Raw genomic sequence first — 72089 nt, forward strand, 5'->3', positions numbered from 1 at the left:
ACAAAAAGTAGCATGGCAGCAGTTCATATATATTCAAAGTAGCATTTCCAGTACAACAAACTTTTTTTTTTCAACAGTTTGTGTGCAGTGGGATACAGCCCTGCTTTGCAGTTTTTGTGTTACTTTGTTTCATATGCATGGTCGAACAACAAGTGCTATTCTACAATGTCTGTCCCTCACAAATAATGTTAGGAAGTCTGATTAATTTAGTTGGTTAAATCTTATCAGGTTTTAAATCACTAAGCATTGGATACTTGTAAACGGTTACTTTTTAAATGGTTATGGAATAAAAACAACAACAACTGGGCATCATACACTAAATGACTGAGGATTGCTCTCTACCAGACTTTGGTTAAAATTCCTTAATGGGCATTCAAAACAACACCCATTTTACCTGGTCAAAAACAGCTGTTTATAGCGACCTGTTTCAGTGCTAGTCTCTTTAATTGATAATGAGCTCTGCCCTCACTTTCATTTTTTTAATTAATTTTTTTGCTTGAGCTTCATCCTCACTGCAGCTGCAGACACACTGGAAGCATTTGTACAGTGTCACAGCAGTGGCTCCAAAGCTACATATTTCTTTACAAAGACAACTATACATTTGTTTTTAGAAGTTGGTCAGTTATAAACTTGTTTTTAGAAGCTGGTCAGTTTTCATGTCTTTTTGCTCACGTGACGCTCCTGCTTGACACTCATGCACTGCTCCTGATGTGAATGCCCTCATTTGTTAACATGCATGGTGAAAAAAAATACATGCTGCTGTGCTCACGCGCTGCTCATGTGTACAACTGGCTAAGGACAGAAATATGCCAATATGGGACACTCCGTTAGCAGTTGGGGGCGGGGCCTGACCAGTATGGCGCTAAGTTCAAGAATAAAATTACAAAAATGTTTCAAATATGACTGAATTCTCTCTCTCTCTAAGTCTCTTTCTCTCTCTCTCTCTCTCTCTCTCTCTCTCTCTCTCTGTCTTTATATATATATATATATATATATATATATATATATATATATATATATACCATACAACTATAAACTTCTGATAAAATTACTGATACTTTTTTCAATAGATGGTCAGTGAAAGGAGATGCTTAATCCTCTGAAAATGTATGAGCGGTTTCATTTATTTTTCTTTTAAAGTTACGCTGACCCTCACAATTGAGTGATGTTTTCATGCTAGATTAATTTTATGTTGGTTTATCTAATACTTCCTACAAATGTAGCAGTCTTGTACGTGTGTGTTTGTGTGTGTAGATAGATAGATAGATAGATAGATAGATAGATAGATAGATAGATAGATAGATAGATAGATTTCCCTTGCAGTCATTTTGAGCGGCTCAAAGCGTGGTATGCGGTATTATCACCATATATATATTTGATATAACAAGGTCATAGTTGGAAACCAATGAAACTGAAACCAAATAGTGTTGAAGTTAAGTAAACAGAAGAGAATGACAAAATAACAATCAATATTGAACATAAACCTGACAATAATATTGTTATATTGATAGACTTTATAACAATTCATTGTGATCCTTGAATCTGACTGGACAAGATATTTCTATTGATATTTCCACCTGTGTGGATTATAGTCAGACAGACTGTCAGTGCAGTCAGATTGTTGTGCCACAAGGAGGTGGAAAGGGATTGTCTTTGACTAAGTCTGTAAACTGTTCATTAAACATGTTAAAAATCGTTGATTCATTCAAAGAGAGACATAATGAAAAACGCTGTTGAAATAGTTTTAGAGGTGCCATAGAATGCATTGATACAATATAATATCAAAATACCCCACAGATAATTTTAATAGCTTGATGAAATTTTAGGGTATAAGCCAAAACGCACTTGAAATTTTAAGGTATACTTTTAGGGTATAAGCCAAAACACACTGTTTTTTTTTTGTGTTTGTCCGCTTTAAGTGAAAATGAGCTGCTGCTCCAGCCTCACTTTTCAGAAGGGTGCGGAGCTTCATGATTTATGGTTTAACTGGTTTAACTGACCTCACATTGCTTCCAAAGGCAATTTTTAACTACCGCATTCTTATTTGTGATCACTGTGGTAGCAAGCGAGGCATCATTAGTAAAAACAGGCAGAGACAGTGGTAGCTTTAGCAACATTAGCCTTACAGAGAGCCAAAAAGATATTTAGGGAAATCAAAATATGAGGCGTGAGGCTTACTTTGTCAGGAGTCTGGACGTTGGACGCACGAAGCGTTGGTATCAATCCCTCTTTCAGAGGCAATCTTTGCACAACTCCAGCATTGAACTGACCCTCATTTGTGAGGCAGTCTGGTGTAAAATGTTAGCACAAATGTATAGGATATTTTCTTTTCTTTTTCTTTTCTTTTCTGGGACATATCCTTCAAAAATGAAAGTTAACCACCATGTCCTCAGCGGTTTATTGAGACTCCTATATTCATTGGTTCATCCCAACACACACTTTTTTAATGGCTTCTTGGTGCTGACATTGTATCTTTAGCAGCTACAGCAAGAAAACAGTAATAGCGGATTGCTGTTTCTAACTCAGGGCTGTGTATAAGCTAATAGGGCAAAAAGCATCACAAATTGGGGGGCTTTCCCCAAGTATGAGGTCATAGCGAGAAACCTGTAACTGCTTGTGTGGAGATACTGTTTATATGGATTATAAAACAATGAGTGGGTGGATTTTTACCATTATAGGCTTTTTGTTTTCACACACGGAGGCCATACAACTGTGTTCAAATATCTTAGAAAAGAGATTTTGGCATTCTTTGGCACCTTCAACTTTGAGCGCCACGTTAGAAGGCTTAGCTGACCAATGCATCAATGCTATGACAGAGATTTGGCTTTCCTTGGACATGACAATCTATTTTCACAAATATATATATGACTCGCAAGTAATCGCACATGCTCAGTTGATCTCTTTTTCATTCGCTAGTCTGTTACGTGCAAATCTACCTCTGTACAAATAATCATGGTACACATTGTTACCATTACTAATTTATTTAATATTCAGTACACATGCACAAAGTCTAAAATGAGAAGGGCACAGCCCTATGAAAAAAGAAATACAAAAATCACGGTTGCTGCAGTAGTTGCATTCCTCTGCGGTTTGCTCGTCAATAGCGCGGTATAGCGGTTATCACAACAGCCTGAATTCCTCGTCCCTGGGAATTGTGGGAGAGATATTACAGGGATGCAGTAATCACTGAACACTCTGCAAATTAAATGTTGGAATGACTTACTGATGAGCAGCTCTTGTGGCTTCACTCAACTTTCACTTCTGTACTTGTTTTATCCATGCGAGGTGATAAAGAAGCAGAAGGGAAGAGGAAAATAGGACAGGGAGAGGTAAAGAAGGAGATTGGAGATTGCAACTCTGTGCTTAGGTGTGTGACTGACAGGTAAGCCTCAGACACATTCAAGCTGCATTTCAAAAGTGAGGCATTATTCCAAAACCAGAAGGTACAGCAGACCTTCCTGTGCCCTTGGGTACATAGAATTTTCAAAAAAAAAAAAAGAAAAAAAGAGAAGGAGGAAGAGAATGAAAATCCACAACTTTCCACAGTGTTGGGTATTGATTCAAGGCTTTATGAAAACGGAGGTTTGAATGATGTGAAAATAACAATTTTGGCAAGGTCCTCAATATTCTGTTTGCTGTGTAAGGTCATAAATCAAACATCAGTAGCTTGTGATGAAGAATTCCATCATATTCTATTTGCTGGTTGTCAAAAGCAGATCCTGCTTTCTGAGTTTTTCTCTGCCATGGGCCCATAGAGCAGACTTTACCATAAAGCACTGTATTTGGAAAGATAAACCTATAAAATACAAATATACTTGTATAATATAAACACATTAGATTTGTCAGTATATTATCATGATTAATGAGGTGTTATGCCAAAATGTTTTTATTGTGATGACACAAGAAATGTAATATACAGTGGACTCCAAAAGTCTGAGAACACTTTTGTAGTTTATTTTCTATTAAATGATTTGCATCACAATCAATTAAAGGGATACCCCACCCCAAAATGAAAATTTTTCCCCCCTATCGTTCGAAACCAGTTAAAGCTTTGTTCATCTTCGGAACAGAATTTAAGATGTTTTGGATGAAAACTGGGAGGCTTGTGACTGTCCCATTGACTGCCAAGTAAATTACACTGTCATTGTCCAGAAAAGTAAAGACTCAGGGCCCTATTTTAAAGATCTAAACGCAAAGTGTAAAGCGCATGGCGCAGGTGCACTTAGGGCATGTCCAAATCCACTTTTGCTATTTTAACGATGGAAAAATGGTCAGTGAAATTTCTGAAAATGGGTTGTCCCTATTCTCTTAATAAGTAATGGCCGTAATGTTCAATAAATCAACCGATTTATTGAAACCGATCTGCTCGTGCGTGAAGTTAAAGTGCGCAAGCAGATCATCTACGGGACAAGCAGGAATCCAGCAAAGCTTCCCGAGGTGAAGAAGGCGTGGTATTAAAGTAGAATTTCATTCATCATTATAAGCAGTAATAGGCTGAATTTCAAATAGGTAGCCTAATTCTAATACAATGATTATCCATCATAACATTTGTATATTTATGTAGCCTACACAATAATATTATTTTACACTGTAATCCTTTTGTTTTTAATATTTGGCATGTTTGTGTGATGTGCATCCCTGTGTGTAATAAGCAAAGTCAACGTGCACTGTGGACCCCCCAGAGGCGCATTTTTTTTTACCAACGTGCTATAAATAACAAAAAAATATTGCACCATTGCCTTTAGACTTTGGACCAGGTTTGAGTTGGTCTATGGCGCAGTCTATTTTCAGCTCCTTAAAATAGCAATGCGCCAGCAATGCGCCTGAACACACCTCTTTTTTAGACCAACATGCCCATGGGCACACAAATGGGCGCCAATGCATTTGCTAATTAAACGACGTGGCGCTGGACGGGGAAATGCGAATGCGCCAGACTGAAACTAACAAACACACTTGCGCTGTGCCTTGCATTGCATTGCGCCAGGTGTATGATAGGGCCCATAGTCAGAATAGTCAATCTGCCATCAGTGGTTCAACCATAATGTTATGAAGCATAGAGAATACTTTTTGAATGCAAAGCAAACAAAAATAACAACTTTATTCAATTATTAGTCTCCTCTGTGTCTCTCTGCATCACTGTAACGCTCATTTGGAGAATATCCTCTGAACGCAAGTAGCGTATGCTCTTCTGTGTCAGCCACGCTGCACGGATGCGCTTTTAATGTTCAAATCAAAGCATAAATACACATAGAAAACTTATTCTTGTGCCATGGCTACACAAAAGAGTGTACACTGCTTGCGTTCAGCAGTTATTTTACAAAATGTGTTGGTATTTCTAACTGACTTGATCCTAATGATCTTAGTGGTCTGTTAAGTTTATATTCAGTGATCATACCTGCAATGTATTGAGGTCCTAGGCTGTTGAGTGATTTATAAACGAGTAATAATTTTTTCAAAATCAATCCTAAATGTTACTGGAAGCTAGTGTAAGGACCCGAGGACTGGTGTGATATGCTATATGATATTCTTTTCTGTTTTAGTCAGAATCCTGGCAGCTGTGTAATGTGTGAGCAGCAACTGTCTTATGGTCTTTTGAGGTTGGCCGGTAAGGAGTCCATTACAATAGTCCACCCTTCTGGTGATAAAAGTATGAACAAGTTTCTACAAGTCTTGACTGGTAACAAAAAATCTTGAAATGTGTTTTTTTTTTTTTTTTTAGTTATTGCTTTGACTGACTGCTGAAACCAAGATTCTTGACTGGATTTTTTTGTTGTTTGACCCGTAGTGTCAAGGTATGCATTCACATTGAGAACTTCATCTTTGTTTCCAAATGCAATGACTTCTGTTTTCTCTTTGTTAAACTGAAGACAGCTTTGGCACATGCAGCTGTTAATTTCATCAGTGTATTGTCAGAGGGAGTCAATGGGGTTGTAGTCATTAGGCGAAAGGGCTAAGTAAATCTGGGTGTCATCTGCATAGCTGTGACAGGCAATTTTGTTTCTTCTAATTATATGACTCAGTGGGAGCATATACAGGTTGAACAAGACTGGCACAAGAATTGAGCCTTGAGAGATTCCGCAAAGTCAACTTAGACTTGTCACCTATACTCATATAATAAACCCTCCCTCCTAAGTATGACTTAAACCATTTGATTACCATCAGAAAGCCCGACCCAGTTTTCCAATCTCTCTAGAAGTAAGATGTGATGCGACAGTGTCAAACGCAACACTGAGATTGAGTAGTACCAGTACTGATATTTTGCCGGAATCATTATTTAAGCGGAGGTCATTTATTATCTTTATGAGTGCTGTCTCTGTGCTATGATGTGATCGGAAACCAGATTGAATTGAAGAAGCTGTTCAGATGATTGAAAACAACCTTTTCAGTGATCTTGCCTATAAAAAGAAGATTTGATTCCAGTCTATAGTTGCTGAATATGGTGTTATCGGGATTTTTCAGGAGGGGCTTAACATCTTTCGGGGAGTTTGAAAAAAAAAAAAAAAACAGAAAAAAGGCATTACCACTTATTAGAGAGTTCTAAACAGTTAAACACACCTTTGAAAAAAAGATTTGGAAAGTGTGTCAAGGCTGCAGGTTGACGTTACAAGGTGTAATCAGTTACTTTAAAATCAGACATAATAACTGCTTTCTGAAATTGTGGCCGGATCTGTCTGACCTCTGCACAATTTGAGGATGCAAGGACAAACAAGCTCTGGCATCTCTTTAAAGAAGTAACATGCTAAATGATATTTCATATAATATGAATAGACATGTTTCTGGTTCAAGCCTTATTTTTAGAATGATGGGAGTATGGACCAAATAAAGTTGGAAAAGATTAGCATAGAGGGCCTTATAGACTCATTCATCCTTGTGAATTGCCAGTATTTGATTGCACAACACTACAAAGATAATAATCTTCTGATTATTAAATATTTATTTGTTTGTTTACTCATTTGAAAGCTATTTTTGGGGGGCGGGGTGATCAGTTAAAACTTTTTAAGATTCAAGATATGATTTCAGGACATAAAAGGACCAGAGCAAGCTTAGGATGGTTGGCACATTTCCACAGCCTGAACCTTTTTTATGCCTACTGCAGATCTCTGCTAGAGGGAAGGGACGGGACGGGACAGGACGAGACGCTGTGCTTCCTTTTTATACCCCTGTGCTTAGAGACTGGACAGACTACCCTTATTCCAAATCCTCAGAGCAAAGTCCAAACTCTTTCCCACATGCACAGATTTCATGGAACAGCAGAACATTTGTTATGGTCACTCTAAATTGGTACAAACATAAGCCAAAAGAAACTGGACCTGCGTAGTTTGAATAATACACAGAGAGATTAAAACCTGATTAAAATCAGGCCTCTTTGAATTGTGTGAAACTAATGGGAAAATGTTTTTGGATAAAAACTCAGTGTTTGCTGAAAGACATTATTCATTGGCATACACATAATGGCTTCATTTCGTCTGAGTTACTTCGACTTCATTATTGAAATGACTCGCAAGAAAAAGGCAAAGTACTTTTGCATTCAAAATTGACTACTTAAAAACTCAATGTATGTTCTGAGCACTCTTAAAAAATAAATGAATAAATGTTGGTAAAAATAAATAATCAATGAGCTTTGGTCAAGCTCTTGAACTTTATTATAACTTGATTATTTTTTGACAGTATAATTAACAGGATGTCACGCTGTCTAGTCTCTGTTTCCCTGGGTGTCCACTAGTGGGCTCACTTCCCCTTAGGCACTTCACCATAGGCACTAGAATTCCACTAGTCTTGTCCGTTCATCACAGTAATTGCACTCCTGCTAATTGCACCAGGTGCACTCACTTAATTGTCATTAGTCTCCCTATATTTACCAGTCTTTTCATGTTGTCTGTATGGAGTCCTTACCTTTCGTGTTCTCAGTCTTCTCGTCCTCCGAGATTCCTCGTCTTCCCGTTCCCTTTCCTGTTCCTTCCTTTGTTTGTTTGTTTTGGACTGCTTTTTGGTTTTGACCTTGGCTTGTGTTTACGACGATTTGGAATACCCCTCAATAAATACCTGCATTGGGATCTCTCTCTCTCCCTGTGTTTCACTGGTCGCGATCGTCACAGAAGGACTCCATCCTTGAGATCCAGCGGTATGTCTTTTCATGTTTTCTCCCCAGCCACCGAGCGGGATAGGAATGGTTTTGAGGGAACCCGCCTGGTGGTTTTCCGTGGGACCAGGGGAGGTCACAAAGGAGTTAGTGGTAGATAGGAGGTTCGGCATCGCTCTCCACCATGGCCTCCCTTCGACCCTGGGCTCGTGTGGAACGGATCAGAGCTGCCGTCTCACCATGGCGGACGGAGAGGAGAGAGGAAGCGTACGTCTGCCGATCCAACGCTACTGCACGAGATGGCCGCCAGCCCAGCGCCGTTGCACAAGATGGCCGCCAGCCCAGCGCTGCTGCACAGAATGGCCGTCGGCTCAGCGCCGCTGCCCAGGATGGCCGCCAGCCCAGCCCCACTGCCCATGATGGCCGCAAGTCCAGCGCCATGGCACAAGATGGCCGCCAGCCCAGCGCCATGGCACAAGATGGCCGCCAGCCCAGCACCTCAGCACAAGGTGGTCACCAGCCTAGCGCCACGATGCAAGATGGCCGCCAGTCCAGCGCCACAGCACAAGATGGCCCCCAACTCAGCGTCACGAGGCAAGATGGACGCCAGTCCAGCGCCGCAGCACAAAGTGGTCGCCAGCCCCGCGTCACGATGCAAGACGGCCGCCAGTCCAGCGCCACCGCCCAAGATGGCCGCTGAGTAGGGGTGTAACGGTACGCAAAAATCACGGTTCGGTACATACCTCAGTTTTAAAGTCACGGTTCAGTTCATTTTCAGTACAGTAAGGGAAAGAAATGCAAACATTAAACTACAGGTTGTTTATTACTATAAACTTTTTTTAACAATTTGTTTACAATTTGTATATTTTTTTAAATACTTTGTAATAATATATATACAGGTCATTCTAAAAAAAATTAGCATATTGTGATAAAGTTCATTATTTTCCATAATGTAATGATAAAAATTAAACTTTCATATATTTTAGATTCATTGCACACCAACTGAAATATTTCAGGTCTTTTATTGTTTTAATACTGATGATTTTGGCATACAGCTCATGAAAACCCAAAATTCCTATCTCAAAAAATTAGCATATCATGAAAAGGTTCTCTAAACGAGCTATTAACCTAATCATCTGAATCAACTAATTAAGTCTAAACACCTGCAAAAGATTCCTGAGGCTTTTAAAAACTCCCAGCCTGGTTCATTACTCAAAACCGCAATCATGGGTAAGACTGCCGACCTGACTGCTGTCCAGAAGGCCATCATTGACACCCTCAAGGGAGAGGGTAAGACACAGAAATAAATTTTTGAATGAATAGGCTGTTCCCAGAGTGCTGTATCAAGGCACCTCAGTGGGAAGTCTGTGGGAAGGAAAAAGTGTGGCAAAAAACGTTGCACAACGAGAAGAGGTGACCGGACCCTGAGGAAGATTGTGGAGAAGGACCGATTCCAGACCTTGGGGGACCTGCGGAAGCAGTGGACTGAGTCTGGAGTAGAAACATCCAGAGCCACCGTGAACAGGCGTGTGCAGAAAATGGGCTACAAAGAAGCAGCACTGGACTGTTGCTCGGTGGTCCAAAGTACTTTTTTCGGATGAAAGCAAATTTTGCATGCCATTCGGAAATCAAGGTGCCACAATCTGGAGGAAGACTGGGGAGAAGGAAATTCCAAAATGCCTGAAGTCCAGTGTCAAGTACCCACAGTCAGTGATGGTCTGGGGTGCCATGTCAGCTGCTGGTGTTGGTCCACTGTGTTTTATCAAGGGCAGGGTCAATGCAGCTAGTTATCAGGAGATTTTGGAGCACTTCATGCTTCCATCTGCTCAAAAGCTTTATGGAGATGAAGATTTTGTTTTTCAGCACGACCTGGCACCTGCTCACAGTGTCAAAACCACTGGTAAATGGTTTACTGACCATGGTATTACTGTGCTCAATTGGCCTGCCAACTCTCCTGACCTGAACCCTATAGAGAATCTGTGGGATATTGTGAAGAGAAAGTTGAGAGACGCAAGACCCAACACTCTGGATGAGCTTAAGGCCGCTATCGAAGCATCCTGGGCCTCCATAACACCTGAGCAGTGCCACAGGCTGATTGCCTCCATGCCATGCCGCATTGAAGCAGTCATTTCTGCAAAAGGATTCCCGACCAACTATTGAGTGCATAACTGAACATAATTATTTGAAGATTGACTTTTTTTGTATTAAAAACACTTTTCTTTTATTGGTCGGATAAAATATGCTAATTTTTTGAGGTTTTCATGAGCTGTATGCCAAAATCATCAGTATTAAAACAATAAAAGACCTGAAATATTTCAGTTGGTGTGCAATGAATCTAAAATATATGAAAGTTTAATTTTTATCATTACATTATGGAAAATAATAAACTTTATCACAATATGCTAATTTTTTGAGAAGGACCTGTATATAAAATAAAAAAAGAATAAGAAATAAAATACTGCTGCAAAGTTCTCAACTAAATAAAATACTCTCAGTCTCAAACCAATATCATATAATAAAATATAATGAAAAATCTAAATAAATAACTATGATTACCATGCAGCATTACCAATCCCAGCTTGTAGGCCTGCTCATATTTAAAAAATATATATAACTTTTCCAAAGTGTAAAGTGCAGCATGAACAGTTTCAGTTTTGAGACCTGCTCAGATTTCGTTATTGCATTGGCCCGATCGGAATTAAGAGCAAAGGTCTGTTTAAATGCCGACGGGAGCTGCGTTTGAATTACAATCGTTTTTTTCCTAGTTGTAGTGATGTTCACACTCGTGTGATGCCTTTTGAAAACCTTAAGCCGGTGACACACTGGCATATTGCACCTGTCAAACATAGTCTATTTTGCCGTCAATACTGTTGACGGTGTCCTTTATCAGTAGGCTTTATATTTATGCTCAACATGCTCAACAATATAGATATTGTTGTAGTGAAGACAAGATCCTGTGCTGTCGGCGCCTCGGCGGTCTCCCTCTATGTCACCTACAGTAGCAGCAGTGCGCCAGCGCTGCGTCAGGCATGATTCTGGTGTGAAAAGACACAGAAAACGCGAAGCAGGTGTCGTGCAACTGAAAAACAGCAGAAACACCATGCTCATGTCACGCAGCCAGTGTGTCACCGGCCTTAGAATCAGCTACAGGGCGGAATTTGCGCTGAACGCGAAGACTTCCGTCACTTAATATGTTCATTTGGAAACACGAAAATGTATATGTTCCGCAAACAAAATATTGCATTCGGTCATTCGGTACACACGTGCACCGTACCGAAAGCCCTGTACCGAAACGGTCCGGTACGAATACATGTACCGTTACACCCCTACCACTGAGACATTCTTGGATTATTTTTCCTTGCTGAACAAGATCCTAGAGATTCCCAGGAGTGTTCACGTCATGTCTGCTGATCCAGAGACTGTTCACGTTACGTCTGCTGAGCCAGCGCCACAGTACAAGAGTCATGGCACAAGATGGCTGCTTGTCCAGCGCTTCTGCACAGAATGACTGCCACAGCTGACCTTCCAGAGTTGAGTCAGATTCCCGTGGACCCTCCAGAGTCGAGTCAGGTTCCCGAGGACCCTCCAGAGTCGAGTCAGTTTCCGGTTGTTCCTCCAGAGTCGAGTCAGGTTCCAGTTGACCCTCCAGAGTCGAGTCAGTTTCCAGTTGACCCTCCAGAGTCGAGTCAGGTTCCAGTTGACCCTCCAGAGTCGAGTCAGATTTCAGTTGACCCTCCAGAGTCAAGTCAGGTTCCCGTTGACCTTTCCAGAGTTGAGTCAGGTTCCCGTTGACTTTCCAGAGTTGAGTCAGGTTCCGATTGACCCTCCAGAGTCGAGTCAGGTGTTCGTGGACCCTCCAGAGTCGAATCAGATGCTTGTGGACCCTCCAGAGTCAGGGTTAGTCACCGTTGACCTTCCAGAGTCAGGGTTAGTCACTATCGACCTTCCAGAGTCAGGGCTAGTCACCATTGACCTTCCAGAGTCAGGGCTAGTCACCGTTGACCTTCCAGAGTCAGGGCTAGTCACCATTGACCCTCCAGAGTCAGGGCTAGTCACCGTTGACCTTCCAGAGTCAGGGCTAGTCACCGTGGACCTTCCAGAGTCAGGACTAGTTACCGTTAACCTTCCAGAGTCAGGGCTAGTTACCGTTGACCCTCCAGAGTCAGGGCTAGTCACCGTTGGCCTTCCAGAGTCAAGTCAAGTCACTGGTGATCTTCAAGGACAGAGTCATGTCACTGGTTATCTTCAAGGACAGAGTCAAGTCACTGGTGATCTTCAAGGACAGAGTCAAGTCACCGAGGTTCTTCATGGGAGAATTCAAGTCACCAGTGATCTTCATGAACAAATGCAAGTCACCAATGATCTTCATGAACAAAAACAAGTCACCAATAATCTTCATGAGCAGAGTCAAGTCAGCATTGATCATCTGGAATCCAGTATAAACACCATGGGATTACCAGAGTCTCATCACTTCTCTGTGGAACTACCAGAGCCTCCTCATGTCTCTGCTGAACTACCAGAGCCTCTCCACGTCTCTGATGAACTACCAGAGCCGTTCCACGTCGCTGCTGAACTACTAGAGTCTCTCCTCGGCTGATCTACCAGAGTCTCTCCTCGTCTTCCCGGAACTTCAAGAGTCTCGTCATGTCTCAGTCAAACTCTCTGAGCACCCGACTGATCCTGTTGTGGCCACGGAGGCTACCCTTAACGTGTTCATGTTCTCTGTTTCAGACTTGCCCAACCAGACTTTTTCTCCTGTTTATTCAGCCGCACGGATGTGGCGGTCTTCTGCTCCGCCCTGGGGGGCTTCCGTACCGACCACACGGTTGTGGTGGTCTTCTTTGCCACCCTGGGGGGCTTCCGTACCGACCACACGGTTGTGGTGGTCTTCTGTTCCACCCTGGGGGGCTTCCGTCCCGACCACACTGTTGTGGTGGTATTCTGCTCCACCCTGGGGGGCTTCTGCCTCGACCACAAGGATGTGGTGGTCTTCTGCTCCGCCCTGGTGGGCGTCACTTTATGTCCTCCTGGACTTGTGTTTTTGTGATTGTTTTGTTTTTGTTCTTCTGTCTGTTTCCACCTATGGACCTGGCCCTCCGTCCCTCCCCCTGATCCTCCACCAGTTCACCTCCCTCCTGGACTCCTTGTTTTGTGTTGCACTTCTCTTGTCTCTGTTTTCCCCATTTTACCTGGTCCTCTTGTCTCTGTTTCCCCATTTTAACCTGGTCGTCTTCTCTCTGTTTTCCCCATTTTACCTGGCCCTCCATCCCTCCCCCTGGTCCTCCGCCGCTCCACCTCCCTCCTGGTCTCTTTGTCTCTTTGGTCTTCCCTTGGGTTCGGGTGGAGCATCTGGCAGCTGCTCCGTGGAGGAGGGGGTAATGTCACGCTGTCTAGTCTCTGTTTCCCTGGGTGTCCACTAGTGGGCTCACTTCCCCTTAGGCACTTCACCATAGGCACTAGAATTCCACTAGTCTTGTCCGTTCATCACAGTAATTGCACTCCTGCTAATTGCACCAGGTGCACTCACTTAATTGTCATTAGCCTCCCTATATTTACCAGTCTTTTCATGTTGTCTGTATGAAGTCCTTAACTTTCGTGTTCTCAGTCTTCTCGTCCTCCGAGATTCTTCAGTGTCTTCTCGTCCTCCGAGATTCTTCAGTGTCTTCTCATCCTCCGAGATTCCTCGTCTTCCCGTTCCCTTTCCTGTTCCTTCCTTTGTTTGTTTGTTTTGGACTGCTTTTTGGTTTTGACCTTGGCTTGTGTTTACGACGATTTGGATTACCCCTCAATAAATACCTGCATTTGGATCTCTCTCTCTCCCTGTGTTTCACTGGTCGCGATCGTCACACAGGATTTCTTACAAGATGGAAATAAAACTGAGAGTGTCATCTTCAAGGCTGTGTGATGTCACACAGGGACTTCTGGGAATGTGCCTTTACTTTATTATGATTTGATATGTCTTTTGTATAATTATGATGTTTCATAGTTTTTTTTTTTTTTTTTTGCAGGAAAAAACAATAAATTTGATATTTTAGAGTAAAATTGCATGTGCAATGTTAAACTATTTTAAAAGTTTCACCATATATGGTAAGGTAACATAGTATTATCAATGTTTTAACAGATCTTAATCAAGGTTTGCTTGACAGGTTTTGCTGTAGTATTTTCACGGTAATTTTCTGTAATATTGTTTCTTTCAGTATGGTTTGATAGTTTTACATGTTAGAATTTAGTGCAATTCTCAAGACATGACAAACCAACTTCCAGGTAAACAGAACAAATTAATGTAATTTTCATTTTTCAAAATTGAGTTTTATCTAATATAGAGAAATGCAGATGTACTGCATAACAAATGGATTTGGAAATCCAGCCTGATCTCACGGCAATTCATAAATTTTTAAGAGGTGGCTAATTTGTATGAATTTGTATGACCTCATTCGTACAAATTCATTCGATTTGTGATAAATCATACGTATTTTACGAGTTGCACAATTTGTATAAATTTGTACGAATGACCTACACCTAACCCCACCCCTAAACCTACCTGTCACTGGGGTCTAGACAAATCATACAAAATCGTACCAGTGAGGTTGTATGAATTGGTCATCAGTAAAGCATTGAATTTGAATACAATCGAATCTCAATGTCAGCATAAATAAATCTTTTGCTTGTGTACTATCAAGCACTATTGTTTGAGATTGATGTTTCCCCATAGCCCCATTTGGTGCAGTGATGCATAACTGTGTCTCTATTGCAGTAGTGATGTCTCTATTCATAACCAGATTGAAGCTTTCTGTGTCCTGGGAATACTTGCAAATCAATTAACAACAATAACTTATTTTACCCTTCCTTCTTGAATCTTCACATGCACGAATAGGAAAAACATAATTAAAGAGAAACCAACCACAGAGTCAATTTCCATAAGTAATATGGGTTTAAGATGACGATTACAATTCATTTCTCCTTCACTTCAGTAGCGCCACAGATTTCCCCCAGGCCTTCCTGCATCGCTCTGTGTTAAGATTCACTAATGTGCTCACAGACACCTGCACCTGTGAAAATTACAGATAGAAAGAGACATGCATGTTCTACTAGCTTATTCACAAATGTTGTCTGCAATGACAGTGCATCAATCTGATATCATAAGTAGAGAGAGAAATAAATATGCTTAAGATCTACTTCTAGAATGTTTCAAGTGTAAATATTTGTTCACTGATGGGGATCCAGAAACCAATTTCAACTTGCTTGTTTTCAACACTAGCTTTTATGTAGCGAATGTGGGAGGTTGTGTTTCTCTGGGGAAAACTTCGAGACTTAATTGTGAACGCCTGGTGCTCTTGGTGGTTTCGATCACGCTTAGTCTGTCAAACTCAAAGTAGTGCTCATTTACCATTAAACAAATACATCACGTTTTATCATGACTCATGTAAATCCAAATGTGGTTCATTCAATGTGACATGTTAACACTGCTGCAGATTTAGCAAAGTGCAAAAGTGCCAATATAGTTTTTTTTTCCTTGTCCTTTGTAGGAATGTGTTAGTTTAAGACTCTACGAGCACAGTGTGCATCTCCAGTGAATATAGTACCACTGAATCAATAACAAATTATAGTTCTGCCAAGCCCCTAGATATTCTGTTAGGTGAGAGCAATATTAAAACGGCTTGAGGTCTTCTTTAGGTTCATGGTCGAAATGAACAGCAAAACCCTTCAGAATGAGAAACAAGATAACTAACGCCACTTGAAAATGCATTTTAGAGTTCCCATAAATCCATTCATCCAAACCACGTTGGGGGGCTTATGTGAACAGAAAATAAAAATTTGTGCATTTTCTGGTGTGAAACCAAAGTCTGTCCTGTCACACCACCTGCCATTTTATAGGTGCATAAATATGAGATTTCAACTTAAAAAGCATTTACGTCCTCACAGAACTCGTAAATGCAGGTTTTTTTTTGTGCCACCTGACCAATGCAACGTTATGGGAAAACATAAAAAATTTCAGCAGGTTACCCGGTAAAATGTAGTTGTTTTGTAATATTTATGTTTAGTAATTCCTATTATTGACCGTTATTAAACTCTTAATAATGCAAGAATAATCTGGTAATAAACAATTAAGTTTATTAATAAGGCATTCACATTAATTGTATTATTTTGTATATGAACTACTCAGATTACACAGATATATACATATTTTTCCCATTAATAGAGTTGCCATAGAAACAACACTAAAAATCAGAGGTTGTCATCCATAAATTATGGTAATCATGACATGGCATGGTAATTACTACATTAATTTGATTGAACAGTCCTTTTGTTAAAAAAGTGGTTTTGTGGTTTTACTTCATTCCCTACCAAAAATGAATTTTAAAAAATGTAAAAAAATTAAAACAAGAAAGATTTACTCAAGCCATTGTATGTACAATAGATTTTGCTAATAATAAAAAAAGGGCACAAATTTTGATTTACACAATGAACTAGCTATAATTTGACAACCTATGTTTCTTCCATTTAATAATCCTTGCCTGGAGGTAATGGGATTATGAATACATACACAGGCTTAATTTGCATGAGTTTCTGAAGCCATTTTGCTCCACTAACTCCTGCCCATTGCTGCTCGTGATATGCTTGGATGACTCCTTCCGTTCCAAGGTTAATGTAGAGACAGTGTTTGGAACAGTGAATAAGGCTGATAATGCACTGGAAAACATCCAGGGGCCAGAGTCAAGTGTCATGCCCGATCTGCATTAAGAACCTCATCAGCACTATGGGGCAGTTCTTTAATATGCATTTACGCCTTGCTGACAGCACTTATGGCGTTTAAAGTGCAACATGCAGAACAGCTTTGTTTTCTACATTTACAGCTGAACTGACAAGGAAAACTCTGGGGAAAAGAGCATGTTTGAGTGACAGCATCATGTAGAACACCATCCATTAATGCCTGCCTCTCAAATATGCATCTACCTCGAGCTGTTAAGATGTTTTTTTTTTTTTTTTTGTGTGTGTGTGTGTGTTTTCCATGTCCTTGTTGCTGGTCACATGATGGCATTTTTTGCAATGTGATCCATTTAAGCAGCAACATGAGGGCAAAAGACACTTTTGTGACTTCTCTCTCCCGTCATTGGTGAGGTGGGGGTTAGCGTTATGGATGCTGAACATGACGAATATTTCAATATCCCCGAAGAATGGAGTAACTAAGGTAAAACACAGAAATGCTCTTAGCGGGAGTGTGCAAACTTGGCATTTTCATGCTCAAAGAGGTTCCGTAAGTCAAAGCTCACCTTCAGGATGTCATTTAAAAGTCTAATGATCATTTAAGTTTAGCATCCTAGAGCTGAATCTTACCTTATGACTGTAATATCAACTTTTACACGAGTGTTGCTATTGCTAACTTAAAGTAAATCTATAAAAAAAAATGCATTTGGTAGTTGAAATTTTGAAATACTAAAGGGTCAATTTTGTACAGGTGGGTCAAAATGACTATTTTATCTGAGATTCAGAGCCAAATTGCAGGAGGATAAACATGACCTCAGAAAAATGGCAGCATCATTTTTATTTTTACACAGAGATTGGTAGGTCTAGTAGTGAAATCTGTTGACTTTAGCAATCTTTGATGCATTTTATGCCAGTGGACATCATGTAAAAAATGGGGATTCAAAATTGCGGTTAATTGCCTGTTTTAGTGCTTTTACAATAATGCCGATTATCACAATGAATTGCCTGTTTTTTATGGGCTTCATTATATAATTGTGATTAATTTAAGGCTTCAGTAAATAATTATGATGCTGTCTTTTAATATTTTTTGAGTTATAAATTTGCAGTGTAAAATATTCTTAGAATATACTTAGAATATTCCAAATTCTAAGAATCGCCCAATACCAATATCACACCAGTGCTTTTTTTTTTTCTTTTTTTTTTCTTTGTCGACACCAATAAAAAATATTAATACTGCATTTGAATAAAAATATATAAACTATGCAGGGCTCACAAAATTGCTAGCCCGATGTTCCGGGGCTATTGTGTTTTCCAGTCAGATCTCCCGCATGGGTCCTTAAAAACTAGTATCAAACTTAAGGCCATATACAGTTTTAAATACGTTAAATGTCTTAATTATAATTTCAAGAGGTCTTACAGTTTGGGATGGAAAGACAAGAGTGGTGATATGGCTAAAATAAACTTCAAAAGGCAATAATGTCATTGAATAAATATGAGTGCTGCAAGTTTCATGTTAAAACGGATGTCTTTATTTGAATATATTTGAATCAAACCGACTATTCTCAGAAACATGTTGTAGCAGAAATGCCTCGAACCAGACAAATTAAAGAGTCGATCAGGGCTGTGTTTGAAACACGAGCCGAATTCCTCAGGAAGTCATAAAACATTCTGTGCCACAAGTCCCAAGCAAGATGAGCAACCAACTTGTTCACACAACAGCTTTCAACATTAACACCACAAGAACAATTATTTACAATTTCAATTCGAAGGAGAGAAATTTGGTGTCAAATTTGTTGTTCGTAATGGAAATGCAACACTGGACATCACATCTAAACCCATGAGAGTTAAACACTTCCATTGACTTCCCCCCACCTAACAGAACCCGACTGAAATTCCTAAGGGGAAGGGGGCTTTGAACCTCTGGTCTCCACAGACATGTGACAAAAGACAAACTGTCTTTTCTACATGTATATGGACCAAAATGAACTCCAAAATGACTTCTGAATGAAAATCAGTCCATCGCTTAACTCCATATTCATTTATATGTAACCCACACATTTGACTATCATGTTATAATCACTTATTGTGTATGTCTTTTAATAACTATATAACTAGTATCTGTGTAATCGAATCTGCTTGCTTTAAATAGTCCTGACAATCAAATATTTGTCAAATGTATCATATTCATGTTATAGGAATCATGTCCAAAATTATACCCTGCAAGAGCGGGAAAATTCGGACCACATGCTTGGTAAGATAAACATATGATTTATGATACCCCCGAGCCAAGACAATATCTGATTGGTCAAGACAACATTTGAGGTGTGGCCAACAGGCCAGTTTAAATACTCAGGACACCATAAAATCTTGCTTTTAGTCTCTAGCTATGCTTCTGCTATTAGTCATGTCGGCTTTTAGTTCTAGCCTTGCTTTTGCTACTAGTCATGCCTGCTTTTAGCTTTGCTTCTTAGCTTTAGCTTTTAGCCATGCTGTTTGTCATCACTGTTCTTTGAGCGCGGTTCCAGCGTGTTTAAGCCTGCACGCCTGCTGCTACTTAGCCACGATGAGAAGAAACACCACATAGTCTTGTCAAACTTGATTTCTTTTCTTTTCCGTTTGAGAGTTTCGTGTTCTGAGTTAAGTTTTGTAACGTCGAGTCTCCGACGCCTGACCTCGGGTGCTCAATCAACTTCAACCAGCCACACAACTCCATCTTCAGCCAACGTCCAACCACGGGCTTCCTAAGACATCATTTCAACGACTACTGAACTTCCAGCCAATCAGCGACAACTTTACACAGGCAATGTACCTTCAGACATTTGTGCTGGTGTATCTAATATAATTTTAACCTCATTGAGGAACTCAATGCGAGGGTTAATTAAGTGATTGATGGCTGTTTATGTCTATGCAATTTAACGTATTGCTGTAAACTTGGGATTCCACATTTCCATTCCATTAAACTCATCTTTCTCTAACTTTCGATCTTCCTGCAACTTGTGTGAATGTATGAGTGCGTGAATGTAATAGTTTATATGTCTTTGATTTATCTAATAAAGCCTTATTCGTATTGAAAAGAGAAGTATCTTGTGTTTTGTGCTTACAAGTTAATGTCTTAAACTGCCGATCTTGTTACTATGCTAATTGATACTGTTCCCACTATAGATTGGATATTAATATCCAGCGCAGATTTGATGTTAAACGGCTCGTTCAGTGAATCGCAGGGCGTCTCAGTGATCAGCCGTGAAACAGTGATTCTGTTCAAATTCCCTTTAAAATCTTAAATGATTCCCTTTGAGCTAAATTGACCTTTTTCCCTTACAATGTTGTTGGCATTTTTATTACATTTTACCTATAATTCCTGATAAATCAGCCTTTATGAGCGCAGAGCTGCTATGTGTGCTGCCGTTACTGGTGAAACCACAATATTTTAGCACTCCTAAAGCGACACTTCGTGGCAAAGAATACATTTGCATTCCGACAAGCCTTTCTTTCTTTCTGTTTATGGTCAGATCAATGCAAAATATCAACTCATGATTTGACGAAACACATAAAGTTGTAAATTAGAAAGAAGTTAAAGTGCCTTCTAAAAATCTAAACAATTAAGACAATAATATTTAAACGTTTTAAATTGACATCATAATTTATATGCTTGATTTATCCCTTTTCTTAAAAATGATCTAAAGGCTGAAATGCTGTTGTATAAGATTTTTGTTTTTGTGAAAACCTGTATTTGAACTGTACATCGTGTAATTTTATGGCTCAATTCTGTATGTTACCATAGAAATTGTCCAACACCACTCATACAGTGTTCATTTTACTTGTGCAGCTCTTAAAATGGGTAATAAATTGCCTTATATTTATTTTGAAAAATTCTTCAGATACCCTGTAAATTAGTGAAATAAAATTCCTTCCTTTATATTTGTTGATGTTTGTGTATTAAAAATATTTTTGATTGACATATGAATTCCTATCTGATTTTCATTACCATATACCTTAAAATGGTCCAATTTGCATATATTTGATAACATATTTGTTTTTACCCGAGATCCTAACGTTAACGTTAACAGTCAACTTAACGTACATGTTCTAACATATTTGCAAATAAAAAAACACGCCTAATCTGCTTAAGTGTAAAAAAAAAAATGTAACGTTAGTCTTTTAATAAGCCTACATAACGTTACTCAAACGGTATGGGCCGTAAGGTTTAAAATGATCAAGAAAAAGTTAGCAGGGAAGGCCGAAAATATCTAACGTTAGTTCATTCGCTAAAAAGTGCAGTTGGCAGCTACGGTAAATCAAGATCGATTATATAATACAAAATAGCTTATATGTTAAAGTCTACATCAATTATACACTAAGAAAATATCTTACCTTTTATAATCTCCTCAACCGTTCTTCATTAATCTTCCCACCGCTGAATCACCGTCGTCACGCCCTGGTCGAAATCCCGCCCTGGCGCCTTCAGGTTTTTTTTTATTTATTTTTTTTATGCGCATGCGCAACATTCGCATTCGCGCTTTACTGCAACGAATTAGGCATGGTTTATGTAATTTGATCAGGTTGGTCTCGGATCCATTACGTTCATGTTGAGAAGGCGTAATTCAGAATAATAAGATTTCCGAATGCAGCCCTGCTCTTATCTTCATAATATAAATTGAATTTCCATTATGCCCCTGGCAGAAAAACACATTAATTACTCATTTTAGTTGACTTCCACAGTCTCTCTGCAGATGTATTTTACACATACAAATATAAACTTTAGCTCTCAAATTACTATTTGAATAGTGATTACAGTACTGTGTGGCTACTCTGTTGTCAGGGTTCTGTCACTCCAGTCTAGTGTTATTCATGGTTTTGTGACAGAGCCCTGATACTCTCCTCATGTCATTGTTTTCATGTGAGTGCGCAGCTTAGTTTTTACTGGCTGCGTGCCGTCTCGTGTTAACACGCGGTTTATGAGCTTGCTCATTAGCTGCGTGTTTGTGTCTATTTAAGCACATGGCTAGTGATTGGTTTGCTGGCCATGTGCTTGTGTTTTTTTGTTTTGTGTGAGCACATGGCTTTTGTCTTAGTTCCTATGTGCCATGTGCTCTCGTCAATTGTCTTGACCCCACCCATCTTGTTACCTGATTATTGATGTAATTTTCCCCCCATGTGTTCCCTCGTTATCCTCCTCATTAGCTCCCCATTTATTGTCCTTGTGTTTGCAGTCTGGTTGCTAGTTCGTCGTCAAACATTTGTCTGTGTACATCGTGTCTTGCCTTGCCTTGCCAGTCAAGTTTAGTCTGTTTTCCCCTACGGGGTAGTTTTTGTTTGTTTATTTTATTATTACTACTATTAAAGAGCCCTTCTCTCTGCATCATTGAGTCCTCGCCTCATCCCTCTACCCAAACCCTGACAGTACGAACTAGCCAGTATGAGGACTCAGCGGAAGAAGGGTTTGCACCGTCCACCAGCCTCCACTCTCTCCAGCCCCCACTACCAGCGCATGCTCCAATTTAAGACCTTGCTCTCGCTCCATCAACAAGGGACTGGTGTGAGGGATTTTGCCCTGGAGTTCAGTGGTACTGCAGAGGGATTGGAGTTTAATGATGCGGCCCTCAAGGACCTCTTCAATTACGCCCTTGATGAGCCTCTCAGCTGGTGGGGAATGAGGGGGCTGGACCACCTGTCGTTTGGGGAGTTCGTGGCACTGTGGTGCCCGTCAAAGCTGCAGTTCCCCCCATGGTGGATGAAGGAGCTGCAGTACCCCCAGAGGTGACATGTGACATTGCAGAACCCCTAGAGGTGGCCGGAGAGACCGCAGCACCTCACTCTCGTAGGCGGAAGAGGAGAAAGAAGAGGAATGGCTCTGCCCCGCCAATGCCAGAGGTGCCGGATGAGGCTGCAGCGCCCCCAGTAGTGGCCGACGACATTGCACTGCCCCAGTCTCGGAGACGGAGGAGGAGGAGGAGAAAGGCTTCCTCCATCCCTCATGGCCCGGTGGCCATTCAGGAGCCCACTGCTGGCCTGGAGGCCAATCCAGTCATGCCCAAGCCCCTCGCCCTGCCGGCGCCGCCCAAGCTCCCTGCCCTGATGCCGGCTCTGCCCTTGATGAGTGCCTTGCCGGGTTTGCCCTTCCTATCTGCCGGGGTTCCTGTTAGGCTGGATCCTCGCTGGTTAGTCCCTCTGGCTCCGCCCTGGTGGTCTGCTGGGGTTCCTGTTAGGCAGGAGCCTCACTGGTCTGTCCCTCCGGCACCGCCCTGGTGGTCCATCGGGGTTCCTGTTAGGCCAGATCCTCACTGGCTCATCCCTCCGGCTCCACCCTGGCCCACTGCTGGGACTCCTGGACTGCCTGAGCCTCCTTGGCTCAACCATCCCACCCCTCCCTGGTCCATTTAACAGCTGGTTGGGTTTTCCTGCTTGATGACTGGGCTCCCTTCCCTCCCTCCCTCCCCTATTTTGTCTGTTTTTTGATTTCCATGTCTTGTGTTCTGTTTTGTACCGTGCTTGTGTTGCCATGCCTGTGCTGTCATGTTCCTGTTTTGTTTTTGGGTGTTCCTCGTTAGGGACGCCAGGTGGCGTCCCTTTTGAGGGGGGCTAGTGTCCGGGTTCTGTCACTCCAGTCTAGTGTTATTCATGGTTTTGTGACAGAGCCCTGATACTCTCCTCATGTCATTGTTTTCATGTGAGTGCGCGGCTTAGTTTTTACTGGCTGCGTGCCGTCTCGTGTGAACACGCGGTTTATGAGCTTGCTCATTAGCTGCGTGTTTGTGTCTATTTAAGCACATGGCTAGTGATTGGTTTGCTGGCCATGTGCTTGTGTTTTTTTTGTTTTGTGTGAGCACATGGCTTTTGTCTTAGTTCCTATGTGCCATGTGCTCTCGTCAATTGTCTTGACCCCACCCATCTTGTTACCTGATTATTGATGTAATTTTCCCCACATGTGTTCCCTCGTTATCCTCCTCATTAGCTCCCTATTTATTGTCCTTGTGTTTGCAGTCTGGTTGCTAGTTCGTCGTCAAACATTTGTCTGTGTACATCGTGTCTTGCCTTGCCTTGCCAGTCAAGTTTAGTCTGTTTTCCCCTACGGGGTAGTTTTTGTTTGTTTATTTTATTATTACTATTAAAGAGCCCTTCTCTCTGCATCATTGAGTCCTCGCCTCATCCCTCTACCCAAACCCTGACACTCTGTAGCTGTGTAATTGAGAGTGAAGGTGAATCATAATTCAATTCAGTTCAAGTTTAATCATATAGCACTTTTACGATACAAATTGTTGCAAAACAACTTTACAGAAAATTACGTTTCTACAAAATTTAGTAGTAGCTTATCAATGTTGACTGTCAGTTTATGTACATATGGCAGAAATGTACGGAAAAATCAATAATGTAGGGTACAGTACTGCAGATAGATCAGGGGCCATTGTAAAGGTTCAACCAGACACAGCGTCCCCAAGGCTTCCTCCAGGTGTTATAAGCCCAGAGGGCAGCCTGCAACCAGATGTGTCCTTAGCAAATGACTTTAGCTGGCACCAAACATCTCATTTCTTGCAACTCCAAGCAATAAATAGATCGGTGAGATAAGGATTGTGACAGTCAAAAATGAGCCATACTGTCACTGTTCATTCACCTACACATTTTAACATAAAGGTTTTTTATTGCCATACTGTATATGTTTCTATGGTGTTTGGGGTGGAACGGTACACAGATGTCATTGTTCCATACGATTTCAGTACAACAGAAAATAAATAAATAATATATGCTCGGTTTCTTTTCATTTATTTTGAATTGAAAGTAATACATACCAAGATGTGAAAATACAAAATATTATTACATTGTTGTTAATGTATGTGTCTATATATATATATATATATATATATATATATATATACAGTACAGACCAAAAGTTTGGACACACCTTCTCATTCAAAGAGTTTTCTTTATTTTCATGACTATGAAAATTGTAGATTAACACTGAAAGCATCAAAACTATGAATAACCACATGTGGAATTATATATGGAATTATATACATAACAAAAAAGTGTGAAACAACTGAAAATATGTCATATTCTAGGTTCTTCAAAGTAGCCACCTTTTGCTTTGATAACTGCTTTGCACACTCTTGGCATTCTCTTGATGAGCTTCAAGAGGTAGTCACCTGAAGTGGTCTTCCAACAGTCTTGAAGGAGTTCCCCCGAGAAATGCTTAGCACTTGTTGGCCCTTTTGCCTTCCGTCTGCGGTCCAGCTCACCCCTAAACCATCTGGATTGGGTCAGGTCCTGTGACTGTGGAGGCCAGGTCATCTGGCGCAGCACCCCATCACTCTCCTTCTTGGTCAAATAGCCCTTAATGCCTTCAGTGTGACTCTACAATTTTCATAGTCATGAATATAAAGAAAACTCTTTGAATGAGACGGTGTGTCCAAACCTTTGGTCTGTACTGTATATATATACTGTATATAAGATCTGCAGTAGGCATATACATGCAACAAATAAATTCCTGAAATATATTTGATTTAGTTAACAGATAAACAAGGGGGAAAAACTGTGCCACACATAATGTAGCCTATAGCACTGAATTTCAGTTAATTTTTGTGACAGGCTTAATTTCACAGAAAGGAATCTCAAACGGCAAAAATCAACATCCTATTTGTTTTCTTTATTTTAAAAAAGCACAATGTTTTGTTTCATTGTTAGTGGACATAAATAGATAGGTAAAAAATTATTGCCTGAATGCACTGTAAGTCGCTTTGGATAAAAGTGTCTGCTAAATGCATAAATTTAATTTAATTTAATTTTTAAATTTAATTTTTAATTTAGTTTTAAATTTAAATAAAAGCAGACCTTTAATACAATGATGCATTATTAATAAGACAATATGTGTTTAAAGTTGATTCTGCTGGTATAAGGAAACCATTTAATTGATTGGGTGGGTGCACAACCACACACACAAACATAATTTCCAGAATTGCTAACTTGACAGCGCAGTAGGTTCTTTATCAAAATAAAATACAGTGAACCAAACATCAGTGCGCCTGCCTCTGTGTCACCGTTGGAATGCAATTAAAACACAAAGCCTATAATTTACAAAATAAATAGTAGTTTAGCATTCAGATACATTACATCACAAATATGAAAATATTATGGAATATCTGCATTTCTGCTGAATGAGAGAGGTAGGATACATGAGCACAAAGCTCCATTTCGCAAAGAGTTGAGTGCACAAGCCTTTAAAGTAAACTCCTTTGTCTGTCTGTGAGAGACGCATTCTTTCTGCTGAATTTGTCTGTCATCCTCCATTAAGCAATCAAACTGTGTGTTGCATTCGGTTACTTCAGTCAAAACGATGAAACTCTCTTCAACTGAGGTTTAAAACTGTTAAAAGAAAAGGCTCAATAAACTAAAACTCACAGATTTAATAGACTATTTATCAATATCTCCTCCCTTTTTGCTAACTAAGGGCTGCGTAGCCTGCGAACTGTGACTCTGTGTTGTTTCAAGTGCATTATTCTGCACATGGGATGTGCATAAGCACATTGTGCCACTCTGTATTGGATGCCTTTTAGTATTATAATACTTTTCTGCGCAATGAAAGATTATTAATAGTATTTCTTGCTCTGTCCTAACCAAATCCCTTGATCTGGAGGGCTGTAGTGACAGATCTATTTCTGTTCTTACACACTGAGCCAGACCAAAGCTCCATGATGTAGAAACAGCTGCTTTCCAAATGGTTCAGCTAGAGTGGATTAAAATAAAAATAAGAAAAGCTTTATTTATTTATATTATTTATAAAAAAAAAAAGAGAGAGAGAGAGAGAGAGAGAGAGAGAGAGAGATATTTGGATTACACACCCCAGGACTGTAAAAAGGTCAGGAGAAAAGAAAAAAAAAGACAGGAGAAGAAACGATCAAGGATGTCCTGTCAAGTAAACCTGCTGGACCATTTTTCTTTCTTTCTTTCTTTCTTTCTTTCTTTCTTTCTTTCTTTCTTTCTTTCTTTCTTTGCTGTGGAGTCAAGAAATCTGTAAATATAATTAAAAGATGAATATGGGATAAAACTACAGAATGTCACATTTTATTATTGGGTAAATCAACATAAAGATGTTTTACCAGTTAAGAAGATCAGCTCTTTTAGAGTTTCATCTCCCTATCTGATGTGAGCATTAGTATTGGAACAGTTGCCTCACAGGTCTTTCTAAGTGCTCAGCTGTGTCCTGTTGCATTAATTCTTCAGATATTAAAGGCAGGGAATGTGTTTTATCAGTTATATCCATTACTTCTGCATTCTAAGCCTTGCATTCGACGATGACACACACAAACCAGGAAGCCGACTCCGAAAGAAAAGCAAGCAATTTGGATGCTAAAAGAAAAGAGGAAGTCAATTAGAACTGTAGGAAAAACAAAGGCCATGGAGAAATCAAGAGTTTGGAAACTACAGGCGACATCAGCAACCAACGACGACCTGATCGGCTGAGAAAAACAACAGTAGTTGAAAAACAAACAAATCATAAAAGCTGTGAAAATGAACCCTAAAATACATGTCAGTAAAATCATCAACAACCTCCAGAAAGCTACAGTCCGCAGGAGAATTTGACACAGAAGCTACACACCAAGATGCAAACCTCTGATCAGCACCAACAATAGAAAGGCAAGGTTATTCACAATTGTGAGTCTGTAGAGTTTTGGAGTTGAGGACCGATGAGACAAAGATTAATCTTTATCTAAGTGATTGGAAAGCAAATGTGTGGAGAAAAAAGGGAACTGCAAATGATCCTAAGCATACAACCTCATCTGTAAAGCTTGGTTGAGGTGGTGTCATGGCATGGGCATGCATTTGGTGTCAAGTCTTAGATTGCCAAAATCAATCTTCAGATTTTAATCCATTTGAACATTTATTTCACCAGATGAAGAGGAGACTAAAGACAGCAACTCCCCAAAACAAGCAACAGTTGGAACTGTCTGCATTAATGGCTTGGGAAAAGTTATTCAAAGCATAAGACCAAGAGTCTGGTGATGTCTATGGGTTGCAAACTCACTGCTCTGCAACGAAATGTTAGCTTTTAATCTTTTACATCTGCTTTAAATTCAACTGTTCCAATACTTATGCTCACATCAAATAGTGGGGTGAACTCTAAAAGTGCTGTCCTTTTCATTTGAGAAAAAAAAAAAACTATATGTGTCGAAAGACGTAATAATAAAATGTGACATTCTGTAGTTTTGACTAGTTATGATCTTTTCATCATATTTGCAAATGTCTCCACAGCAGAGAAAGCAATTTTGTCTTTACAGTTCCAATACTTATGCAGGGCACTGTATATATAGTTATGTATATATGGTTATATGATGAACTCTTCATATACACACTAGGGCTGTCTAAATTGCTAAAAAATGACGTTCCCTCTATATTCCCTCTAAAAAATACACGAATATTCGAACTATTCGAACATCTGGTTGCGCATGTTGTCAATGACGCGCATTACGTCAATAACAGGCAAAAATAATACAAAAGAGACATAACTACTTGTATAGATAGTCTATTTAAGTTTAAACATATATGACAACGTATTACCTACACAAAAACAAGGAAATCAACTAATGGCCAAGACTGCAGACCTCAGGCTCTCTCACCCTCACGTTCTCTGCGCATAATGGTTTAAATGAACAAACAATTTTTTGTGCAAGCAATTTAAGTTTTACAGCATATAGAACTGACATTGAATGCTCCGAGCGAGCTGTGCTGTGGTAACTGGCTCAAAAATAAATTCAATCAGTCATCACTCCCAAAATGAATTCAATGGGCCATCTTGTTAATGCTATAAATTAATTACAGCAATAAAAGAAAATTATCATGAACAACATCATATTAGACCAGGGGTTGGCAACCTACGGCACGCGTGCCAACAGTGGCACGCAGAGGGATAATCGCTGGCACGCAAGCAATAAGGAAAACTATAATGACGAACAGTTTGATGTAATAACTTCTCATAGTCACACAGCCTGTTAGGAGCTACAAATACTATTAAAGTGTGAGAATTAACTTGCATGGATGCACGTGCAAACACTGCACATACTAGGTGCTTCAGATCAAAGCCTCGGTCTAACAGCACTCGTCAATGTCAAAATGACTAAGATGGCCAATCAGATCAAAGTAGGCGGGGTTTACTGTTCACAGAAGCAGAGCGCGAAGCGTCAGTTTAACGTTAAAGAGAGTGAGGTAAGATGAAGCTGCAAATCAATTAACATTAGTCAACTTTTAATAATACGTTTTACCATAGAAATGTTAAATGACCTAAAGCTATATCCAGTGATGAAAAATTTTCTGAAATATGGCCATTTTGAGAGAAAGAAAGTGTGTGTGGGGGGGGGGGGGGTAAATTGTCTCTCTCTGCAGACAATGAAGCGATTTTGCCCCTTTGTTGTTGAGAAATATAATGTAGCGATTCAGTATCGATTAATAAAAGTAGCGTGACAACACTCTGAATGCTACTTTTTGCACAGCACGATCTCAGATCTCTGTGTGCGAGTGGTGTGTGTTGTGTGTGTGTGTGTGTGTGTCTGTGTGTGCACGTTCATCAATTAAAGCAGTGCATTAACGTTGATTAAACGTTAAAAAAACGTATAATAGAAAATTGTGTATGTACCGTTTAAATACAGAATTATATCGGGGTGTGTGTGGGGGGGGGGGGGCGGGGGGGCTGTGTTGGCACAGTGGTTAACCATAAAAATAAAAAATGGCACGTCATGCCGAAAAGGTTGCTGATCCCTGTATTAGACCATTGAAATTCCAAAAACACATTTCCCTTACATTCAACTTCCAAAAGTGCATTCGTCTTTGCCATGTTACATTCATTAAGATGACTAGCTGTATCAACAAAAACATAAATGGCATTAACAAAAACACTTACACTGACATCGTTCATAATAAAATGCGACTCTTCTGTGATTATACACGCGATATTGCATAGCTTGTCAGTGATCTACGGCTCTGTGTATCCATCTGAAAGCACGTGATGGAGATTTACTATTAATCACAGAAACGACTTTACTGACAAGATGCGCATGACAAACACATGCAATTTATCGTGCAGCCCTAAGTTTGTTTGTTGATCATATAGTAAAGTAGATATGGACAACTAGGGTATGCCGGGTATATTCAAAGTGCCGCCATTACTGTCTAGAGTGTGTGGAATGGTGCGCTGTGATTGGCTGAGTGTATAAATTGCATTTTAAAGAGACTGGTGTTTGTTGTGGTTTTGAAAGAAAGGGAGAAAACATGAAAAAATAACTCGGCGGATATCGCATTTGCGTAAAATAAAAAAAAAATACTTTTCAAAACTGACCTTCCGACCTACCGACTAATGAAACTTAATGAAAGGAGCTTACATCAAAAATGTAAGTGTGTGATTGAGTGTCCGCATTTCACATTGCTATTTTGTAAGGAGTAAATTATAATTTTTTTATTTATTATTTTTTTTGGCCTTTTTTTACAACCCGAATTCCGGAAAAGTTGGGACGTTTTTTAAATTTTAATAAAATGAAAACTAAAGGAATTTCAAATCACATGAGCCAATATTTTATTCACAATAGAACATAGATAACGTAGCAAATGTTTAAACTGAGAAATTTTACACTTTTATCCACTTAATTAGCTCATTTAAAATTTAATGCCTGCTACAGGTCTCAAAAAAGTTGGCACGGGGGCAACAAATGGCTAAAAAAGCAAGCAGTTTTGAAAAGATTCAGCTGGGAGAACATCTAGTGATTAATTAAGTTAATTGATATCAGGTCTGTAACATGATTAGCTATAAAAGCTTTGTCTTAGAGAAGCAATGTCTCTCAGAAGTAAAGATGGGCAGAGGCTCTCCAATCTGTGAAAGACTGCGTAAAAAAATTGTGGAAAACTTTAAAAACAATGTTCCTCAACGTCAAATTGCAAAGGCTTTGCAAATCTCATCATCTACAGTGCATAACATCATCAAAAGATTCAGAGAAACTGGAGAAATCTCTGTGCGTAAGGGACAAGGCCGGAGACCTTTATTGGATGCCCGTGGTCTTCGGGCTCTCAGACGACACTGCATCACTCATCGGCATGATTGTGTCAATGACATTACTAAATGGGCCCAGGAATACTTTCAGAAACCACTGTCGGTAAACACAATCCGCCGTGCCATCAGCAGATGCCAACTAAAGCTCTATCATGCAAAAAGGAAGCCATATGTGAACATGGTCCAGAAGTATAAATACATATAATTAGCTGAGGTATGGTATGCGTATTTGGCGTGCTGTCCGGGGAAGGGCTCCGAGCTCGGGAATGGCCCGAACCTAGAGTACCCCCCCTTCCCCGTCTATTTATAAAGTGAACTCAAAGTGAGGAGATGGGGTGGAGGAGGGATGCTGATAAACCGTCAATGGATAGAGGGAAGTCAGCGATATTTATACTATGGGATTGATTACTTGATTATGGTCCACCTGTGTTGATTAGGCTAAGTATCTGACGCACTCCTCCCGAATCTTATTAATAAAATTTCATTAAAACTACTCAATACAACTAATGCACTACATGTCTTCTGAAACCATTCAGTGATTCATTGGAGAAATAGACCAAAATGTACAAGTCCAAAAAGAACCAATCTCTGGTTTTCAGAGACTGTTCAAGTGTATCACTCAAAATCAAAATCCAAAAGTATAGGAATATTGACAGCTAATGCACCATATTCCAATTCTTCTGAAACCATTCAGTATTTAGCAGGAGAAATGCAAGGCACTATTCACCTATATAATATTTTCCTTCATGCACAGAGCTGTCAACCATTATGTCTAAATCATTGATCAGTGTTTTAAATTTGGGAGAAAAAAAGTTATTATATCTTTCATAATCAGTTTTTTTCAAAAGTTTGACTTCTGTCTTCACACAACCATAGTTATGGAAGCTTTCAGTAGATATCCGGTATACCGTCGGTCAAATGTTGGATGGCACTAGGGGTCACATCCCTGTGAAGTACTGTGGTAATGAACACATGTCCTCTGGTGTCTGACAAATGACCCTCACTGCAATAGAGATTTCTTAGTATGCCTCCTGACCTGTGAAACTGCAGATCAAAAGCACATGAAAAGAGAGAATCTCGCGAGAATCAAAAAGACATCATCATTATTGTACTGTACATTAGGGGTGTAACGGTACGCAAAAATTCAGTACGTACCTCGGTTTTAAAGTCACGGTTCGGTTAATTTTCGGTACAGTAAGGGAAAGAAATGCAAAGATTAAACTGCAGGTTGTTTATTACTATAAACTTTTTTTTACAATTTGTTTACACTTTTTTTAATACTTTTTAATAAAATATATATAAAATAAAAAAAAGAATAAGAAATAAAATACTGAAAGTTCTCCACTAAATAAAATACTCTCAGTCTCAAACCAATATCATATAATAAAATATATTGAAAAATTTAAATAAATAACTATGATTACAGTGCAGCATTACCAATCCCAGCTTGTATGCCTGCTCATATTGAAAAAATATATATCACTTTTCCAGCATCAACAGTTTCAGTTTTTAGACCTGCTCAGATTTCGTTATTGCGTTGGACCGATCGGAATAAAGAGCAAAGGTCTGTTTAAATGCCGACGGGAGCTGCGTTTGAATTACAATAGTTTTTTTCCTAGTTATAGTGATGTTCACACTCGCGTGATGCCTTTTGAAAACCTTAGGCCGGTGACACACTGGCATATTGCACCTGTCAAACATAGTCTATTTTGCCTAGGCTTTATATTTATGCTCAACATGAAGTATAGATATTGTTGTCGTGAAGACAAGATCCTGGTCTGTCGGTGCCTCGGCGGCCTCCCTCTGTCACCTACAGTAGCAGCAGCGCGCCAGCGCCGCTTCAGGCACGAATCTGTTGTGTAAAGACACAGAAAACGCGAGGCAGCCATCACGCAACTGACACACAGCAGAAACGCCACGCTCGTCGCTCACGCCACGCAGCCAGTGTGTCACCGGCCTTAGAATCAGCTTCAGGGCAGGATTTGCGCTGAACACGGAGACTTCCGCCACTTAATATGTTCGTTTGGAAACACGAAAATGTACCTACGTTCCGAGTACAAAATATTGCATTCGGTACACACGTGCACCGTACCGAAAGCCCTGTACCGAAACGGTCTGGTACGAATACACGTACCGTTACACCCCTACTGTACATAGAGAGAGAGGGAGGCAAGCAGAGGCACACACAGGTCCAATTGTTTCTTTTAATTAATCTAATTAAATTTTACAATATTTTTAACAGTTACGATAGCAAAAAAGCAAAGTGTACTTTGTGTATTTTATTGCTGAAAAAAGCATCCCTTGTGGCACACATTAACTTGGCAGAAACTAGGTTGCATGATATGTTCTCATCCTCAGAAATCATTAATAAAACTGAACTGAACTGAAACTGAAGGTATGATGCAGAGCAATTTCAAAAATGATCCTGTTCTTTCTATACTAACCCTTAAAAATTAAATAATAATAATAATAATAATTAAATACCTCAAATGATTGTTTTATTTTTATATAATTTAGTTTTGTCTTTGAAATCATGTTCTGACAGTTTTCAATAACAATGGCTTATGACAGCAAAAGAAAAATGCTTGGCAATCAGTTTGCCTCTGGGCATTACCAAAGACTCATAAAAGATTCATAAAGGATTAAATAAGGACTATGAGAATAATGTGTCAGATAGAGAGGCATTGTGTAACTACGTCCAATCTCAGCACTTGAGTGATGGCTTTTAGTGGAGGATCACTAATGGAAACTTGATTATACATCTAGAAAGAAACTCAAACTCGATGTTGGAATTCACTTTGTGTTTGCTGAACTTAACAGGGTCATATCATGATGAATGAAATTTTCCTAAATCTTTAGAGGTGAAAGAGTATAAAGACACACAATACGTTTCAACTGTTATGCTTTTTAAATGGCTGAGAACAAAAACTGGACTGAAGTGAGTGATCTTGCAGTATCTCAGATTTCAGAAGGGTAGGTATTATCATGAAATCAAATCTCCTACTTTTGCCATGTTTGTGCTCATCATTTAGGAGGATTGCATCTCATGAGCAGCCTATCAAATAGAGCTCTTGACTGTATAATGATATGCAGGTTAAATGCAAATCTCTGACCCTCATTGATTTGAAGGCCAGAGATCAGAATATTACCTATGTAGAGAGCCTACACAAGTTTCATGTGTTTGCACACACACACATACAGATACCCTTCAGGCAATGGACATTTCAGTCAGTTCCTCCGTGAAAATTCACACAGTAGGTTTGCTTTAGGCAATGGTAATGTTAGTTGTTTTCAAACTCACAGTGTCAAGCATAGTGCATAGTGTTTGGCTATGCACTGCGGAATATATATACTCTTAAAAATAAAGGTGCTTCACGATGCCATAGAAGAACCTTTTTGTCTAAATGGTTCAATAATGAGTCTTTAACATTCTAACTTTAACATAATTCTTCAGATTATAAAAAGGTAAGAAAGACATGGTTCTTTAAAGATGTTTAAATTAAAGTAAATTTGTAAAAAATATGAATGGACATGATCTATTTTTGTCCATTGTGAAATGAGACAGCATCACTTCAAGACTTGAAACTAGCACATTGTAGGATGAACACTGTTGTCAAGAACAACTGTTAAATACAAATGATAACAGAATATTTCATGGCAGAATGCCACAACTGATCAGACTGATGATTTGTTGTATATTCATAAAATAAAAACCTTTGAGTAAACATGAATTTCTTAGTTTAATGCAGAGATCCATATACAAAGGGATGACCTGCTGTGATCAAATATGAATAGTGCCTGCTTACGAACCTCAAAGATTAGATGTATGTTGTCAGAGAGCGGAGCTGCTCTCTGACAACATCTCCAGGACACTTTGCTCCTTGTGACTAGTAAGACAATTCTCAGATAACTATTATGATGAGTTTTGTTCCACCCGCTTAAATGATAAAAGTGCTTGCGCTGTAAAAACTATTAAGACTATGTCTGTTCCCCGAATAGTGAGGTCAAAATATAATGTAGGATCTAGAAAAAATCTTATCGTAATTAAACCAGAAAAATGTAAAGTAAATGAACAAAAACAATTTTTAAAGTTTGGGCTCATAAATATTAGACCACTCACACCCAAAGCAGTTATTGTAAATGAAATTATCACAGATAATAGTTTTGATCTACTATGCTTGACTGAAACCTGGCTAAAACCAAATGATTATTTTGGTCTAAATGAGTCTACTCCACCAAACTACTGTTATAAGCATGAGCCCCATCAGACTGGTCGTGGCGGAGGTGTTGCAATAATATATAGTGATATTCTCAATGTTACCCAGAAAACAGGATACAGGTTTAACTCTTTTGAAATACTTCTGCTAAATGTTACACTGTCAGATATGCAAAAGAAATCTAATGTATCTCTTGCTCTGGCTACTGTGTATAGACCACCAGGGCCGTATACAGAATTCCTAAAAGAATTTGCAGATTTCCTCTCAGACCTTCTAGTTACAGTTGATAAGGCGCTAATCATGGGAGATTTTAATATTCACGTTGATAATGCAAATGATACATTAGGACTTGCGTTTACTGACCTAATAAACTCCTTTGGAGTCAAGCAAAATGTCACCGGGCCCACTCATCGTTTTAATCATACACTAGATTTAATTATATCGCATGGAATCGATCTTACTGCTATAGATATTGTACCCCAAAGTGATGATATTACAGACCATTTCCTTGTATCGTGCATGCTGCGTATAACTGATATTAACTATATGTCTCAGCGTTACCGTCTGGGCAGAACTATTGTTGCAGCCACCAAAGAAAGATTCACAAATAACCTGCCTGATCAATCTCAACTGCTATTTGTACCTAAAAATACACATGAATTAGACGAAATTACTGACAACATGGGCACTATTTTCTCTAATACATTAGAAACTGTTGCCCCCATCAAATTGAAAAAGGTTAGAGAAAAACGTACTGTACCATGGTATAACAGTAATACTCACTCTCTCAAGAAAGTAACTCATAGTCTTGAACGCAAATGGAGAAAAACTAACTTGGAAGTTTTTAGAATTGCATGGAAAAACAGTATGTCCAGCTATAGACAGGCTCTAAAAACTGCTAGGGCAGAGCATATACACAAACTAATTGAAAATAACCAAAACAATCCAAGGTTTTTATTTAGCACAGTGGCTAAGTTAACAAATTACCAGACGCCACCTGATTCAAATATTCCATCAACATTAAATAGTAATGACTTTATGAATTTGTTCACTGACAAAATAGATAACATTAGAAATACAATAGCGAATGTAGATTCTACAGCATCTAACACTTCAGTTTCATCCATCGCACCCAAAGATAAACTGCAGTGCTTTACAAATATAGGACAGGAAGAGCTAAATAAACTTATCACTGTATCTAAACCAACAACATGTTTATTAGATCCTGTACCCACTAAATTACTGAAAGAGCTGTTACCTGTAGCCGAAGAACCGCTTCTCAATATCATTAACTCGTCGTTATCTTTAGGTTACGTCCCAAAACCATTCAAGCTGGCGGTTATCAAGCCTCTTATGAAGAAACCAAAACTAGATCCTAGTGTACTGGCAAATTATAGGCCTATTTCAAATCTTCCATTTATGTCTAAAATTTTAGAAAAAGTTGTGTCTGCTCAATTGAGCACCTTCCTACACAAAAATGATCTGTATGAAGAATTTCAGTCAGGTTTTAGGCCCACCATAGCACAGAAACTGCACTTGTTAAAATTACAAATGACCTGCTTCTTGCTTCAGATCAAGGCTGCATCTCATTTCTAGTCTTACTTGATCTTAGTGCTGCGTTCGACACCATAGATCATGACATACTCATAGATCGATTACAAAACTATACAGTTATTCAAGGGCAGGCTCTAAGATGGTTTAGATCCTACCTGTCCGATCGCTACCATTTTGTTTACTTAAATGGGGTGTCATCTCATTTATCATCAGTAAAATATGGAGTGCCACAAGGATCCGTCCTAGCTAATTCCCCTTCTATTTTCAATATACATGTTGCCCCTTGGAAATATTATTAGAAAATACGGAATTAGCTTCCACTGTTATGCTGATGATACTCAGCTATATATCTCAACGAGACCAGATGAAACTTCCCAATTATCTAAGCTTACAGAGTGTGTTAAAAATGTAAAAGATTGGATGACAAATAATTTTCTCCAATTAAATTCGGATAAGACAGAGATATTAATTATTGGACCAAAAAACACTACACAGAATCTTGTAGATTACAATCTGCAACTAGACGGATGTACTGTTACTTCCTCTACAGTCAGAAATCTGGGTGTTTTATTAGACAGCAATTTGTCTTTTGAAAATCATATTTCCAATGTTACAAAAACTGCATTCTTCCATCTTAGAAACATTGCCAAGCTACGAAACATGTTATCTGTTTCTGATGCAGAAAAGCTAGTTCATGCATTCATGACCTCTAGACTGGACTATTGTAATGCACTTCTAGGTGGTTGTCCTGCTTCATTAATAAACAAGCTACAGGTAGTCCAAAATGCAGCAGCTAGAGTCCTTACGAGGTCAAGAAAATATAATCATATTACCCCAATTTTACAGTCTCTGCACTGGCTACCTATTAAGTTCCGTATCAGTTACAAATTATCATTACTTACCTATAAGGCCCTAAATGGTTTAGCTCCTGCGTACCTAACTAGCCTTATACCACGCTACAATCCATCACGCACCCTAAGGTCACAAAACGCTGGACTTTTGTTAGTTCCTAGGATAGCAAAGTCCACTAAAGGAGGTAGAGCTTTCTCACATTTGGCTCCCAAACTCTGGAATAGCCTTACTGATAATGTTCGGGGTTCAGACACACTCTCTCTGTTTAAATCTAGATTAAAAACACATCTCTTTCGCCAAGCATACGAATAATGTATCTTTTAAATTGTGAGTGTAGTTGCATCTGATCAAATGTGCATTTTTATTCATTAGCTTGGGTTAAACTAATTTTACTTTGTTGGATCAGCAGCTATGCTAATGATGTCTCTATTTTGTTTCTATGTTTTGCCACGGGATTTACATCCTGTGGTAACTAGGATTCACACAAGCTCCAGTCTGGACCCAGAACACCTGAGAAGAGATGATGCTGACCCTCAGAGGACCCCAGATGATGCTAACCCTGAATCAACAAACAGAACTAACAAATATTGCTACATGTGTGACTGCATCATATAATAACTATTAATTAATAATATTGATAGTTCATCGTCTAGCTGACTACGTCTTGTATTATTATTATTATTTTTTCTAAAATCCTGTCAAATGTGCACAAACTACTAGCTACTACTAAATATTGTAGAAACATAATTTTCTGTAAAGTTGCTTTGTGACGATTTGTATTGTAAAAAGTGCTATACAAATAAACTTGAATGTATATGATAGTCATTTTATGAATATTAATGGAGTGTTTAGCTGTCATCACATGTTCAGTACCATTGTACAGAAGCAGAATGACAACTTGCAGATTATATATGTGCACACAAACACACAGAATGTGTGAACAGGGAGAAACTGTGTTCTTTAAGTTATGATGCATTATAAATATGTATGGCAGTCAACAGAGGGATGGAAGATGATGAGAGAGGATAAATGAGAGGGAGAGGAAAACAACAGTGACAAGGAGAATAACAGAAACAGATAGACAGTGTGAAAAACAGTGAAAGAAATAGAAAAAGCATTTCCAAAGCATCTTTTGTGTGGAACTGATCGTTCCAGTTTCTAATTTGACTATTATCAACTTCAGATTCTTCCTTGCTGTCAAAAACTGTAGATACTGATACATTTCATTTTTTTTAAATTCTTTATTTCAGCAGTGTAAATCAAAACAGGTAAATAAAGAAGATAAATAATGTTTACAGTCACAGTTTGTATTGAACTATCCATCTTACATTCCGTGTTGAATTGAATTTGAAGTATTCTAGTGCACAGCAGTGCTAAAACTAAGATACTTTAAAGTGGCCAAGCGTCACCACTTCAAAGACTGTCTGCATATACAGTATTACAAGTAACTGTTTATTAGCAAAGACACTATTATAATATATTTTTTGAGTAGCTTCATTTCTGTGCCATTTTGTTCAGTTTTGCTTTGCATTGTTTCATTCGTCTTGTTTAACAGGCTTTTGCCATTAAGCCATGTATCCGTGTTTAATAAACCCCAGCTCATCTCAGCTTGTGTTTCTTCCTGTAGACAGATGTCTCTCGCTTTGTGTCGGGACACTTCATGCGATGGCTCCCCTCTCCAGATGTCTGCAGAGTGCTTGAAAGAGGTTTCGTGTTGGTCTTTTCTTTAAGGGTGACTCAGTCTCTATAGGCTTTCATCGTGGGGTGTAGACAGTCAGTAAGTGCTTTTTTACTCGAAGAGAGGAGCTGAAAGGGGCTGCACTCACAGCAATGTTATCTCTCTTCGACACACAGTTTGGCCGGCAGTTCCTTCAGCCTCCTTCTGATTCAATCAAAACACAACAGGTTTGTGACCTACCTGCTCTTTCTCTCTCTGTCTCATGACATGGGAATGTTCTAGTTCTTTTAAAGGAATTCACCCAAAATTTTACATTTTAACTATCATTCCAAACCAATTATGTCAGTTTTATTATAAAATTTATGATGATATGTTGTTTGAATGTTTAAATTCATTTGAGGGTATTGCTTGGAGTATTTGAAATGCACTTTCTCATTTTGAGTTAGAAGTCACAATAAGCAATTTGTGGAGTAAAACACACACACACACACACACACACACACACACACACATACATACACACACGCACACACACACACACACACGTTTGTTTTTGTGAAAAGTGGGGACATCCTATAGGCGTAATGGTTTTTATACGTAGAAACTGTATATTCTATCGGCCTTCACCAACCCTTTACTTTCTCAAAAAAAAAAAAAAAATTCAAATTCAAAAAAACTCATTCTGTATGATTTATAAGCGTTTTGAAAAATGGGGACATGTGTTATGTCCTCATAAGTCACCATCTCCTTGTAATACCTGTGTCATACCCATGTCATTATACAGAGTTGTGTCCTGATATGTCACAAAACACTATTTAGAGTCCCAGCCTCAGAGGAGACAACAGAGCAGTAGATATTGATTTATATACTGTATATTGCTGCTGCCACACAGATTGCAATTTATTTCCCAGCTATTTACCTTCACAGATATAGCCAACTTTTGTAACTTGTGTATTTAACGTAAACTTGAGTGTGAATGAGTACTTAGTTTAGTACTCACATGCCGTTACAGCCTCTTTCTTTCCGTGTGCTTCAGATGTGTGCGCTCAGAAAACCATATATTAAGAGTTTAAACTAATATGGTTTAAAACACATGATTTCAGCATGATAAACATGATTATCAGAATCAAAACAAAAAGGGGCAAAATTTGTCTCCTTTAAATTTTAATGTATCCTCAGTTCACTATTATTTCTAGTATAGTTACATTTTGTACTGATGCCCTTCTCAGTTAGTTTCCAAGGCACAATGTATGTATTTATTTATATATTTTTTCAGCTATTTTTCAAATACCATTTTTTTTTTCATTATTATTATTTTTTTTAAGCTTTAATTTCAGTATTATAGTATAACAACACTGGTTCTAAGTAGTCAGAATGTCATTGCTAGGGGTTGTGAGGGTGTTTTTTGTCATTGCTGTTCTGATCACTGTATGTATTTTGTGCCCATTTTCAGTTCAATCCTGTGGGATTTCTTGTCCATTTTGCTGTCATTTTATCGATTGTGTCTGTAGCCCAAATTTTAGGGTTGGAGATTTCCAGAGGAAAACAGATTTGGTCTGGTTTGTAGTGTTCAGCAAACACAGAAAGATTTCTGCCATTTCCTCAGTTTTTGTTAATGTTCACGGTCATCAAGAGACACTGGAAAAAGATTTGGATCATCCCCTGTTGAAATGAACACCTGCCATTGTGCTACAGGGCTTTGATTTCCTGCGTATCAGACCTGCTGGGAAATGAATGCATTTGGAAATTCCCTTTACAAAACTCTTAGGTCCTCTCAAGCTCAGCTTACCTGATGTTGTCAAGGCAACAGCAAAAATGTGCTCTTTTTTTTTTTCTTTTGAGGAGAGATTGGGCCATGCTGGGCCACCTTCTCTGTTCTGGCAGTATTTAAACATAATGAGTTTGGAAAAATTAGTCCATGTGTGACATTATTCCATTGGTGTTGAATGTGGCAGAAGGTGTTGTGTATAAATCTTGATGCAATTAATTAACGACTCACCAAAGCCAAATTTTTGTAATGTTGAGAATAAAAAGTCTGCATCTAAAGAGACTATAATGGTGTTTTCCTGTTGTAGTGATGAATAATGAATTAAATTGTATAGTCTGTGTGTGTTGTTGGATGCCTGTCTACCTTTGATGAGACAGTTCTGCTCTGGGTGAATTATGAATGGGATAATTCTATGTGCAAGAACTTGTGTGATGTATACATTGATGACAGACATATGATGGTAGTTTGACACTAACGGTTGGATCTTTATTAGGTTTGGGGATGAGTGAAATACTGGCTGTGTTCATGTGTACTGGTAATTTTAAGTTTTCTTGTATTTATTTTTTTACTCTGATGAATAATGGAGATAAAATGGACCAGAACTATTTATCAAACTCAGCAGGGAAGTCATCGGGTCCTGGTGCTTTAATGTTAGGCATTCAGCTATGGGCGATATTAAGTTCTTTGTTTGTGATTGGTTTGTCTAGTGTGCTGATTTGTTCTGTGTTAAGCTGTGGGAGTTGAATATTATTGTAAAAAATAATTAATATTCTCTTGTCTTGTTATTATCAGATGAATAAAGTTTAGCAATAGATGTTTCAGAATATTGTATTTATTTCTTGTGGAGAGTTGGTAGGATTTAATTGTTGTTTCTTTTAATTTGATTTGCCAGATAGTTACTGGACTTGTTGCTGTGATAAATTAGAAATAGAAAAATCTTGTATTGATGATTTTGTTTAGCAAGAAGTTTTTTTTTTACATTATATATTACTTCTTTTGGGTTATTTGCATGTAATATTTCAAGTTCTTTTATTTTTTTCTTCTAGTCTGATTTCTTCTAGTTTTTCTATTTTCTTTTATGGATGGAGAATGATATAATTTTAAATCGTAGTACTGCTTTGCCTACTCTCTTAAAAATAATGGTGCTTAAAAATGTTCTTTAGAATGACCATTCAGTCAAAGGTTATTTAAAGAACCATCTCTTTCTTACCTTTTTATAATCTGAAGAGCCTTCTTCCGCCACAAAGAACCTTTTGTGAAACAGAAAGGTTTTTTAGATGTTAAAGGTTCTTTATGGAACCATTTAGATAAAAAGGTTCTTCTTTGCCATTGTGAACCACTTGTATAATGTATTTCCCAAAGCAATGAAGCTGATGAATGTGGAGATTTGGAACCATTGAGTAAAAAAATGAGTTTTTAATTTTAGTTGGATTCAGTAGCCAAAGCCAAAATCTCCCATGAACATGTATTGTTGTGTCAGTGAATTGCCAGTGTCATTTATTGCTTGTGAATCTGTCAAGTGATGGGTCAAATATGGTGTTAAAATCGCCTCCTGTAATTACCGGGCAGTTGGAGAAATTTGAAATGGAAGGGAAAAAAAGTGTAAGAAAAGGAATGGTCATCTGAATTTGGGCCGTAAATGTTGGCAATTGTTACCGGGTTATTGTTAATTGATATGTTTAAGACAATAAAGCATCCTTCTGGGTCTGAAATAGTTTTTCTTTTTTTGTTTGCTTATAGAGATACATATTCTCTTTGTTTTGAATTATAAGTGGCTGAAAATAAATAAATGGATTGTGCTGATCTTAGGGTGTGTTTCTTGTAGTAAACATATATCTGCCTGTAGATTATCCAAATAGTTAAGAATTTATTTATTTATTTATTTATTTATTTATTTATTTATTTATTTATTTATTTATTTATTTATTTATTTATGTCTGAGAGCTTATGCCATGGATGTTCCAGGTTATGAATTTGAGTTGCATGTTGAGCTAATATTTCTATTCTGACATGTATGTATTAATGAATTTGTATGTGTGTGGAATTACAAGTAATGCAAGTTACGTAATCAGATTACTTTTATCAAGTAACTAGTAAAGTAATGCATTGCTTTTTAATTTACAAGAAAATATCTCAGTTTTTCCCATTTATTGATTGACAAGTCTCCTGTCCCCATATTGGGAGAAATCAGAGTACAAGAGGCGTTGTGTGCACTGTGTGAACATGATGTAGTTCTAGATTAAATGTGAATGTGGATTAATTCACCCCACTCACAAATAAAACATATTTAGTATTAGTAAAAATTTATTAAAACAGTGAAAGGCAAATTCAGAATATAACGCAAACCTTCAATAATTAAATATGTTAAATAACTCAAATGTATCTAATCCCATTTTATTAACTAATGTACTTGCTGCTGACCTTTGATGATCCAGTTCAACCATACTAATAAGCAAAAATGACTTTAGATATACTAACAATTGCGCTTCATTGTTTGTTTGTTTATGTATTGCTGAAGTGTTGAACCTTCTTCTCCTGATTTTTCCTGTACATAAGTTAATTTACTTTTCCTTTATCCTTAGGTTTATTCATTACACTTTTTGGTGTCAGAGGGCTTTTACATTTGCAGCCTGATCTCACAATCAAAACGTACATATTTAGACGTAAATTAAAACTGTCCAATACGTATGTGCCTTTACGTATTTACAGTGTCGTTTATGTATTTTCTGGATGTAATTACAGGTTCTATACGTATCTAAATTTACGTAAAAACAACCTCAAATACATACAGATAGAACGTGTTCTCTGACAGTCAGTTATCCATAGAAATTTGCTCATGAAGCTGCTTTTATTTTCTGATTAATTTGTTTATAACTTATGTATATTTTCCCTTTTTATAATTTTTTTGATAAATGTAAGATCCCTAAACCCCACCCGAACCTAAAGCTACCCATTTTATACAGAATGTTAAAAGAATAAAACATAATGGACAGAAATTTGTAGGAAAATGACAATTTTAGTAAAAATATAACATTAAAATGTTATTTTGAGCCAATAATGTTAATCCTACACCTACCCCTAAACCTACCCATAACCATTTCTTAAAACTACATAATGCTACTGTTATAAATAAACGAATAACAGACAAACAAACGTAACGTAATTTTTGCAAAAATATCAAAAGTGGTACCAAAAGTAGTTCAAATGATAATGAGTTCCAGTCGCAGTTCTCTCTGGGGGCACAGAGGCAGAATTTAATTTATTAATCCGTGAAATTATGAATCTGTCTTCTCTCCGTGAAGGCGCACTAGTGCAGTACTGATTTCAAATGTCTATCAACCGAAACATGGCATGACGCAATCTGTGGCGAATTAGGTGAGAACCAATGAGCATTCGATATCAGTGCCGTAAACCATGTCATAACGTTTCTCGAGGGTGGCGCACTGGCGCTATTTTCAAATTCGAATCATAACGAGCGCAGGCTTTGACTGTGATGGTCGCTGTTGCTGAGAATGAAGATGAAGATCGATTGATAAAGGAATGAATTTGGATATGTTCCTTGCAAACATCTGGATTCTAAAAATATGGAGTACAGCAAACAAATAAAATGGATCTGATTTGTAATTTTATGCTGTGCTTGTGTGTATTTATGGTTGTATTGTCAGTCATTGGATAGGAGAAAATCGCACAGTAAAATATTGCAAAATGGTTAAACAATTACATAAATTGTATTCATTTTAAGGTTTCAAAGTGTAGTCTCGTTTAACATTATGTAATCCCCCAAAACGAGTTTGCAGCATTCACAGAAATGTTATTTCCTATTAATTAGATGAGTAAACTGCTTTCAATAAATTCAATAAAAACATGTATTGATATGTCAATTAAATACAACAGATTTAAATCATTAAAGCCACGATTTTAATATTAATACATGGGAATTCATATACATTCACACTTTACGTTAGAGTATTTAAGTTTTTTTAGCTGCTAACACGTAAGTATTTATAAGTTTTACTGCTATAAATACGTCACGGTTGTACGTTTTTATATGCATGAAAACGTAAGTAAATGTACGTGTGGTAGAACCACATTTAACGTAAAAATACACACGTATTCTCATGAGATCACGTTGACATTTGCTATAAATAAAACTTTTTATACTAAAAACAATCAAGCTCTGCTTATATTTAAAAAAGTAACGTGAAAGTAATGCAAAAGTAACATAACACATAACTTTCCATAAAAAGTAACTAAGTAACGTAATTAGTTACTTTTTAGGGAGTAACGCAATATTGTAATACATTACTTTTAAAAGTAACTTTCCACAACACTGGTGTGTGGTTGTGTATGGAACACACACATACATGTTGTAAAAAACAACAACAACACAGAGACTGAAAAGCAAAACATATTAGGTGACTGGGGTGCATACTTGAGATGTAGGTGCATTATGTTATAGATGCAAGCAACATATGATATGCTGATAACATTTGACTCTTTTTGCAAAATCCTCAATCATCTCTGCAAGAAGAAACTAAAACCATTGATTCATACTCTAAAAATCTCAGGTAATTCAATAAATTGGAATAAGTACTCAATTCTTCCACTACATCAAACAAAATGGGATGTGGCCACCCAGAAATCCCCCATTCCTCTATGCACAGGTCAAATCACATATTTAGGCGTTAAGGTTTCCTCTAGGTTTTTCCTCAATACCACGACTGAGGTGCCCTTGAGCAAGGCACCGAACCCCCAACTGCTCCCCGGGCGCCGCAGCATAAATGGCTGCCCACTGCTCCGGGTGTGTGCTCACAGTGTGTGTGTGTGTGTGTGTGCACTTCGGATGGGTTAAATGCAGAGCACAAATTCTGAGTATGGGTCACCATACTTGGCCGAATGTCACTTCACTTCACTTCACTTATTAGGTTTTCTGAGATGACTGGAATCAAATTAATTCCTTTACTGAAAACATTAGAAGATGATATTCGCCACTGGCTCAATTTAACCCTTTCCATCCAGGGCAGAATATCTATAATCAAAACGACAATACTCCCAAAAAAAAAACTACTTATTCAAATACTTATCCACATTTTTACCATTACTCACTAGCAAACCAACTTCAATACATATATAAATGGTCTCACCCCACTCAGTCAGACATCATATGGCTAGATTTAGAACAATAGCTCTGCTTAAACTTGTACATACCAGACAGTCCATTTCCTAGTCAGTCCATTAAACACCACCCATGCTTCAATGCCTTGGCATTAGCTTTGGCTCTGACAGCCTGGTGGAAATATCACCAAATCACAAACTCAAATCAGGCTCCGTCTAACCTCACCCCGCTTTGAAACAACCCTGACTTCACAAGCAAAAGAAAAAGAAAAAGAAAAAAAAAAACAACAAAAGACACTCAATTTCCATAAATGGGCAGAAAAGGGCATCACACATAGTAATCACAGTTTTCCATCTAACAACCTGGTTTCATTTTCCTACTTAGCCCAGGAGTACGGCATCGGGAGCAATCAATTATTTAATTTGAAACTCAAAATCATCTGTTTAATCTAAAATCAACAGCAGAGCCATCAATCTTCCTTTCCCAGAAGCAGATTTAGTTCATATATCGTCCCGAAAAAATACTTTCCAAAATATACAAATTATAACCAGTTGAAATAAAACCATAACTTTACCATCAATAAAATGGGAAAAAGACCTTTCTATTACTCCTGATACCGACTTATGGACTCAAATTTGTAAAAATATTTATTTCATGACTAAAAATGCCAACCTTCAGCGCATACAGTATAAAGACTCTTCATAGAACACACTACACTGGGGAAAGGCTGTCTAAAGTGGGATTCACATCAGAAATTTGCTTACACTGCTCACAAAATTGGACACATATATGCACACCACATGGAACTGCCCACCCATTTAACACTTTTGGAATGGGAACACAAAAGGGAACATCCATACTGGTAAAAATAAATAAATAATTTATATGTATAGCCTGAATGCATTGTAAGACTACATTTTTCAACACCCCAGATCTGACCTCATTCAACTCTTACAAATCTGACACACACATCCTATTTTTTTTTTAGATATATATTTTTTTGAATTCATATTTTTATACATATTTATACAAGATTTTAGTAATACTATGAGTGTTTTCATTATTATTATTATTATTATTATTATTATTAATAATATTAATATTAATATCATAGAAACATTGAGCAGTAATGTTAATGGGATGATATTTTGTATAAGGACGGTAACGGTTTAATGAAAATCATAACACTAAATCTATATACCTAAAAATATATAAATATAATTTAACTTTTAATATAAAAGATAATACAACTTTTTTTTTGTTGTTTTGTTTTTTAATAACTAAATCAAATCTGCACCCAACATATACCACACATTTTTAATGCACCGCATGCTGATTTTAATGCACCACAAATAATAATAATAATAATTAAATAAAAAGCTTGTGGTTGTCATGTATTTGTCAAAGCTCCTTTCAGTGCTTGATGTGGTGGGTGGATAATTAGTAATTGGCGTGACAATAAGAAAGGGTAGATAAGGAGAGAGAGTGAACATAATTTCATGATTGCAACAAAAGGTCACTCTTTGGATGACAGTGACTATATAAGGTTTTATCCCACCCATCGACACAACCTTTACAGTTCTGATTGTTCAAATGAATATTTAATAAAAAATTACCATAATTACCTGCCCAACTGTGGGTGGTCTACTCAAGAAGAAATTAAGCTTTTTAAATTGACCATTCCAGTGAAATGACTCTGTGTTTTGAAGACTCTGGGAGATTAAAAAAAAAAAAAAATATATATATATATATATATATATATATATATATATATTTTTTTTTTTTTTTAACAACTCACAAAGAACCAAGTTACATTGTGCTGATTGCTAATTATTAATTTGTGGATTTAATATTTTAGTATGACTGTGACTTGAGTGGGTTTTTAAAAATCTTTTTGAAGATGTCTTACAAAATTGTAAACAAAGACAAAATTGTGTGTGGATAAGGATATTAAGTTACATAAATAGCACAATTATAATCAATTCAACATGATCTGTGGAAATAAACAATCATTTTTCATTAATTATTTGGATTCAATTTGATGTAGTAAATACTAAGCATATCAAATAGCTAAACATTTGATATCAGATATAAATCATGATATTGGTAATAATTAAAACAATAATTAAATAATAAGTAATAGTAAAATTAACATCTGCAAGCACATGAATGTCTATTAATATTAGATGTAATATAGAATATATAGTATTTAAAAGCAGGTTCAACCTGTTTATGCTCAGTATGCAGTAGCCGTGATATCCAGCGGTTTGTGTCTAAATTGAATGTCAAAGAAACCCGCTGAGCTGGGTGTTCATTTGCAAGTTCACAGCCAGAGAAGCCTGCTGGGACTGACAGTGTTACAGGTTTAGGAAGGTGTCTGAGGGAAGCTCACCTTCACATTTCATTGCAGCATCTGTTTGGAGTCAGGCCTGCTACGCCGCTGCCGTTTCACTGCAGTGTCTTCTTTAATTAGGCCAGAATGCCCATGGACAACCAAAAATCTGTCATCCCTTATAAACACGTTCAGTGAAGTTCAATTATTTTAACCCCCTGTCAAATGTACTGTACCTACAGGCCGACAGGTGCACTTTTGTGTGTCCGCACGTGTCTCTGTGTGTGTGTGTGTGTGTGTGAGAGAGAGAAAGAGAAAGAGAAAGAGAAAGAGAAAGAGAAAGAGAAAGAGAAAGAGAAAGAGAAAGAGAAAGGGATGTTTAAATGAGGTGCACATTAGTCTTTTCATCATGTTAGGTTAATTTAAAATTGTAGTAAGCTCAAGTTTAGTCTGTATTGCTTGTTTTAGCATTTACCATGTTAACTGATAGCTTAAGCTACTTTGTTGACAACAGAAAAAAAGTGTAACTTTAAAATTTCAGCTCATCTGTGTAATAGAGCTAAACTTCAATAAAATAAAATCATTTGTTAAAGATATAAGGTTTTATTGATGTATAATTTAAAACAAACAAACAAAAAAGGTTTCATCAATGATCAAACTAATATAGTATAATATACTGTGCTATTTCATAGGATTCTGATAAGTCCCACGTATTATCCCAGCTTACATTTTTTTGGCAAGTACTCAAGAACAGCCTAACATTTACAAACTCAGTAGGAAGATTAGTGCTTGTAAAAGCATGACTGTACAGAGGCTGTGCTGATTGAAGGTTATACAATAATTAACCTCAACTTTCATTTAAAAGCAATGCTTTCAATCTCAAAAGACAAAATTACACATTTTGCCATGAATGTTTCATATAGCCCCTGCAAATGTAGTGAAAAGCTTTTAATTTGACAGCAACTTTGACGACCAACTTTGCTTTTAAATTTTTTAAATGATAGCATACAAATAGCATACAAAGTGATGTTTAAAGCGTTTAGTGATACCTCAGCTGTTAGCAATTACTCTAAAGTAAGTTTTATGGAAACCTGTTTCCACAAAAGAGTCGAAATTTAAACTGCTTATTGTGAGATAACGATTAAAATAAATAAAGTCACATTTTGAGATTTAAAGTTACCTTTCAAAAGTTCATGTCCATAGGATTTTTTTATGTTTTTGAAATGAGAAGGCTGCATTCATTTGATCAAAAATACATTGAGAATTACATTTTAAAATAAAGGTTTCCATTTAAATATTTAATATGTACTCCAGACATTATACTCCAGTCTTCAGTGTTGCATGATCCTTCAGAAATCATTCTAATTTGCTGATTTTCTGCTCAAGAAACATTTTTTATTTGTATCATTGTAAACAGTGCTGCTTAATGTTTTTGTGGAAACAGTGATACTGTAATGTTTCTGATTTAAAAGTTATGTTAACCTGTTAGCCTGAACCCCGACACCCGGGTCCTCAACACCCCTCAACTCGCACGTGTCAGTGTTTACGAATATGGAACGGGACAAATTTAATCTTGACTAACTATATATCCATTCCTGTTTAAATCAAATATAAATATGTGCATTGAATTGAAAGTTATGATTAACATAAAAAGGATTGAATGAACAGTTTATTCAGAAATGTGTTCTTCTTGCGTGTCATAAACGAGGCCCAATGTATGTAAGAGCTGTTATGTTACTTTTCACAGCAATGCAATTTATTTCATTCTGCTTATGATCACAGATCTGCTTAACCACAACATTGCTGTGGGCGTTAATCATATAACATGTTTTTCTGTTTCTATCAGATTTCCAACGGATATGCACATGTACAGCCCACTCTGATTTTCAGTTGTGTGTGTGTGTGTGTGTGTGTGTGTGTGTGTGTGTGTGTGTGTGTGTGTGTGTGTGTGTGTGTGTGTGTGTGTGAGAGAGAGAGAGGTTGGTGTTCAGTCAGTGAATGGATATGGTGCATCCTCACATGATTGATGACTTTCATTTGCTCAGGTTCAGGTTTCGTGTGCTGCTCCTCCTCGGTGCTGCCAGCTTCTGCAGGGCTTTTAAGAACCCACACAATAATTAAGACTGTAGCCAAGTGCTAGTCGGCACATCGATCAACACAAGCTGTACACACACATGCAAACATCAGCACCAAAATGAACATACAGACAACACTTAGTATAAGTGATACTCAGTGGGAGCCAAGCACTCCAGCTTATTCTAAACTGGTTTTCCATTTGTAGAATTGAGTATGTTTTAAATATGAAACCGAAAGGCTGTTTGCCAATTGTATGGCTCTGAACAGCATTCGTGATTCACTGCTTAAATAATAAAGGGTGTCCAAGGACAAGCTTTGTTTTAGAGAGTGCTGATGGATGGCAGACAAATTCATCTGCATTCAGATGCCAGCTTGCAGCATTAGTGACCAATCTGGACCTCTTGTTTAGTTCACATCTTGACAAATCTATGACTTAAAATTTTTGGATGAACTGTCCCTTTAAAGGTACAGGTTGTAGGACCTCCCACTAGAGGGCACACTACCAAAGCAATATCAATCGCGTGGTTAGATGACGCTAAGAAGGAGCATGGAATGATGTCATTTTTTGTCTTCTACTCAACCGCTGACGGCCATCAATCAGACGATATAAAAATGGTTACCACTTGTTCAACAAATATATACACTCGTGTACATTCAAACATAATAATTGGGCACACATAGCAAACACGAGTTCAACGATTTGCGTGAGTAGATTACATATAAAGTAAATGCAAAGACTTTTGACGCGTCCTCGCGTGGGTCTAGAGACGCGATGCCTCGCGTTTGGCGTGTATGCCCCATTATACGAATCTTGTTGATCGTTATAATAGCATACGTTTTCTGTAAAGATACGAATCAAAACAACTCACCTGTCGAGTAAAACACAAGGGAGATCGGCATCTCTTTCTAGTTGTAGTTTGTCATGAAGCTCTCTCCATCAAGAAAAATGCAACACCGATATTGATCCTTGCTCTTTTTCTCCTCTTGTCCAAACTCTTCTTGGGTCATTTGGTTGGCCCGTACGCTAACGTTTACGGGAGCTGTCCTTGTCGACAGAACCAGCGGCAGACGGTAAACAGTAATTATGTTCCATAAATAAGTAACACAATCCGCCATAAAACGTCAAGAAGATGCAAATAAGGAACTGCTTGAAGCAAGCTAGTGGTTTGCTGGACGCTAGACACTACTTCCGCATTTGTCCACGACACTGTTGTCATGTGGTTTCCACGTCAGTAAAGGCGGTAACAAAGGGTAACTAACGTCATTGACAGGCGACTGCACTGCCCCATGTCACTGTTTAGAATGGGAATTTTCTCATGGTTTACAAGTAGTTGAAAACATTAGAGATATTGTTAGTAATCAGCTGGACAAAATATATAACACTAGCCTAGTGGTTTTTGGATATTTTACTGCAAATATCTTTACAAGTTGTACCTTTAACCCTCTGGAGTCTATTAACACGTATACGCGTTATGAGGCATTTTCTCCTGATAACCCCGAAAATAACTTAAATTACACTTTCAGTTTTGATCGTACAGATAAGAGCAATACATAAATCGAATCTATGAAGGGTCTACTTTTTTGTATACAGACATAGTAACAACAAATCTTTGTGCATTTATAAAATAAAGATAACAAACAAGGTGTGCTGTCTGCAGCCTTGGTCTGCGCTAATCTTCATTTACAAATGCGTCATTAAAATGAACTGTAACTCAGTTCATATATATATATATAGTGACATTCAGCCAAGTATGGTGACCCATACTCAGAATTCATGCTCTGCATTCAACCCATCCGAAGTGCACACACACAGAGCAGTGAACACACACACACACACACACACACACACACTGTGAACACACACCCGGAGCAGTGGGCAGCCATTTATGCTGTGGCACCCGGGGAGCAGTTGGGGGTTTGATGCCTTGCTCAAGGGCACCTCAGTCGTGGTATTGAGGGTGGAGAGAGCACTGTACATGCACTCCCCCCACCCACAGTTCATGACGGCCCGAGACTCGAACTCACAACCCTTCGATTGTGAGTCCGACTCTCTAACCATTACAATAATAAATATATATATATATATATATATATATATATATATATATATGTGTGTGTGTGTGAAGAAAATCAGATTGTTAAAAGGATTTCTGAAGGATTGTGTGACTGAAGTAATGATGTAAAAAAATCAGCTTTGAAAGTCAGCTTTGATTGTTCCTAATAAACTGTTTTTCTGCACTCACAAGTGAATATTAAATTATGTCGGGGGATAATTAAATATATTCTAAATATACTACAAACATAAAATTATATACATTTATTTTGTCTTCACATTCTTTCTTGTAAATTCCCCTCTCAGTCACAAACCTCACTGAAGGGCTCATTTTGCAGCTCATTATGTGGGTCTTTGTCTTCTCAGGTGTAAATCACATTGATATTCATGATAGTTGACGCCTACTCGCGTATGACTTTTACCAACAAAAAGTCTCTTAGAAAATTTAAATCAATATATTGTTTTCTGTAAGTAAGTTAACAAGATAATTTTCACATAATTTAGAAAGAAAAAATCTAGGCTACAAGCTCCAGTTCTCAAAAGTCCTGGGAACCAATGTTCTCTATGTGTTTTATTGCCTTATTCAAGTGATTTAACAATTTTAGTTTTTCACTAATCAAGCATAACATTTTTTGTTTTCCTCGTGGAAAAGAACCGAACTTCCCATCACTACTGGTGATCCGAAAACCGATGCAACCGGTTCTTGACTCGAGAACTAGTCAATCTTTCGTTCGTTATCTGGCTCGGCTCAGTATTCATCTTCAGTTCTCTCTTCACAGTAGTTCAGTCAGTGTACTGTTTAAGTAAATGAATTACTCCGGGATATTGCTTTATTTTGACTCAGAGGGAGACACGAACCATTTCAAACGATTCAGTTCGATTTGGTGAACTGGTTCAAGAAGAACCGGTTAAATCAAATGATTTGTTCGCGAACCGGACACAACAGCGAACCGGAGCGCGAACACATTTGCAACAGACCGGGAAGAGAAGACATTGCTGAATAAAGTTGTAGTTTTTGTAATTTTTGGACCAAAATGTATTTTTAATGCTTCAACAAATTCTAACTGACCCTCTGATGTCACATGGACTACTTTGGTTATGTTTTTCTTAGCTGTCAGGACATGGACAGTATACCATACATACATTTTCAATGGAGGAACAGAAAACTTTCAGACTAAATCTAAAATATCTTAAACTGTGTTCCGAAGATGAACGGAGGTCTCACGGGTTTGGAACGACATGAGGGTGAGTCATTAATGATTTCATTAATTAATTTTTGGGTGAACTAACGCTTTAAGTCAGGGCTCTGGCTGGGCCATTCAAGAACAATCATGGAGTTGTTGTCAAGCCACTCCTTCGTTATTTTATCTGTGTGCTTAGGGTCATTGTCTTATTGGAAGGTGAACCTTCGGCCCAGTCTGAGGCCCTGAGCACTCTGGAGAAGGTTTTCGTCCAGTATATCCCTGTACTTGGCCGCATTCATCTTTCCCTTGATTGCAACCAGTCGTCCTGTCCCTGCAGCTGAAAAAAAAAAAAGAAACCCACCGCTGCCACCACCATGCTTCACTGTTGGGACTGTATTGGACAGGTGATGAGCACTGCCTGGTTATCTCCACACATACCGCTTAGAATTAAGGCCAAAAAGCCTTAAAAAACCAAATTATTGGTTACGGCCTGCCGCTGGTTCTGTTGACAAGGACAGCTCCCGTAAACGTAAGCGTACGGGCCAACCAAACGACCCAAGAATAGTTTGGGACAAGAGGAGAGAAAGAGCAAGGATCAATATCGGTGTTGCATTTTCTAGATGGAGAGAGCTTCGCGCCATCTTGAACTTTTACTCGACAGGTGAGATGTTTTGATTCGTATCTTTACAGAAAACGTATGCTATTATAACGATCAACAAGATTAGTATTATGGGGCATACACGCCAAACGCGGGGCATCTAGACCCGCGCGAGGACACGTCTGATCGCATCTTAGCTTTGACTTTGTATGTAATCTACTCACGCAAATCGTTGAACTCGTGTTAAATCCATGATAATTTATCTTTCGTCTGATTTATGGCCGTCAGCGGTTGGGTAGAAGACAACAAATCCCATCATTCCACGCTCCTTCTTAGCGTCATCAAACCACGCGATTGTTATTGTTTTGGTAGTGCGCCCTCTAGTGGCAGGTCCTACAACCTGCACCTTTAAGTATAATGAGAAACACATTTTCTATTATTTCTCATTATAAAAAAAAGTGTTGTGTTGTGTTCACAACATCTGCCCTAATCACTTAAGTGTAGACATTATACTTAAAAAAACTATCATGAATTTCATTTCCAATGCAGATTAATTTTGGATGCCTATCAAAAGAGTGAAATTAACCCATTTTTGGGAATAATATTTCATGTTCTTGTGGTGCATCAGCCAGTCTCAGTTACAATGACAACAACTGTGTCCAGAATTGTGTGCCTGAGCAAAGATGATTTCAAAACAAGTTTTGACATGTGCATACTATCATACATCAAACAGCATTCCAAAAGCCTTTAGATGTAGCAGGAATGGTTTATAGTCTTGCAGGGTGCAGACAGATACATTTGATGTGATCTACTGCTTTGTTGTTCTTATGATGATTCTTACAATTCAACACATGAGAGTGCTGCCATCTGCTCATCAACATGTCAAATGCTCATGAGGCCACCAAACAGATTTGGAGCTTTAAGTGTTTGACACATGCTTCATTTCACGAGTGACTTCACTCTCATGACATTGACTGAACACCCACATGCAACGCTGTGCGTACAAACCTCTGCGTCATGCTGGGCCCTGAAATATCTCCACGTTTGGAAACTCAGTATCACAAACACATCCACCAGCTGTGTGAGTGTGTGTGAAGGAGATTGATGGTGTGACTAGATATAATTACGATGAGGCTGATGTTTTCAAAATGGACAAAAATGCATGGGCATGAATTTGCTTTATTTTAATTTTGTGCTTCATTTTTACCTTGAACCCACCCCACTGAGACAATGTGGACATGTCTGCATTCAAGCATTTCATTCAGTGGACTTAAACAGCTTGCCATTTTACAGCAGATTTTGTTCACACACATCTGACATTTTAATATTTAATAACATTAATATATGATTTAAATTTACATTAATAAATCCTAACATTCACCATTTAAACTTATGTTGTGCGCCATCAGTCATACGATGTTCGCCTGTTCTTGGCTCTTCTTTTGATGCAGACTTTTGAATCAGTTAATTGTTGAATCAAAAAGCTGCAATCCAGTCAGTCCAATTTGTGAATCGTACAGTGTGATTTGTGAACTGATTTAACAGATTCATTGAAAAGAATCAGCTTGTTCATGAACTGGATACTACTATCGCATCTTGGAGCAAGTGATGATTTCTCCAGTTCAAACCAGCATCTTTGTTTCCATCCATTTGTTTCCATCCATTTCCATTCTGTCCATTTGATCCCAATAATTTCAAGCATTTCTGTTCGATTTTTATTTAAGTTTATTTAAGTTTAAGTTTCAAAGTGGCTGGATTAAATGTAATGAGCTTAACATTGTACAATTAGTTGTAAGGATAACATTGCAGTTTGCTTTGTAAAACCACATAAACACCAGAACGGAGAGCACTTTATACTGAGGGTAGAAAAATATATATATATTGGAGAAGGTTCCCAATTTCTATCGAACATAATGGGCCCTTTTTTAACGATCTAAGCATATGGTCTAAAGTGCACAGTGCAGCTGCAATCAGGGCATGTCCAAATCCACTTTTGCTAGTTTAATGAGGGGAAAACTGTCAATGCGCCCAGGCACATGATAAACGGGTTGTCCCGTTATGGGTTAATGAGTTATGTGTGTTTTTTGGGCGTAACATGCAACAATGCCATGACAAATTTGCTATTTACATGGCAGAATTTGCAAGCGAAAACACAGAATGCGTCTCCAGAAAGGAAACGGACCTGCTCGTACACAGGCAAGGGGAAGTCGGTTAGAGAATTTGACTCCTAACCCTAGGGTTGTGGGTTTGAATCTCGGGCCGGCAATACCACGACTTAGGTGCCCTTGAGCAAGACACTGAACCCCCAACTGCGCCCCAGCATAAATGGCTGCCCACTGCTCCGGGTGTGTGTTCACTGTGTGTGTGTGTGTTCATTGTTCTGTGTGTGTGCATTTTGAATGGGTTAAATGCAGAGCACAAATTCTGAGTATGGGTCACCATACTTGGTTGAATGTCACGTCACTTTCAAATAGGTAGTCTATATCTGATACATGTGATGGCTATCCATTATGATTTCATTTTATTTTTATGTAGCCTACACAATAATATTATTTTACATTGTAATTTTTAATATTTGGCATGTTTGTGTGCTGCTGTGCGTCCCTGTATGTGTGTGATAAGCTGCATGTACGCATGTTGCGGACCCGCCTTTACCAATGCACTCTTTAAAATAACAAAGAAAAACTTTGCGCCAGACTTTAGACCAGGTTTGAGTTGGTCTATGGTGCCATCTAATTTCAGTTCCTAAAAAAAATATAAACACACCAGCAATGTGCCTAAACACAACTTAAACACAACTTGTAATGAGGCGGAAGCTGACACCATGTTAGAATCCATGTGCTGAAGTTTATTAGCGAGACAGTTCAGCAAAATCCAACGTGTGTGTGTGTGCAGTGTGCTGTGCAAGTTGAAGACATTTGATTGCTGAACCAAAGTTTTAAAATGCCCTTCTTGCACTGTGAAAGATTAAACGAAAAACAGATTTAAATATATAGAAAATAACGTATAAATCTTCTGTGTGTATAGGGAGGAGAGTGTGTTTGGAGGTGAAGGGGGTCAGCTGTGTGCCATTCCCAAACTACTGAAACAGAACTAATGAGTGTGTAATAGCTTTCCATCAGCAAATCCACACACACACACTTAAGAGACCCAGATAAGATTGTCAATCAGACTAAAATGTCTGTGTTCATTTTATTTCTGCAGGAATATGATTACATTTGAGTCCAGAAACCATATCTGTATTGCTTCCATCCATCTTATACAAATCTAAGCCTTTTATATTCACCTCTTAAATATGTTTTATCAAAAGGTCACTTCATTTTCAGAATAGGCCTCTGAGAATAGAGAACTGCTGTGTTTTAGAGAAATTTTCCATCGAAATGACTGTGCTCGGCTAAAAGGCTTTATGAGTCTTAATAGAGTGTGAATTTAAAAGAGTGATCAGCTATATAATGTCATGTAAGTAAATGTTTCACTTTAAGTGTGCACTAAGTGTTTTATGAGATCATCCCCATGGGTTTTTTTTTACCTTTACTGCCCCTAAATGATACCAGGAGATACTACTTTGCATTGATGTCTCAGCTTAGAAGCATTAGATGACCATTAGAACCTGTTGAAGCACATGTTCATGTAGACATTCAGTCAGTCTGTGTTGTTGATCTGTCATCGGGAGGTTTAACACACATATGTCATTCAGCAATGAGGTTGTTGCCAGCTCATTGCATTCTAAATGATGCAAAACAATCTGTCAAAGCCCAGACCTACAATTCATTAGGTCAAGCAGTAGCACACACACATTTTGGATGGGTTCATTTTGGATGGGTTCACCACTCAAGCATTCTCATGCTTGAGTGGTGTTGGAATGTACAGTACACACAGATCTGACAGGCACAAACATCATCTTCCATCATTCTTCAAGTAGATCACTCTATTTACACCATGGCTGGGCTTCAGTCCTTGAGGGGCACTGTCCTGCAGAGTTTAGCTCCAACGCTAATAAACCTGTTACTTTCTGGTGATCTTAAAGACATTGATTAGCTTGTGTGTTTGGTTAGGGATGGACCTAAACTATGCAAGACAGTGGTACTCCAGGACCAAAGTTGCATAGCCCTGATTTACACCTTTTCTAACACAGAGAAAGAGAGAGCATTGCATTAAGTTTCGGTATCACATTAAGTGTTTTCAAGTCAGAGGCACTACTGTTTTTTCTTGTGATGCACTTTGTTCATTAATGTAAAAGTAAAAGTAGCTAAAATATTTTTTGGGGGCCTGTCTCACCTCAGAGGTTTTCACCTTTTAGACTGTATCCAACAATTATAAGAATAAATTGTGATTTCTAAAATAATCTGTTGAAGCTGTAATCTGTTAACTGCAGTTATAAACTATTATAAATATATTTACCAATAATAAATACACCAAATTATTGTAGTCAATGAAACAATGACATCATTTGGACTCTTTCTATATGAGGTAGACAAATAATTACATTCCGTATTATTATTATTATTATTATTATTATTATTATTATTATTAATATTAATATTTTTTTTTTTTTTACATTTTATTTATTTTATTTTATTTTTTACAAAATGTAGTGTTGACTGCATTTGTCATGCTCAAACATTCAACCATATAAGTTGCAAGAAACAATGTTCAAAAATGTATTTAAAAGCAGTATCATCAAATCATTACTAACCTACTAGGAAATTAACAGCAATTTCCAACTCTGTAACAGTTCGGGAGTGGTTGTATTATTTATTTTATATGTATAGTACACTACTGTTCAAAAGTTTGGGGTTATTAAGATTTTTATTTAGAAACAGATTGATACAGTACTTTAATACAACAATGATGATTTACATTGACCAAAAGTGACAGTAAAGACTTTTCGAGAAAAATGGAGATGTGAATGTTAGAAATTCAGCTTCCATGACAAGAATAAATTACATTTAAATGTAAAAATAATAATAATAATGAAAAAAATATTGTCATAATATTTCACTATATTACTGCTTTTACTGTATGTTTGACCAAATAAATGTAACCTTATAGGAAGCATAAGCAATTTCTTAAAAACAATAAAAATTAATAAAAACTAAAAAAGTGAGTTCCAGGCCCTAATTTGTACTCTATTGATGGAAAGCAGCTTACATAACATTTGCACATGGCAATTAATAGTGCAGCCTGCGTGAGCTGCACATCAATAAATCGCTGTCATATAGCAGGACTTTTATCGTATAACGTATATCAGATGCCATAATCATTGAATCATGTGTTCTTATAAAAAGATGATTTGCAGTTAATGATGATGTTGAGATTTTAGTTTGGTCCGTAGATGTGATTAATGTCAGAACAACACAGCTCTGCAGTGACTTGAAGACACATCCAGGCTTAATAATGAGCATCAGCCAATGAGTACTGCTTCAAAAACAAGTGAGAATAAAGGTGTTGGATTTAGTGGCCATTCAGCTAATTAAATTTCTGGAGATATATGGATGAAGGGGAGCATGTGTGAAGAGCAGCTCTGAGTGTGGGTGAGTTTGGAGGGGGAATATAGTTGTGGAGTAATATGCTTGTGAGGCTAATAAATCTCTGTTACTTCATGTTCTGCACAGACAGACACACATGTCAGTGTGTGCATGTGTGTTTTGTGTCTGTGAGAGAGAAAGAGAGAGAAATAGAGAGCTAGTAATTGGCTTAACACTTCAGCATATATATTCATGTCAAATCTTGGCTGTTGACTTATACACTTGTACTCTAAATCTCTTTAGCACTTTTTTCTCTCTCTCTCAAAAATAACATGCACACTTGCAATCACAAAGACAGAACATATTTATAAATGTTTTTGAAGGAAGCCTCTTATGCTCACCAAAGCTGCATTTATTTGATGAAATATTATGAAATATTATTACAAATTAAAAAAACTGTTTTGTAGTTTGATATATTTTAAAATGGAATTTATTCTTGTAATGAAAATGGTCAATTGTCAGCAGCCTTTACTCCAGTCTTCAGTGTCACATGATCCTTCAGAATTTTAAAAGTTATTAATTCTAAAAAATCTTACTACCATCAAACTTAATTTAATTTTATATTTGATGGTCAAAACTATTGTTTTAAATTGTTTCAGCTGTTTTGCTCTTAATGTTGCTGAAAAACCTGTTTAATGGCAGGTTCCACTGACAACTTACCACAAAAGGTCATTATGTATTTGGTAAACTATTTATTTTTCTTGTAATGTTGAATATCCAACAATCAACGACCCCAAGTCGCCCACCCACATCCTTCTCCTTCGCCTTTTTCTTTTTCTAAGTACAGTATGTGCCTTTAGAGAAACTGACTAGGAAAAAGTGAATATTTTCACATGTGGTGGAAACATTGAGAGTCCATGTGTATTATTTGTCTGTTGAGAACAGTGCACCCAGGTGGTGCATGTGTGGATATTATCCTGTGATCCGTCTGGTCTCATTAATTTCAGAATACTTTGGCAGTCCAGTTTATTTATTTCTGATTTGCTCCACTAGTTCTGCCTGATTGATTTCAAGGTCAGGTGACTTCCAGCGATACTTGAGACTTCCCAACTAAACAGGCTCATCATTTTCTCGTCTCAAATAGCGCTGTTGAAATGCATAAAGGCTGGCCCAGTCAACGCGGGAAAGAAACGTGTAAATTGTTAATCAGCGTAAGCCACCACCAAAGTCACCATGCCGGCAGAAAAATTCCTTTAGTCTCATCAATGCTTAATGTGTTCTCCGAGAGATGGGCCTGTCTTGTCCATTGTTTCTGTGTTAGCAACTAATTTCAGAAGAGATGTAATTCACTTCTGTTTACGTTGTTGATTTAACCTGGGAGCCCTCTTGCTCATTTGTGATGTCTCAACAAATGTTCTCCATTGTAGTTGTTAGGCTGAAATAGGCCTTTTTCTGTCAAATCTGCTCTTGCATTTGAATTATGATAAGTGCTTGTGTCAGCTGATCAGGTTTATGCTAACCCCACAGTGCAGGCATGAAATCTGGAAAAATCCACATCCCATCCCAAATGCAAATTACTTTCTTTTTTTTTCAGTAATATAATGCACTACATGAAAATGTGTGTACCTTAACTCTAAAACGTTTGATTCGGTTCTGTATCATTCATCCTCGACATGCTCGTTACTACGGTGCCCGGGAGATGATGACATGGTCAGTTCATCTAGTTGTTTCTTGGCCAAAACATAATATCTTGTGGGAATGTGATAATATATCTTGGCCACAAGAACATTTTGTCGAGGTAACGACATCCTTATGTTGTGTCCTTGAGTTGTTATGTTGAGGGAACGACATCCATTTTTTTTATGTGTAAACAAACCTGCGTGATTATAGCAATCCAGCATTTTCAGAGATTTATTAATTAATATTTTATTTTGAATTAATAAATTGTTAAATTATTTACTGTAGAAAATTTCATTTTTAAATTACCGTATTTTCCGGACTATAAGTCACACTTTTTTTCATAGTTTGGCTGGTCCAGCGACTTATAGTCAGGTGCGACTTATCAAAATTAATTTGACATGAACCGAGAGAAATGAACCAAGTGAAAACATTACCGTCTACAGCCGCGAGAGGGCGCTCTATACTGCTCAGTGCTCCTGTAGTCTACCACTGAGCAGCATAGAGCGCCCTCTCGCGGCTGTAGACGGTAATGTTTTCTCTTGGTTCTTGGTTCTAAATAAATGCGACTTATAGTCCAGTGCAACTTATATATGTTTTTTTCCTCATCATGATGTATTTTTGGACTGATGCGACTTATACTCAGGTGCGACTTATAGTCCGAAAAATACGGTATTACATTAACCATATGCCTTGGCTACTAGACTTTATTACACAAGTTTATCATGAATAGCCTAAATTTTACATAAAGTGCATAATATAAAATAGGCCTACAAGAAAACATTTTTATCCGTTCTACAGTCTTGTAAGTGCATTAACTGATCGTCTTTTTCCTATAATATTTGTATAGTATTATTATTAGACTATTATTATTGGTTATATTTTGTATTCATTTATATTCATTTTTTGCTTCATTTAGATCTCTTTACTTAACGTTCTGAATACTTGTGTATATAATAGCATACTGTAAATGCTCGGCATGCAAATCAAGCATTGATTATGCAGACTGGCTAATTAATAGACCATAATTATAAATACTACAGTGTTTCGCTGATGCCACATTTATAGATTTTTGTACATTTAGATTTGCAAGAAACTTAAGAAGATAAATTGCATGTTTAATTCGATATATTCTTTGCTATTTCTTTGTTTGTGAAATTTCCTAGCTATATATATATATATATATATATATATATATATATATATATATACACAGTACAGACCAAAAGTTTGGACACACCTTCTCATTCAAAGAGTTTTCTTTATTTTCACGACTATGAAAATTGTAGAGTCACACTGAAGGCATCAAAACTATGAATTAACACATGAGGAATTATATATGGAATTATATACATAACAAAAAAGTGTGAAACAACTGAAAATATGTCATATTCTAGGTTCTTCAAAGTAGCCATCTTTTGCTTTGATTACTGCTTTGCACACTCTTGGCATTCTCTTGATGAGCTTCCAGAGGTAGTCACCTGAAATGGTCCAGCTAACCCCTAAACCATCTCGATTGGGTTCAGGTCCGGTGACTGTGGAGGCCAGGTCATCTGGCGCAGCACCCCATCACTCTCCTTCTTGGTCAAATAGCCTTTGATGCCTTCAGTGTCATGAAAATAAAGAAAACTCTTTGAATGCGAAGGTGTGTCCAAACTTTTGGTCTGTACTGTATATATCACACACTTCATGAAATTAAGCATTCAAAAAACCTTTAAAGACCATTCATCTTGTTTCAAATGTTTATATTGTCATCATTTACTATATCCAGCAAAGTACACCAAAAGACTGAAGGGTGATTCAAAAAAAAAAAAAGCAGTATTTTCTGCAAGCTTTTTTCAAGATAAATTTAGATATCTTTCCAAAAAAGGACTATTGGAGACTCCATTGACACCAAAGAATCAAATGATATAAGCCCATATAAGCACATATGAAAGGAAAAAAAAAAATCTGAATTGTATAGAATGTGTACAGTGCAACAGCAAAGAGCTTTTTTTACATTTTAGAGAAGTGAAGTTGCGATACCAAACAGGATCACATGGAGATGCCAAAAAAAAAAAATAATCACACAAAAAAACTGAACCAATTGCCTATATATATCTGCTTCAGTACACAGATTCATCCATAGTAATTAAACACAGCAACATACACATGACAAATCAAACATTATTGTGAATGTGTGTGGAAAAAATGTTGAAAATGTATTTTCCTGTACAATGTGTAAAAAGTGAGTCAGGAGCACTCATATATGCATTAATATAACAGATTTACACATACTTACTGTACGACTCCTGTTTGCTACGTCAATCGTCTTTACCTTGATTGCAGTATACATCCATCAGAAGTTTACTAACAAGAGTCTAGACGTTTCTCATATGACCATACAGCGGTGAGATGTTGAAAATCCGTTCAGTCTGTATTTCATCCAGTGTGACATGTGAGGGCTCACATTCTTCAGAGACAATCACAGAATATGACAGAGCTTGTGTTTTAAACCCAAACATACTGGAATGAATAGTCTCTTTTCTCTCTGCAATCTCTGATGTAATCAGCCTAGTTTACTTTATATTAGCGCTGTTTTGGACAGATTGTTTGAATGCATTCGCTTACTCGATCATTGGACTGAAAATTTCCCAGAGTTTAGCAACTTAAAATGATCTGATCACAAACAGAGAAGCAAAATTGGGTTAAAGTGTTAGAATAGACATTGTGCTTCAGTAATTTTGCATTGATTGCATTAAGTTATCTTAACACAGTAAGGATTGTAAATTAATCGCATGTGTTAATGCATCAGCGTTGACAGCCATAATATATATATATATATATATATATATATATATATATATATATATATATATATATATATATATATATCACATGAAACAATAAATTATATTTTACAGTATTTGTTTATTTAGGTTAGTGTTTACAAACTGAATATTAAAGTCATTAGTAATGTTGATAACTTTTCCGTTAATTTATCAATGACAGAATCCAATTACAATTGCACTAGTGTTCCCTAACACTAGTGTGGTCAGCCTGAATTCAAATGTGTTTCATGTTGTTTCTCAATCCCAGTCCTCAACCTCTGCCACGTCTACATTAATTTCCTTTCCCCTCTCCACTGTCTTTATTTTTTAATAAAGTCAAATAAGCCATAAAAATAATGAAAAACAGAATACAAATGAAGGACATCAACAAGGGACACAGAAAAGTCTGGAGAGCGGACAGGAAAACGATGACAGAAGTCACTGGCACCTTCCCAGAACTCTGCTGGTTAAGAGGTTGTTAATATTTCACACGTTTCTTGTGGACTCTTGGCTGAACTCTTCAACACTTTATTCCCCACAGGGACTGCAGATGGAGTAGTGGAACATACTGTACACACACAAACACACACATATATGCACAATAGCCACATTGCATTGTCAGTGTTGATTTAATCACGCTCTCTCATACTGTAGTGGACATACTGAACATGTCACATCTGCACTTCACACGTGACCATACTGTTTCTTCTTTCCCCTGTTATAGACAGGAAACGTTCTGAAAATGTAAATTTGTGAGTCTGCCATCCTGAAGTATTCTTCAGTCAAAACTGTTGCAATTGTCAGCTTAACTCTGTTTTCTGTCAGGTCTGTCTCTATACGTGACACTGAAAAAACATTAACTCTAAACTTGCTTGTGTTGTTGTGTAAAAATGCTGAAAGGTGTTGTATTTAAATGTGCTAACAATCTGGTGCTGTCAGTGCATCGTGGCTGTCAGTCAGGGGCAAATCAGCATCTGTTTAGTGGAAAACGTACACATAATATTGTAGGAATCTCTACTGAAGTCGCAAGAGTGTGAGGTTTGGCAGTGAATATGTAAAATACTTAAAAACAAATGTCTGCCCTTCTCTGTCTCTCTCCCTCTCTCTGGATTTGGATTGTTTTGTACGCTTTATAGCATTGAACATGATATTGTAAATGATACATTTTTCTGAAACTGATTGTCACTTTGGGCCATGATTTTTGAAAAACAAAACAAAAAAACAAAAAGTCTCCTTTTTTTTCTGCTGGCCTTATTTGCGTGTGTAAATAGCCTGAGTCACTTTGGCCTACAATTTGACAACAGACAGCTTGTCGAAGTCTTGATAATTACCATTATCAGACTGTGCCACAGGCAAAGATTTAATGAAAACCTCTCTTTTTTTTTAGTTGATGTTCCCATAATGTATTTTTGTTTTCATGTTTTTATTGGACGTTGACTGTTGGGTAAGATGTGTTAGTGGATAAACTGTCCCCCCATCATCTAGCAATTTGTATACAATATAAAAATGTATGACCTTATGAGAACAATTTTTTCTATAGCTCCATATTATACATATATATATATATATATATATATATATATATATATATATATATATATATATATATATATATATATATATATATATATATATATCCAAAATTGTTCTATATATATTATGATTTATGCTGTATAACTAGGAATAGTAGTTTTGCTTTTATTTAATATCTCATATTGGCTAGGCAAGGCTATCTATACATTGAACATTATGAGTTTTTATTCATAACTTAAAGCTGCATTATTTTAGAGTTTTTGTAAATTATATAGCTTTCCTCATTGGCAGTACTTCTTTAATTTCTGCTCTTAATATTCTGCCTCAACAGGAACAATCTGGAATTATTAATTATTATTAATTAAGTGCCACATGTGTTTTCCACCTACGGTCTCACATATATACATTTGGCATGCATAATTATCCATATAGAACGTGACCCAGATCGTCTGTCAGCCCATATATATCCAGCCTTGTAGTCAGAATCTCATTGTCAGGTTCCAGTATTACAAAACAAATGAAACCTCACACAAGAACTGATGTGAGACGGTGTAACTCTGGGAGCCTGGTGGCCCACTGGAGGCAAGGAGGCAAAACATAGTTTGGTCCACCCGGAATGCTTTGGGTTGAGTCCTGATCTCTGCTCTGCTCCCTATGCAGGCCAACAATTCTCAGCTGCTCCCATCCCGGCCATTGCTCCAGATAGACAGCGGGCCGCAGGTGCTGCCTGCTGCTTCATTAAGCCTCAACCCGAGCACACTGAACCCCATCCGCTTCCCCCCACCCTACATTACTGGATGAAGACCACACAGATTCACACAGAGTCAATGGACAAGCTCATGCTCTCATAACATCTTTTAATCTTATCTTTTATTAACACTCATCATCAATGTCATTTTTATTTGTCAGTCATGCTTCCACTCAGTGTCTCGTGTTTCTTTATTGAATGCCTAATGTATGGAGAAATAGGCATATTTCTAGATAATATATCCGGTCTATTAAAGGTCACATATTGTACACCTTTCTGGAAAATATATTCCTTAAGAATATATTTTTGCAGTATAAGTACCAAAGACAATCTCAAAATATTTAACAGCTCCTTTCTTAGGAAGTCTTCTAAGAACAAGTCGATTTTGGTCTGTGTAATTAATATTCATGAGCCTCTCTTGTGATTGGCCTGTTGTTTTCTGAGTGACACATGGCCAGGCCAAACACAGGTAACTGGGGTCAGCTGACATCACAGTGGTAGTTGGAGGCAGCAAAACAAAGGGGAAACTGGAGGCGGCCCATTTAAACCAGTGCAGGTTCATGTAAGTATAAACACGTACACAAATCCTATGTTCCCCCCCCCCCCCACACTATTGTATGGCAGAACTTAAGGCCACTGTTGGTACCAGGAAGCAAGTAATGAAAAGCCAAGCTAAGGCTTCAATGACAACTTATTCTGGCTATTAGCGGTCAGCTACAGTACCTGACAGAATATGATTCTAGATGCTTTTGCTGCTCTGCGTTGACAGCTGTCAAAAAAGCTTACTAACAGCTGCATGTATAAACCATGGAACGTTTCTCACACTGCAGTATGGTAAGGATGTAAGAAAACTGTTGCCAAGTGTTGTCATTATTAAAAGACCTTTTATTTACTTATACACAACAAATAAAACAAACAAACAGATAAATAAAACAAATATCAGTGAAAAATAAAATGTAATATATAAAACATTTATATTTGTTTGATCTTAAATTATTTGTGTTTTATTTAGCATTTATTATTTTGACAAAATTATTCAGTCAGTCAATGGAAAATTATATATGCAAATAAGAAATAAATAAATAAAGGACAAAAAGGGAGTGACGGACTTGAAATAAAATATGACAAATAAAACAGAAAGAAACGGATACAAAAATAAATAAGTAAAATCAATATAAATGGAAAATAAAATGAAACAAATGTATGCTTAAAAACAATATGAATAGCAACGTTTAAATATAAAACATTTATTCTTTTAATTTGCTTGATGTTAATTTTATTTTATTTTGACAGCATAAAATAACAAACAAACAAATAAATAGATCACTGAGACAATACATACTATAAATAAATGTAAGATTAAAATAAATCTACAAATAATAAATAAAATTTAAATAAATTACTACATTTTGTTGTTTATATTTGTATCATCTAAAATGCATTTTTCATTCAGTGTTATTTTCCAATTATTATTTTGCCTATTGTAGCAGGAGATAGAGATGTTTACTACTATGTCATCTAGCAGGTATTTATTATGTTGTCCGGTATGATAGGGAATAAAGTACAGAATAGCCTAGAGCATAAAAAAAAGAAGTACTGTCAGCTTCAAAATAAGTCATGCTGACACAGTCTTGAGACTGTTTCTTTTATGTGAGTGTTTGCTTATTGTGGACATATGTTTGTCCTGAAGCATGTTGTTGTTTAACTTTGTACACAGGAAAAATGAGAGACACTATAAGAGTTTGCTGTATACACATCACCGAAGTCTGTGGTGCTGACTCCTCTAATTTTATATTTTTTGAGCGTGTAAAGATTTTATGCTGACATTTTGGAGAAAGTAAATAAAGCCTATGACTTGGCAGTTTTGAAAATTTAAGAGGTCCTTGGTTTCACAGCAGATATAGATAGCTAGTGTGTCTGCAAGCTGCAGGAAGAAACTACTAAACAAAACTTGTTACTATTTATTAATTCTGTATATCTTAATTAAGGGAAGGGATAGGCAGCAACAGTGTTGTTAGACTTGCGTAATTATTTACAGTGGTTAAAGGTGATGTAAGCAATGTTAGTTGTTTCACTATCTGACAGATTTAAATTAGATCACCCCCTTCTCCAAAATCCTGAACTCCATGGACTTTCACATCAATCCTGATGAAAAGAGTGTTCATAGAGGGCTTTTACACTGGGCTCGTTTGCTGTGACCCGAGCCCGAGCCCGAGCCCGATTGCTCCCAGCGCCGCCCGCAGCGTTGGTCTGCTTTCACACTCAATAGTTGTATCGAACCCAGGTAAATTTGCAGTCACCTTACGTCATCGTAAACGCACACGGAAAACGCGACTGAGCATAGTTATAATTTTTTTGGTTGTTTTGATGCTACTATGCACAGTATAATAATTAATTTTAATTATTTGAATTATTTAATTTTCATTAATTTAATTTTGACTTTTAGGAGTGCGTGGAATCAACTTCAGCTCTCTCGTGTGTTGAGGAAACAATGATATCGACAGTGTTACACAATGCGCGGGATACTTTACTTCCTGAACAAGTGCGCACCCGAGTCCGTGTTGCTTTCACATTGACGCGAACCGTGCCACAGCTCGGGAGCAACCGAACTCAGACCACCTTCTCCAGGTAGTCTCGGGTTCGGTACCCCAGTGCGCACCAGGGTCCGATGACAGCATTCACATTAGCGTTTTTTCATGCAAACCGTGCCCCGTTCCGCACTAAACTTCCAATGTGAAAGCCCCCTTAGTCTATTCTTTCTGTGACAGGGCAGCCCATATAAAAACTACCAGTGGTCACTTTAAATCAGGGATTCTCAAATCTGGCTCACGAGATCCACTTTCCTGCAGAGTTTAGCTCTAAACCCTAATCAAACACACCTGAGCATGCTAATCATTGTCTTTAGGGTCATTAGAAAATCACAGCTAGGTGAGTTTGGTAAGGGTTGAAGCTAATCTCTGCAGTGCATTGGCCCTCCAGGGCAAGATTTGAGGAACCCTGCTTTAAATTAAATGAATGCCATATACAGTTTGTTGTGTAACCAAAGCAGTTTGAGCACATGTATCATTAGTTGCAAATATGAGTTAAATGCTTGAATACCAAGCCTTGCATTGTTCACTGGTTTGTGTGTGTTTCGTCAGGTTTGATAATGATTACATTTTTAAGAATATTAAGAATTTAAATTTTTCTGTGCCTCCATGGGCAAAACAACAGCTTCCCACATTCAGATTATTTTGTTATTTACTGAGCCTGGGCTGTCACAGAGACAGGTGCCATATCTCAGAACACCTATTTCTGTTCTATCTGTCAAGTAGGGACATTTTCTGTATGCTATTCTATATATATATAAAAAAAACATTGTTTGCAGCACCTTAAATGACCAGGTGAAGGAAACATTTCTTGGAAGCTAAGCTCAGTATATGCCACAAATACACATCTTCTCGTCCTTCAATCCTGAGCTTTTACAAAGGTTCAAAATACTTCATGAATGCAATCATGCTTCACAGAATTAATATACCCTGCTTTTGATGGGAGCTCTTTTTTTCATGAGCTAGTATTTTTTTAATTGGCTTGGTAAAGTTGTGTATTATATTTTTGTGTGTGTGTCCATAAATACTGGTTAATGAGTATCACCTGTGATAAAATGATCGCAAAAGGGTTTGTAACTTAATCGGTTACCTTTTTTATGTCCCGCTGTCACCGTCTGTCCCTCTCTGTAAGCTAAGACATAAAGACAACTTGCATATGCTAAACAGAGGTAAAACAATATGACCTCTCCAGGCTTCATTTCCTGACTTGATGGACATTGAGCCTCCTATTGTTTTTCTCATTAGGCTAATTATGCCAAATGATTCCCCGCTGTGTCCCAGGTGGACAGCCACCAGACGCGCAAGTTTGGCTAGACCACGCAGGTCGTCTGATGTATTAATAGAATATAAATCTATTAATACTCTTCCGTCGGACTCAGGTTCGAACCAAAGCGCATGAACACAGATAATGCTAATGCTAACAGACATTTGAATTCAGATTCTCAGCGTGAACTTCACCTTTAAGTGGATGAGGCTAAGTTTGTTGAGGATGGTGTTATAACTGGATGTTAGTGTTTTTTTATTTAAAATTTATTTTTATTTTTTTATTTATCTTTTTTGTTAGGTGTTTCTGGTTTCTGTGCAGTTGCTAAGTGCTGTGTTCCTCTGAAGTGATTGCTTTAATGAATGTTTAGCACTGGCCTGTTGTTTTCCAGTCTGTTTACTCTAACACAACAGGGTAATTACTCAGGAGAGCGATGTAGGCTTCTTCTCGAGGGTTAGTTGCTGAACACCACCTGCATATCACACCTCTCTGAGGCAGGACAGAGGGAAATCCCTGAGATGTTTAGTGGTAGTCTTCAGAGGGATTAATCAAATGACAACATACAAATGCAAGATGGCTCACAAATTAACCTTGCAAACACAGTGTCTTTCCGCTAGTGAGTGTTACTCTGAATGATAAAAGATGGTAATTAATTTTGGCCACACAGGCTAAACAGGATGATATAAACCTCACAGGAGTTTACAAGAGGCTAAAATGGTTCGTCGATCATTACAAAGATTATTCAGAGGATTCGCAACAACTACCTTTTTAAATAACAGAAATATGTCACTAAAGGAGTGTATTATTTAAAATGCACAACATTATATGGGTTGTTCAACAACGGTTAATTTTGTCCCACCAGACTAATTGCCATTTAAGTCCACTGGAAATCGTTTACATAATATTAGAACTAGGAGCTATTTAAGAGTCCAACATTGTGCTATTACTTAAAAAAATGTAAATGATTAATTGATTTACTCTATTATTAATTATTTTAATTATTATTTTAATTATATATTTTTATTATAGTTGTTGTTATTTAATTTTATTTACAGGTGCATCTCAATAAAATAGAATGTCACACTGGACAGCGGAGACCAGGACAACTAGAGCCCCAGATACAGATCCCCTGTAAAGACCTTGTCTCAGAGGAGCACCAGGACAAGACCACAGGACACAAATGATTCTTCTGCACAATCTGACTTTGCTGCAGCCTGGAATTGAACTACTGATTTCGTCTGGTCAGAGGAGAACTGGCCCCCCAATTGAGCCTGGTTTCTCCCAAGGTTTTTTTCTCCATTCTGTCACCAGTGGAGTTTCGGTTCCTTGCCGCTGTCGCCCCTGGCTTGCTTAGTTGGGGTCACTTCATCTACAGCGATATCGTTGACTTGATTGCAAATAAATGCACAGACACTATTTAACTGAACAGAGTTGACATCACTGAATTCAATGATGAACTGCCTTTGACTATCATTTTGCATTATTGACACTGTTTTCCTAATGAATGTTTGTCACAGTGTCTGGGTTGTGTCCCTGGGTTTCCACTAGATGTCCTCCTTTCTCACGGTGTCTGTCACCTTATCACTTCCTGTTCCCTTATTTGGTCACCTTCCTCCTTGTTTAGTTAATTGATTGTTCCCTACCTGTCTCCTGTTTCCCCTTTATCCTTCTGTGTATTTATACCCGGTCTGTCTGAGTCTGTGTTACGGAGTCCTTGTTTAATGTAATGTTAATTCATGTCCGTCAGTTCTTGCCCTTGCCTTG

The 72089-nt window shown here is 37.7% G+C and overlaps 1 long non-coding RNA gene across 1 annotated transcript; it reads left to right on the forward strand.

Annotated features, from left to right (window-relative positions):
- Positions 1–3287: 3287 nt before the first annotated feature.
- LOC132104716 (uncharacterized) lies at positions 3288–39495 on the forward strand. Its single transcript, XR_009423579.1, has 4 exons — positions 3288–3382; positions 5545–5647; positions 39060–39138; positions 39287–39495. It is a non-coding gene; the product is annotated as an uncharacterized LOC132104716 (long non-coding RNA).
- Positions 39496–72089: the final 32594 nt, after the last annotated feature.

The sequence above is a fragment of the Carassius carassius genome, chromosome 25 (assembly GCF_963082965.1).
Source record: "Carassius carassius chromosome 25, fCarCar2.1, whole genome shotgun sequence".
Lineage (NCBI taxonomy): Eukaryota > Metazoa > Chordata > Actinopteri > Cypriniformes > Cyprinidae > Carassius > Carassius carassius.